We start from the raw sequence: 72,089 nt of genomic DNA on the forward strand, positions 1-72,089 counted from the left end.
AGGGATCTGACAAAGCCAAAAACACTCAGGGACTCACAAGGAGCCTGCCCTTTCATATGATAAGGTCTCTCTGGAACGAGCTGTTATTTAACCATGGTATATAGGTAGCCATATCTCATGGAGCATCAGATTTTCAGCAAAAAGCCCTGCTGGCCTCTTCAATACAGCGCCAGTCCAGGTGTGTCAGGTAGAATTGCTGGAGATGGGCTATCTTCTGCGCAAAGGGAATTCCCAGAGCTCGAATGTATGTTAACGCACCCAAGACAGAGCTTTTCAGTGCCAAAATGAGATTTTAAGTACTAAGCAGGAATAATAATACTAGAATTTAGGAGAATTTCAGTTTGCTATGAGAAATACCCACACCTGGGAGGCAAAACCAAGCTATTTCAGAGAAAGTGCTTACGCATAGTTGAGCAGTTTGGGAAGCGGCACAGGAACATAAACAGCAGAGGACCTTTTCTGCTTACCTGACAGTCGTCTTGTTCCCTGAAAACTTCACAATAATCCTTAAATACTGCACTGCGTCCTGGTACTCTTTCTCTGCCCCTTTTCCAGATGAAGAGAGGCTGAGCTTATCTGCTTTGCTGATGCAGATACAACAAAGCACACTGTGCTACGAACTAACTCCCTTCCTGTGGAACAAACATTAGGAAGCAGCTGAAGAGATATTTAAGAGTCCCGTGTCTCAGTGTAAAACAGAAAATGCCTGTTTTCAGATTCTTAAACAGGAGGGTGGAGACTGTGAAACAAAATCTTAGAGGAAAGAAAGAAAAAAGGCTTATATTAAACTCTTCTTTTTAGTGAAGAATCCTTCTCTGATGCCTTTTTCCCCCTTTTTATATAAAACAGCTGTATACAGATGTATTGCAGGACATCAGTAAAATATTAGAACCACTGGATAACTTGCTGCCTAGAAATCTGGGGCTTTTTGGGCAAAGATTTCATATTCAGTGTGTGAAAGGATTTTTATTTTTAATGGCAGCTGTTTGAAGTTGTTCAGTGGCTTGGAAAGTTAGCATTCCCTTTGCACTTCTGAATATGAACATATCTGTGTGCATGTAAGATCTCAGTTTTTTGAGGTTGGGGATACAAAGATGAATGCCTTTAGTGATTCTTTTTACAACACATCTAATCTAAGGCAGGTATTACTACATTATTTTTGATTATATTATCACCTTGGAAGAATACTGATTTAAGAAATCGGTGTTCAGTGTTGGTGAAACAAAATCAGTTGCTTCTTCCCAGTTATCTACATTGAAACATGATTAATGAACAATCAAATCTAAATCTGAATTGAAACATCTCCTGTTCCTAGGTTCCAGTTGAACCATTTTGAATTGCAAAACTGAGGATGTGAGCTAAGAGTCTTTCTAGCAGCATTACAGTGTTATCTCATACTGTCCTCTATAATTTGCTGCCTGGACTCCCTTTAAATACTTGCTCCTTCATAATTATTATCTGCACTTGACCACTGGACTTTGAAACTGCAAACTGCTTTCCATATCTTTTGCTGCCTGCTGTATATACTTTAAAATCATATGGTTTGTTTTCTATCAGTAAGATTACAAATGATATGACTTGAGAGGAAAAAGGTAGGCAAAATTGAGCGAAAATATGGAGCTCTTTAATTGCTATGAAATGTGACAAAGTGCCACAACTCTGCAACAACAACAAAAAAAAAGCAGCTGTACTTAGAACCTGGCGCTGACTTGGTGGTGAATAGAAAAAATAATTAGACATAAAAACCATGATAAGTGGGAAAAGGACTAAACAATTATTGATATAAAGTAGAAATTGTGGACTGTGAACACTTGAGGGAAAAATACATACATAGAGTTCACACAAATAAGTAACCATTTTCTAACTACATTAGTAAGAAAAGAAACCCAAAGTCAATTTCAAGCTGAGACTATGCATTTGTTACTGATGATAAGGAAATAAAATATTCATAAATATTTTAGGTGTTCCAAGTTTGGAGACGAGGAGTTTGATCTGCTTACATCATGTGTGGGTAAAGAATTTTGCAGTTTATTAGTGGTATTATACAATATCATAAAACTTAGAATTTTAAAATCTGATCTAAAACTATGTACTCATACCCTAGAGTTCTACAAGAATTGGCTGAATACATCTTCAGTCTTTTCTGTCAATTTTTGACAAATCTAGGAAAATGCTACAAGACTTAAAGAATTTTAACATTATGTAAATATTAAAGAAAAAAGAGAGAAAGGAGATAATCTAGGTAATTACTGTCTGGTTATCTTGACAACAGTTCCAGGAAAAATATGAAAAATATTGATATGGGATTACAGTCATAAAAACTTGATGGAAATTAATATAATTAAAGCTAGTGACAATAGTTCTACAGAAAGTATGTCTTGTCAAACAAACATATATAATGAGATTACACATTTTTATGAGGCACATCATTTACTAGTGTACAAGATTCTCATTAAAAATGAACACACTCATTCAAATGAATGGCATTTTAGGTCAACTAAATGCAAAATGATAATGCAGGCTGTGTCCACGTTCTGTAGACTGGCTCCTGGATACTCTGACTCAGAAAGAGGATTTAATGTTTATATGAAACAGCAGCAGAACAAAAGCTCCAATGTCTGATTCGAAAGCAGGGGGAAAAATAAAAAAGACTAATGTGAATCGTCAGTTTTTTCACATAAAAAAGAAACTGATGAGAACACAGAGGTGACAACAAGAACTACACACGAGAATTATTATGTCAGTATTTTTAATGTGGAAAATGGGAAAATGTGCAGAAAAAAGCTAAAAAACAAGATATCCAGGTCCTAACCACTCTAGTAATTGTTAATGAGCAACTCTTGTTTAGATCACACAGAGATGACCAGACTATAGTGGGTGAGTACATTAGAGAGAAAACACAAAGCAATAAAAGCTCTTCAGTCAAGGCAAACAAGAATAACATGAACCAGTGGCTGGAAGTTAAAGCCAGATAAATTCAAATTAGAATTGGGTACACGTTAGTTAACATCGAAGGGGATTAACCGCTGGAACAGACTGTCAAAGTAATGAATTCTTAATTTCTTGATGTCTCCAGGTTATGCATTTATGGAAAATATGATGTAGCAAAACACAAACTGTTATTTATTGATAGCCAAATAATTAACTTAATACATGAGTAACTGTGTGAAATGTAGTAACTTGTGATATAGGAAGCCAGATCACACTCTGAATGTATGATTTCATAGCTTTACTGGAACTGGGCACGTGAGGACTTTGTCATCTATAGATGTTTACACATTGGTAAACAAAACTTGTCAGAATGAATGAAGAACTGACTCTTCTTTTGCCATCATTGTAGAGAATCAAATGTGTTATTATACCCTTGTCACTTGATCTTGATCAGTGCTTCCCCTTTCTCACGAGCTTCCCATATGAAAAGCCAACACCTCTAAGCCAACACCTGCTTGTGCTCTTCTAGTGAAAAACTGTTCAGGCTCATTATTTAGCTAATTCTCTCCTTTTATTTTAAACGGTAGAGGCTATTACGTCTTCCCCTGATTCAGTGCTGCTTTTAAAAACATTTAATTTGCAGGAAGTGAATTTAACTTCTATCAGTTTCACTGACAAAAAGCACTTCATTTCAATAGGTATTAGATGAAACTCATAATCCTTTGGGAATCTCATTGAATGTTAAAGACCTGAAATTATTACAGTTAGGTAAATACATATTTATCATCTCTTTATTGTAGATTTTTCCTCTGAGCATCCCATCTTCTTCCTTGAATTTGGGTCCGGGTGTATCTTTAGTTCTGCTTCCTTCCTAAAGAAATAAAGAACTATTTACATAGGAGTTTTGCCATGTCAGGGCCCTTGATTATCATTTGCATTCTGTGTTTCAGAGAGATCCTATTTCATTCTTTATCTGTCATTTCCTTTTAGCATAACAGGGGAAAAAAACCCCCCTCACTTCCCCTCTACTCTTCTGTTGTCTGCAGATTTCACTTTACTTTTGAAGTTATTTTACTTCATCAGCAATTCCTATTGTCTTTGCCACTTTTTATAATTATTTACAGATTTTTTGCAGGGCAAGATCCTGTTAGGAAAAAGAAAAGCTCCAGGAGACTATACTAGATTATTCTCTAATTTTTTTAGTATGGCCTTAATTACACCATATTTTTTATTATTTCTACATTTCCTTTTTGACTGTGGTATTTTTAGTCCTTAGAAATCGCTTCGTGTTCCTCAGGTTTTCTTTGAAGAACTTTAAACTATCCTGTCATAGTTTTAGTGTCCTCTAGATGTATGTGTGAATTCTCACGGGCAGCCATAATAGTCCAATTTTACACATTTGAACCTGGGGAGAATAGATGCCAATTATGCCCATTGATTTAGAAATATTAGCCTGTTCCCATTTTCCCTTCATCTCTTGTGCACTCTTACAAATGCAATTTTGCATGTAAGAATTTGTACCTGTCCTGCAGAAAAACTTGTGTACACACTTCCAGGTGTTGATCTTTTAATTCCCCCAGAAAACATGTATGTTGTTAAGTCAAATGTGTGAAGTGTGCACAGGACCAGCCTGCTATCCTATTAGCTGGTAAAGCCAAGAAGCACAAATTTACCCTTACAGACTGTAAAACATATGAGGCCACTGAAACCACCCTTTGGTGTGGATGTAAGGGGAAATCAGGATCCAGCTAACATATTTTGCAATGTTTGCAGGATGGCATTTGCCAATGTAAACCTGACTTGCAAACGTACAGAGTCTTTCTCTGTACATAGTTTCTCTTTGCTATAAATGGTCCCTTTATTGAAAATGGTCTCTCTTTACCTTTTTATCTTGGACTATTTATACTACCCGACCATCCTTTTCCTTTTTTGTAACACAGTACTTGAGCTGCAGGAAAAAAAGAAGAAGCAAATAATATTGTTCCAGGAATACTGGAATATTATTCCTTGTAATGGACTAGTTCCTTTTACAATGTGCAGAATTTCAGTGTGGTTATGTATAAGCTTGTGCTTTAAGGTCAAATGCAGAAACTGCCTGCTTATGCTTCTAAATTTGGAAAAGAATCAAACTTATTTGAGAGAGTAACCTGGCAAGAAATAAAGACAGAAACAAGACCACGTGAGACATGATTGCTGGCCAACCTCATAGTCCAACACAGGAAGCAAAATAGGAAGCCCTATTCACTGCGAAAGCTAGATGTCCTGATCCCTTCAGTTGCCTATGTTGCCGTATGGACATTGCCTTTTCGTTCAGGACACCTTGGCAAGAACTGAGATCTGGCTTAGAGAAGCAGAAATGGACTCTAAATTGCTCCAAATGGAATACTCAAATATGCCACAGAACATTCCTCTCCTTATCATAATATTAAGAAGACTTAATATGCCCTCAACTACTCCATGCTGGCAGTAAGGTAATAAAAAAGTGAATAATAAAGGAAATATGATAATTTCTCAGTCTGATTTTCTCATCCCTTAAATCAGAGAAATAACTGTCAGTTCTGTGGCCTGCAAAGAATCCTGCAGGTAGGAATGTATAGTTTAAAATAACCTGTATGTAATTCTGCTTCTCTTCTTCGTAATCTGTACAGTTCTGTGCATTGGACTCTCCCTTTCGGAGAGTCAGTACAGAAAGTTGAAATATAAAGTACAGCTGTTGAAATATAACCTCTTAAAAAAGTGTTACCAGTCATTAACGACAATTTACACAGTGTTTGGATGCAGAATTTTGGTTCAGGCTTGGTTTTCCCAGTAAATACATTTTAAGGTGTTTAGGGAAGGTGTATTGTCTTTTGAAAAAAATAGTAACTGTGTAACAGTATATCTAGATGTAGGAAATACAAGAACAGTTGTTCACAGTCTCCTCAGGATTAAGTATTACACCAACCATGTTTCAAAATGCTGTTTCTCATTTGACAAAAGGGGATGTCAGAGACTCCGCTGATTCTGAACAACTGTCTTCTGCGTTCAGAGAGGAATTGTTAAGCTCTGGATCTGTGCCTGAGCTTTTTTTTTCCCTGGTATCATCAAAGGATGTGATCATTAATCCCAGTTAAACAAGAAGTCAGCATGTTCCACAGAATCAAAGCCTGAATGGGGATTCAGGAGAGAGATGCCCTGCTGCTGCTTTTACTTCTGTAAGGTGCCATGTCACTTCCGTAGGTCACGTTGGCTGGGCTTTTCCTATTTTTCGCCCATCAATTTGATACTAGCTTGAGGGCCATAACTATGCCTCCCTACAGATTTTTCAGTACGCTGAGCCAAGGTAGCAAACACCACAAGCAATGCATTTTTACAGAATAAAGAGTGTATTTATGTGCATTATAGTTAAATATGTAACATCTTTTCATAGTAAAGTCAACTATTGGGAGCTTCTACACAAACTAGATATCTGGTAATAATAAAGATGGACATAAGGTCAGTGTAAGAAAGAGATGGAACACTGACGGCTGGCATAAACCATGTGATTCACACAAAAAGCGCACTTAATTAAAGAGGAAATAATTGTAAAGTGGAAGTGGATGCCTTGGGACAGCTATATCACGTAACATAACGCTACAACAGTGAGTGTTTCTATATGACTGCGCAGTACATCAAAAGGGCAGTGCATAGGTCACCATCAGTATACTATACATAGGAACAAAAATGGAATGACAAGAGCACAACACCTTCAAGAGTGCCTGCATCATTAAAGGAGACCAAATCCCACTGATCTTGAACTAGGCTTAGATCATACCACTATCTCCATCTGATTGTCTCAATCCTTTTTCTTGAAGCTGTGTCCATAAATGAATGAGTTGGTTTGTGCAGAGATTGGTCAGGTCAGTATCTACATTTGTGGTTAGAGCTAAATTTGAGGGCTCTGTCCCATGCTCCATTTCATTGTGGAGACATACCCTTGAACTCCTTTGTTACTTACACACCTCACGATTAAAGAAGTCATAGAAATCTTCAGTGCAATCTAATCTATTTATTAGATCATGCTATGCCTGATGGATACTATGGAAGAAATAGGATATTTGCACAGAAAACAACTCAGCAGACATACGGGAATAAAGAAATGCTGACTATTCAGTAAGGCTTTACCAGCTATGCCTAATTTTGCAGAGAGATATGGAAAGAATGGAAAGGTTAAAAAGAAGGTCAACAAATACAAGTAGCTTAGTTCCTAAGTTCAGTTATGAATAGAAGCCATCAAAACTATGGAAAGCCATGAAAAGTATTTATGGCAAAACAGGAACTCACAGGTCTGATAATGTTGCCCCTCATAAGTGTGAAATTCTAGAACAGACGTCCCACAGGAAAGCTACTGCAGGAAAGGACTTAATAGAGGGCATGAATGAAGTACTGTGCTTCAAGGAGCAAGGGAATGAACCCAGACTCCTAGGACTGTTTTTTCAAAATGTGAGACTGTTTGAAGAGGAAAATGAATTTCCAGTCAGATGGACTGGAATCAGTGATGATGTAGAGGAATGTTTGTTTTTTTCCCATGTGGTTCAGCAATGATTGAAAGGGACTGACATTAATAGAAACAACTAGTGTGTATTTAAGAAGTGATTAGGGGATAAAATGTAACAACCAATAAAGCCAGTTTGGTATGGTAGACAGGTATGCATATACAACATGCTATCTCATGTCACTAAAATTCATGTTAAAAACCCCAAGTTTTCTGTTTATACTGATGTCAGGTGCTCACCGTCTGAGGAAAAATGTCTATTTGCTTTTTTGCCTCAATAAGCTGCACCACAGTTGCAGTTTGTTTGGGTGGTATACATTCCTTCCAGCCATCAATAGTGAAGACAGCAAGTAATGATCCTGCAAAAGGAAACGTGTTTCTGCTCTGATCTTGGAAAAAACCCAACCCAGTACACTCTAGTTCTTTTGTCTTATTTTCTTCTCACCTTGCATGCAGCTCATGAAACTCTCTTGTTTCATTAACGAAGTTCCAACTCAGTCCTTCTTCTCCTTCCATCTCACTTGCACACTGATGGTAATTTCTGCTCCCATGTCAGCCTGTGCAGGAATCACAGATACTACTGCTGAGGTGGGGAACACGGAAGCACAATGTCTACATATAGATCAAACCTTGTAGATCAACAGCACAGGATCAGGATGTTACTCTCTTGGGATACCAGAATGCAGGGACATCTGGTCACTGTCTTTAAGTGGCCAAGGATGGTGAGCAAAGGGCACTTCCACTCACCATTATGGCAACTCTGACTGCCCCTGTTACCTTTCCTGATTGCTGTCAGGGATTGCAGACTGTCAGTGCTGGGTTCCCATTCCCCTTGCTGTCACTGATGCAAGTGTTTGGGCCACTGCCTAGGGGAGACCCCTATTACAGAGGTCCCTTCTGTCCTTTTTCCCCTTGACAGAATGAATGTTCTCTAGGTCCATACATGCCTGCTGGCAAAGGAGTAGGAAGGATCCTTTCATATCCTTGAACTGAGGTGTCCTCGTGTTGGGGAGAGACCTGCCTCAAACTCTACATTCTGTATATTCTGCGGGAAGGGTTGAAGCCACACTCATGGATGTGGCCTAAATGAAGGGATGGCTGTAAAGAATACAGAGGCATCAACCCTCCTTCAGAACAGCGGGAAAGAGCTAGGCTCCCTTGCTTATTCAGTCACTCCCTTATCCTCACTTAGGGCCTCCATCCCTTCATAGGAGGGGCGTGGTACTGTATGGTGACAACCACAGAACCACAGAACAGATGAGATTCATAGAATAGTTTGGGTTGGAAGGGACCTTTAAAAGTCATCTAGTCCAACCCCCCTGCAATGAGCAGGGACATCTTCAACTAGATCAGGTTGCTCAGAGCCCTGTCCAACCTGACCTGGAATGTTTCCAGCAATGGGGCATCTACCACCTCTTGGGGCAACCTGTGCCAGTGTTTACCTCCCTCATTGTGAAAAAGCTCTTCCTAATATCTAGTCTAAATCTACCCTATTCAAGTTTAAAACCATTACCCGTTGAGGAAGGGACTTCTGGAGGTCACCTTGTCCAAATGCCCTGCTTAAGCAGGGCTACCCAGAGCAAGTTCCCCAGGACTGTGTTCAGATGAATATCTCCAGGGATGGAGACTTCACAACCTCCCTGGGCAGCCTGTGCCAGGGCTGAGTCACTCTTACAGTAAAAAGTGTTTCTTGATGTTCAGAGAGAACCTCCCATGTTTCAGTGTGTGCCCATTGCCTCTGGTCCTGTCACTGGGCACCGCTGAAAAGAGCCTGGATCCATCCTCTTTGCGTCTTCCCTAAGGTATTTGTACACATTGATGAGATCCCCCTGAGCCTGCTCTTCTCCAGGCTGAATAGCCCCGGTGCTCTCAGCTTTTCCTCGTAAGAGAGATGCTCCAGTCTCTTAACCATCCTCATGGCCGTGTGCTGGACTCTTTCCAGTAGCTCTACATCTCTCTTGCACTGGGGAGCTCAGCTCTGGACCCAGCACCCCATGTGTGGCCTCACCAGTGCTGAGCAGAGGGGCAGGTTCACCTCCCTCGACCTGCTGGCATTGCTTTCTTTGCTTTGACGCAGCCCGAGGGATCATTCACCTTCTTTGTGGCAAGGGCACATTGCTGGCTCATGTCCAACATGGTGCCCACCAGGAACCACAGGTACTTTTCTGCCGATCTGCTTTCCCAGAATCACAGAATCATTAAGGTTGGAAAAGACCTTTAAGATCATCAAGTCCAACCATCAACTCACTACCACCAGCCGGGTGGTCCCCAGCCTGGGTTGTTCCTTCCCAGGGGCAGGGCTTTGCCCTTCCCCTTGTTGAAGCTTCTCTCCAGCCGCGTGTCCCCGAGCGCACAGACCGCCTGTGTCCAGCTCGAGGGGCAGCGGGACCTGCGGGGACACCCACCCAGGCGAGGGGAGCAGTCTGCAGGAGAAGGCGAGGAGGACGCAGGGAAGAGAAGAGAGCAGCGGTCCACGGAGGACACCAGCCTGGGCTGCGGCTCCCGCGGCCGCCCGGTCCCCTCTCCCCGCTCCGCCGGCTGCCACCTTACCCCTCGCCCGCCCCGCCCCGCCGCGCCGCTGGGACAGCCACCGGCTCCCGGGCCCGCCCGGCGGCCGCGCCCCGCCGCGCCCCCCGCCCCTGCCCCGCCACACGGCAACACCCGCCGGCGGGGGCGGAGGGAGGGCCGAGGCACGCCGCGGAGCGCCGGCAGCCCGGCTCGCCCCCTCACACACTCACAACTCGCCCCCCAACGCACGCACCGCCCGGCCGACGGGAGCCGGTGCCGCTTGCAGGGCGCCCGCCCAATGGCTGACAGGAGCCTGATCGAGGGCGCCGAGCCCTTCCCGCGCCGGGAGGAGGCTCCGGAGTGGGGCTACGAGGAAGGTGAGGAGCGGGTGGCGGCTCCGGCGGGGACAAACTTTCGCCGCCGCCGGGAGAGGAGGTGGCGGTGGGAGGATTTAAGCGGTGGAGCGGAGGGTAAATCGCCCCCCCGGCCGCCCCGAGCCGCGGGGAGCGGGGAAGCGCCGGCCCGCAGCGGGCGGCAGGTCTGTCACCGCCGCTGGCGGAGCAGCGAGGGGCGGTGGCGGCCGCGGAGCCGCCCGGCAGCGGTCGCTGGGGCCGGCGGGCCGAGGTGCCGCGGAGCAGCCCCCCCGCTTCCCGCGCTGGTGGGCAACAGCGAGGCGGTCGGGGAGGGCGGGGGGGGGTCTGGCTGGCCCGGGAAGCCGCCGTGCGGCCCGGGGTGCCGGGTCTCCGCTTAACGGCTTTCCCTTGTGCCTCAGGAGTGGAGTGGGGGCTGATTTTTCCTGATGCTAACGGGGAGTACCAGTCGCCTATTAACCTGAACTCGAGAGAAGCTAAATATGACCCCTCGCTCCTGGAAGTGCGTTTGTCGCCGAATTACGTAGTGTGTCGTGACTGTGAAGTGATCAACGATGGGCATTCTATTCAGATTGCCCTGAAGTCAAAATCAGGTACGCTGAAACCCGGCCCTTGGTTCCCCCACTAAAGTCTTGCCTTGCCTAAAGACTCACTTTTCTGCGTATCCTGGAGCACGGCATCAGCAACTGCTCCCAGCCCCGAGCTGCTGTGGTCCTTCGGCACGGACTGGGCCAGTAAGAGTGTTGCTGTTGACTTCAGTAGGAAAAAGGAGCAAGCTTTGCAATGGGAGCTGCAAGTTTGAACCCCAAACTTGATGGTCGGTCAGATTGCTTCAGAGCATGCCCAGAATTTCCTCTTGTGGGGTGTCACCTAATTCCCTGGCATTCACAGCTATCTGCATTCAGAAGCAGTCCGGACTGTCACAAAGACAGTGTGATGCCAAACTATTTTGTACAGCTGGCAAAATTTGTCCTTGGTCCGAAGACCATGTAAGTGAAAAAGAGCTTTTCGCGTTAATTTGAGTGGGTTCTGAATACTAACTACAGAATTGGGCAGCTTAAGATAGGTACTCCAGTTATACATGCTTACAATACTGATGAAGAGCAGGTAGCAAAGCAGTCCTCATTTCTTAAAAGGTTTTTTGGTGTCATTCATCAAATAAGAATTAGAAGCAAATGATAAAAGAAACAATTCCAACTTAAGTGAAGTTGCAGTATCTTATTCAGACCTTTCATCTGGGTAAACTATTCTGTATGAGGAGACAACTGTCAAAAAAGTAGGAAGGAAAAAAGTCCATTGTGCTTTCCAGCACTGTGGTAGTTCTTACCATGTGTTTGGAAGGGCATCCAAGTTATTCTAACCAATCTTAGCTATTAACAGCCTTTTGGGGGCATTTAAACAGCTGAACATTGTCAAACCATGAGACATCCCAACTTTTGTTTCCTTCTGAGATCCCAGTAGCCCTGGGAGCCACAGCTGTGCTGAGAGTGAGGGAGTCAGTTCAGTTTTACACTGAATTTTTTAAAAAAGAAGGGATTGTTATTTTAGTAATGATGCTTTCCTTTATCATTTCCTTCCATGATACATTCCATGTATTATTGCAACACAGAACATTTCTTTCCACAGAATTTTGCAGATTTGCAATAGAATAGGAATTTTGTACTTCCAGTCAGTTGTACTGCCTTCATTAGAAGCAGAGCTCTTTTCCCAAGGAATAAGGTTCTTTCTGCAGGATCAGGAAGGGTCTTGAATTCTCCTGTGCAGGAAGTGAGAGTCACCGCAAATGATGTCATCGCTTGCATGCCAAAATGCACCTCCTTCAACCTGACCTTTCACAAGGGCAGTTTGTAACTTAGTAGCAATAATTAATAAGATGAGACCAACACGCCTAAACGTGTAGAATCATAGAGTCATTAAGGTTGGAAAAGACCTTTAAAATCATCAAGTCCAACTGTCAACTGAACACCACCATGCCCACTAAACCATTGTAACCTTAGGAGAGGGAAAGACTTCTTTTTTAAACTTGAGTGTGGTGTGATGTGAGACTGATGAGTCTTGAAATATAAGAAAATCTGAAATAGAATTATGACTGACGTATGGAACTATGATTTAGGAAATCTTGTTTTAGTTTCAGCTTTTCCTTAGGTGTCATGTTACATCATTTCCCATTCTCCATTTGTAAACTGGGGATAGTTTTTCTGTTTTTGGGAGGGGGAAGACAATGTTTGTTATCCCTACCAAGAGGGGAAAAGAGTTAATAGCTGTGTTTGACCTAGTATTCTGGCCAATTTTCAGGGATTGCGGAAACTCCTGCAGCTTCTTTTCCTCACAGGGGATCTCTGATGACAAATCCGTTTAGCCAGATTATTTTAATGGGAACTGTTGAGCACTAAATGCTTTTGAAACTCTGTCCAATTAATGAGCAAGAGATCCTCATCTACTGCAAAGTTAACAGTCGAAGAAAAACTTCTTTATTGAAAAAAGTAAACTGATTAAGTTACATGTTAAAAATCAATTTGTCATTTATGGTGTTTGGTTTTATCCTTTAATTCAGGACACGCGGTCCATCTGGAATTCCTAAATCCTTCTCATTATTTAATTGCAAACATTTTCACAGGCTGCTTCCAGTTTGATCATTGTACATGTGTTATGCATTAGGTGGAAGAAGCATGACCAACTGTGTAATGGAATTGTATATTGAAAAATGCTTTAGAGGATATCCTGCTAACAGAGCGACTTCTCTTAAGCCAGCAGTGGATTGCACAGTGGATGATGGTTTCAGAATCGTTTTCTAATGAGGATCAAAAATTGCTGAAAGGCAAAGCAAAGTTAAACATGTTTCATGCATTGACAAGGATCAAAATTTGATGAAAGGCAAAGGAAAGATAAACATGCTTCATGCACTGAAATACTTTTATGATGGGATCAGTGTTATAACTTAAGCCTCAGAAATAAACTCTTCGAAGCTCCTGGAGATCCAGAACTACATCATATAGAGAACATTTGTTCTAGTTACACTTTCTCTAGAAGCCATATTTTAAAACAGAGAAAATGCTCCATTTTCCTAAGAAATAGCACTATTTAAGTAACGTATTTCTTTTTATTTGTCCAGATTTCCCTAAATACTTCAACTGGTTGCTTCCCCCAATGTTCACCAGATTTGTAGATTTTCCCTATGGGATGTAGGTGCAGATAAAATATAGAAAAAGCAACTTTAAGAAACAAAATCTGAATCTATAACTACATTTAGGACATTTCATTTTAGAAACCCTAATGGCTGTTAGATTAGTTACCAAGAATTATTAAAGGAGGATTAATTGGAATAGTTTACTTTTTTCTTCAGTGTAATTGCTTGTGAAAACCATAACTGATCAGTTTTCTTTCAATTTTTTTTTATAGTTTGGTACTTTTGTTTTTGTGTTGTTACAGTTGAATATATTTCAAATAATAAATTATGTTTTAGTATTACACTATGTCTTGTGCTCCAAACTAAGGCTGCTTAGTTTGTGTGTCAAAATAACTTTATATTATGGAACTTTAATCCCCTAAAGCGGTAGGTTATGCAATTAAATAATCCTTATCAATTATCAGAGATTGTAAAAGACTTGTTCAAAGACTATGAAACGTAAGCTAGAAATTATTGGATTCTGGGGAAGACTGTGAATGCCCTTAAGTAAAATCCAGCCCTGCCTAGAAGCCAATATTCAGTGATTTCAGTGGAAAGTTACCTACAGCTTGCGGAGTAATATTTGATCTGAAGCAGATTCAGAAATCCCTGGGCAAAATGTTTCCATTGATTAATTCCAAAGTAGATTTGGCCTCACAAGGTACAGCTGTTTGCTTTTACTACTTAGGGTTCAAGTCTCTATTAATACAAAAGTATCAAGCTACTATATAATTTTTTTTGATGCGTGTTGCAATTATGGACAGATGCTTTTAAGAAATTCCGGATGTTTAAAAAACTGAAGTAAAAAACAGCCATGGCTACCTAGAAGCTGTTTTTAAGTAAATGAGGTGTGTTGTTGCTCCTGTGTGTACGTTTGATTATATTTGGCTATGGAGGCATTCTGTACCTCAGAAGCCTGACAGGTGGTATATGACTGAATTACCTAGCAAAATACCGGCAATCAAAACTTTTCTATCAGTTTCTGTGACTCATAGCAAATATAGGTGATGGAGATTAAGCATTCGGACAAGTTGGAGGTAGTTACCAGTTCAATTCAGAACCCGCACCATCTGTTTAGAGCACACAGCTACTGTCTTGATAAGAGTAATAAAGGTATTCACTCTCCTGACTGATAAAGGTACAATGTTTTTATTTTGTGTTATGACCAGCTGGTCTGCCTCATAAAACAGAGTGCAGCCTGATCATATGATTTCGCTGTTGATCATAACTGCCTGAACTCGTGTTCTGTACCTGCACGGTACTTCAAAAGTAAAGATGTCAAGTCTGTCAACTTTACTCTTCTCCTCTCTAGTACTGCTGATAATAAACAAACTTGCAACAATCTCCCCATTGTATTTGGAGAATATATTCAGTGGCTTGTCTGCTTCGAAAACCAAGTTCCTTACAATTTGTCTTCTTTCCCAGTGTTAATAGGGGGGCCATTACCTCGAGGACATGAGTTTGAGCTACACGATGTTCGATTTCACTGGGGGAGAGAAAACCAGCGCGGTTCTGAACACACGGTTAATTTTAAGGCCTTTCCCATGGAGGTAAGAGTGACACTGCATTGCATAACACCCGCTAAATGCAAAATATTTTATATCATGCCCTGAATTCCTGGTAGTTCAAAAGAGAGTTTCTTTTAGCTCAGCATTTTATTGCTTTATATTTCAACCACAAAGCTATCTTGCTGAGGTGTGCTTTAGTGCAGGTAAATTAGGATATGCATCTGGAATAGAGTGCCTCCAGCACTCATCACATTATATGATTAATTGGTCATAAAGTTAACTTGCAGAATTATTAACTTCTGTCTTAATAATGTTAGTGTTCTAACAAGATCTGCCATTTCAACACTTCCTATGTCACCTTGACCTAGCTATAGATGAGGAGAACTAACCACTGGAAATACTTCCATGGCGAATAATAACAACTTAGGTAACTTTGGAGTAAGTGTAGAGCAATTTGTTCATGAAATAGCTTTACATACCTGAAAATTGAAGATTATGTGATATCCTTGGGTATGTTCTGTAATATCTCAATCAATTACAAAACTTTGAAACACAAAGTGATAATGCAGTCTGCAAAAATTCAGCTGTTGATGGGGTGTCAGTTTGGGCTCCTAGGCAACCCAAAATGCTGGGGCCTATTTCTCCTGCCCTCCAGCAGCCGTTCATCGTATTACTTCACTTCCCACTGTCACATTGCTTACACTTGTCAAGGAGTGGCTTGGAGTATCCCTTAGGCCCTGAGCTGCAAGACCAGTTTTAACAGATACCAACCCTGAGGTTTGGTGACTTCAGCTTTGCATCTTTTATTTCATTTGTTGTGCACTATTGGTTTTAAAGAAACTCAAGATTTTTTCAGAGTTGTTTGAATTATTTTTGCCTTATTTATCTATCATAATCCCTCACGAGCCTGAAACTCTGTTTCCTTTTTCCCTGTGTTATTCAGTGCTAGGAAATTTGTTACTGTAGTATTATATTCATGAGTGCCAGGCTACTGGAATAGAACTGCTTTACAGAAAAGGATGTAGAAAATATTAGAGCAACTACTGCAAAGCTAAATGTAAAAAGCTTGTGGACTTACACCATCAGTCTAATTCTTATGGTTGTTCAGGTACTTTCTTTAAGAGTTGCGGGTCAGACTTTGGTCTCTGCTATTTACTGTTTTACAGTGGTCCATCAAAAAAACCCATATATAAAGTCGCTCATAGGGTCTTTGCAGGTTGAGTTGATGCAGATCATAGAATTGTAGAATCATTTAGGTTGGAAAAGACCTTTCAGATTATCAAGTCCAGCTGTAAACCTAACACTGCCAAGTCTACCACTAAACCATGTCCCTAAGTGCCGCATCTACATGTAGGCCCTCTTTGTAGGTTGATTTCATGCAGATCCTGGCAACGCAGGAGGATTACTTGAATGGGGAAGACTTATCAACTGAAGGCAAAGCAGAGGAATCACCTCTGCATCCTGGTTACCTGGCATAATATATACAACGTGATCTATGTGGGCAATAGATACTTCAGGATACTGCAGTGTTCATTTGAGGCAGGAAGTAGCTTGTTCATTACGAAATAGGTCTGCCTAGTGCTTTTCCTCAAGGCTGATCCAGCATGTGGTGATCAAGAAATATGGATGTGAACTATGTTAAGAACTGTTCTTGAGAGACTATCAGGGTCTCCTGTCTCCTTATTTATTAAGGACCACTTCGCAAACAGTCTTGGTCTATGTGGGAACTGTCTGTTGATAATCTGCAGAAACCCCAGAGTTCTCTACTCCAGATCAATCCAGAGAAAAGTATACTTGATCCAGAGATGCAAAGCAACAAACTTCATCAGTCATGAAAGGATTTCATTCTTCAGCTACTTTAACAGCAGCACAGCAGCTGCACAAACAGAATTCTGGCACAGTTGAAGAACATCACCTGGAGGTGAGCAAGCCAGCATTATCCTGTGCATGCATCCACATGCATATCCACATGCATCTAAGCAGCTTTCAGCTAGACTCTGATCTCCAAGAAATAATTACTGATGCAAAAATTCTGTAGCAGAAAAAAATTGACTCATAATACACTTTAAATACAGTGTGAATGTTTATTTTTTCAAACAGATCCTTATGCAGATTAATTCTTCTGGCAGAAAATGACAGCATAGCTTGTTGTATCCAAGGTCAGTTGCATGCAGGTGTATTGGCTGAGCCAGTTCATCATCTTCTGCCCCATGTTGCAAGAAGGTGCAGGGCAGTTTGTTTGACATATGAGCTGCATTTCCTTCTGCTATATGCACAGAGAGCTGCTATATTAAATCCATCTGAAATTGTCCAAATCAAATATTATACTTGAGCAGTAATAAAACAGGTGCTTGTGACCACTATAAAAGTTTATGAAGTAGTACACCTGAGACTCCAGAATGGAAGATTTTCTGTTTCCATTCCAGGCATTGCCCCATCTAATTTTTTGTGGGAACAATAATTTTGATTCAGGGACTCGGAAATCTTATTTTCTTAACTTTTAACATTAGCATTTGTTTATACAGTTGTTGGAAATGACCATATTCTGAACACATTTTGGCTTGATTTTCATTGGGTTTGTTAGTTACTGAACACAAACAGCGATGTGTGCCTATTTTGGCTATATACAAGCAGTGTAGCGTAGTTTATGCTTTTGGTCTGTACTAAACACAAAATAAGCTGGCAGTCGTTTGTATACAAATGCATGCCTAGAAATATATTGAGCACCAAGTGCGTAAGTTTGGATCTTCTGCCAGTGGAGCAAATCTAGTAGGACGTTTTCCTAAGAAACTAGAAATTATTTACAAAGCAGTTGATAAGGATTTTAAATCCTCCTCTCTTTGTGGGAGGAAGACAAGTCAAGGGGATAAGCCGTAGTATGAAAACATAAGTGCTTGATTTAAGTTGGTACATCAACAACACAACAAACTAGGCCCAGATTACACTCCATTACGCTATTATAAAACCTAAGCAGTTCTACTCCAACTATGAGTTTGAAGAGATCTATCTGAGATGACTATCTAAGACTATTTACTGACTGGAACAGCAGTCTTTTTTTAGGTCTGAAGACTGTAAGTCTTTATTGTATTACATTGGACCAAATAGTTGTAGAACTGCTTCAGATTATCAGTGTAATGATCTTTGTAAAGGATGACTTTAAAAAAGAGTGTTATTTTCCAAAGTTTGGAAAAACACTCTTCAGTTACTTCCTTAGTCTCTTCACCTTTGATACCATAACTGCTTTTATAGAAATTAGTCAATATTCTGTATTAGTTGGGTAATATCCTGTGTCTCTTAGTGCAAAAATCTATTATTTCATACTAGACAGCTGGGGCCTTTGCATGTGGTTAGGATATGTAGGTTCATGGTGAAATGGGTTAGACTTGTTTAGACTAAGCTTATGTAACCTCTGGAACAGCTTCTTGAAATAATTCACACTGTCGAAAAGCATTGTTCATGTGGCTTGGAGGCTGAGTTAATTGGGTTTTTTTATTTTATGAAATTCAGCAAAGATGTGTTTTCCACCTTCCTTGACTGAAGGAACTGGAATGTTGACAGGAGTTATGCCAGTGTTATCATTTTCACTGAAACACCTGTGTTTGCAAACAGTCAGGAAATCAGGACAAAACAATAAATAGTTGTCAAAGGTACATACTGTAACACGTCTTTTTAAACAAAGGAAAAGCAGACGGCTGTACATATCGGTACAACATCCTCTGTCTGTTCCATGAAAACAAGAGCATGAAGGCTGTTCTTGCCTTTTGGCCAGAAATTGGAAGGAGACATTTGTGCAACTTTCTCCAGAAATCTTTCTCACCAAGTACTACTACTGCATGTAAACAGTGCTGCTTTGCCTTTTGGCCAAAGTTACTTTGGCCACCGCTTGTGTTAAATATTTAGTAATGGTCTTGACACTGAGAGGATATTTCTTGCCAGCAGATGGAACAACGTACCAAAGATCAGATTGTGCTTTACAGTACACATTTCCATAGGCCAGTAAAGTCCACACTTACTCCGGCATGTGAGTTACCTGAACCTGATTTATGTGTAAGAAAGAGAGGAACAATTTGACATCTTTATTCCTCTCCTTCATGCCCAGAGTATGGATTGGAGAAGGAGGAAGAACAAATCAAGAGCTAATGAAGCTCTGACTCTCCCCCTTACCTTTGGTGCATAAGAGGGAGACAGAGGGGGACAGGAATAGCAAATTGCTACAATTTATTTCTGTTATTAACAAAGTTAAAATAGGGGAAGCTAAAAATGGAGTCCCACTGTACCCAATCTCTGTATAAACACAGTGTACATTAGTACCAGGCCAAATCAACTTACAGTCAAAACAGACAGGAAAGACAGCAGGAGAAAGTGAACTATATGACGGCATCAATGCTGATGGAAAAAAAAAGTTGTCACTGCTTCTGAACTGAAAGGAAACAGGGAAAATTATGCCCTAAAGGTGTCTCTTGCTCTTGGTTACTCAAGTGGTGGTGTGACCAAAGGCGCAATCTGACCATAAGGGAACAGTTCTTTCCAGGCCACTGCTCTGAAATAAAACTGTTTCTGAGAAAATAAAAAGGTTCCTTTCACCACTTGTAATATGGCGAGGAGGATAATTCTCTGTAATCCATCCTCTTTAAAATGTAGGATTATATTAGCTGTGAACCATGTGAAAGCTCTCAGTAGAAGAGGATTGGCACAAAATAATTTAAAAATTGTTTCCAAGATGTGCAGAAAGATTAAAATCTGCATTATTGTCTGTCCTACAATTTATGAGTCAAACAGAAGAAAATCCAATTGCCTGAAGGACCAGAATCAGTTCTGTCCAGGAAAAGAAAATGTTCCTTTCTGTTGTGTAATGAAGAGCAGACTAATTCATTCTGTAGACTCTTTCAGAGTTACTGAAATACCTGCTGCGATGAAGTTAAATATAATGCAAAAAACATATCCTACCCTCAGTCTGATTTAAACCATTAAGTTTTCCTTTGTTCACATGAGATGGTGCCTGCCTAAGGATCTCGTCAGAGTTACAGCTTTAGGGCTTCAGGTTAGGCTGTTGACATTACGCTTATCTACTCAAGTCTTTACAGTCTTCGGTGTGGGGATTTTTCTGTGCCCAGCTCTGAAATCAGATATCTGCAGACTGTGCATCCCCTTTCTGGAATTTCTTGAAAGGAGGTGTCATGCTTTCGACACGGAAATTTATTCTTTGTCAACTTTTAATATTCTTTGCCAACATTATTTAATCTTGCTGTTTTACCCAGTTTCTTATGAGCTCATTAGCAAATTATTGAGGTTAAAAACATATAAATGTATAAAACATATAAAAATACCTCAGAGTATTTGTAATTATAGTAGAAGGCCTAGGAGATAGTGTGCATGCAAGCGTGTCTCTCCCTTTTTATGCAGAGACTTACAAATTGCAAGTTCCGCTATCTGTGGATTTGTGCCAGTAGCTTTAATGGGACTATGATCCCAGTCATAAACCCTGAAAGAAAAGGTTTTAAACCAAGGCATAAATCCTGTTGCCTTAGCTGATTGCATTGATTACCAGCTTATGAAAGAAAATTAATTCATTCCACTCACTTTGGCAGCACAAGACCAATGAATGAAGAACATCTTGCTTAGGCAGTCATGGATTTAACAGGAGGCAGAAAGAACAGATTCCAGAAGGGTTTACATAGCTTCGTGCTGAGGTCTGGAACTCTGCTCAGAAATTGTCCAAGTTTTCTGGTGGAAAATTAACTTGTTACTCAAAAGCTTGGACAATTTTCTGAATTTTGGAATCATTGCAGATGTAAGGTGTGATTAAAACAGTGCCTCTTATAAGAAAATTATGACATTCATGTAATAGCTATATCCTTGACAGTTTATGAATAACAGATTAATAATAGTTTAAAGTAGATATGCCCATTGGACATTATCTAATTTTTGAGGACAGAATTGTGGAAGAACACAGGAAAACCAGGCCAATATCTAAGCAGATGTTTTCAGATTTGTTTTCCAAATCTTCAATGATTTATACGTACACAATCTTTTACACATTATGTAGATGCAATTTACGAACATAACAATAATACTTAGCTTTACACAGCACTCCGTGGGCAAAATTGGTCCTAGCACCAATTCTAAGGCTGTCAGTGAATTGTATTATGTGCGATCCTAGTCCCATATAGGCAGGTGTTTAAGTATCTTTCTGCCTTTTTCTATATACCATACACTCTGTGGTCCACTAATTGATGTGACTTCTGTTTGTTTTTTTTGTAGTGATACAAAGCTGGGAGGTCTCTGGCCCCTCTTGGTATACTGGGAAACAGAAAATCAAAAACAAGAGAAAACCAAAATTGCCATCATTGTAAAAGCACACATGAGCAGCTTATGACTCTTGAGATTCCTACTTGCTAAGCTCTTTCAGTATATTTTTATTGTGCGTGAGGGTTAATTTGACCTAAATAGGCACATGCAGTCTCTGAAGTATACTTTGTTTATAGGTAATTTGTCAATATGAGCTTGGATTAGCCCTTGTTTTCCTCAGTCACGTATAGTTTGAATTTTTCAGGGAATACGTCTATGTGCCTTGTATTATGGATTTGTGAAAAAAGCAGGTGCAAAAATGGGCTGATGTGCTAGCACAAACATGATTTTAGCTTGGCTAGAGCCTGAGAAATGCTCAGTTAAGCTCTGTGGAAGATCTGTACACATCTTCAGAGGTAGCAAATGTGATTTCCCTTCTGTGCAAAATCTGCAATTTATTTATGGGATTGTGGAAGACGTACAAGCTGCCAGACACCAGGTCAGAGTAGCTTTAACATTGCTGGCAATGTGTGCTCGTAGCCCAGAAGGCCAACCGTATCCTGGGCTGCATCCAAAGCAGCATGGCCAGCCTCTACTCTGCTCTGCTGAGACCCCACCTGGAGTACTGCATCTGGCCCTCCTGGAGCCCTCAGCACAGGAGAGACATGGACCTGCTGGAGAGGGTCCAGAGGAGGGCCACAAAAGTGATCAGAGGGATCATGGAGCACTTCTCCTCTGAGGACAGGCTGAGACAGTTGGGGTTGTTCAGCCTGGAGAAGAGAAGGCTCCAGGGAGACCACATAGGACCTTTCCAGTCCTTAAAGGGGGCTTCTAAGAAAGATGGGGACAGACTTTTTAGCAGGGCCTCTTGCGATAGGACAAGGGGTAATGGTATTAAACTAAAAGAGGGCAGATTTAGGTTAGATAGAAGGAAGAAATTTTTCACAATGAGGGTGGTGAAACACTGGCCCAGGTTGCCCCGAGAGGTTGTAGCTGCCCCATTGCTGGAAACATTCAAGGTCAGGTTGGACGGGGCTCTGAGCAACCTGATCTAGTTGAAGCTGTCCCTGCTCATTGCAGGGGGGTTGGACTAATTGACCTTAAAAGGTCCCTTTCAACCCAAAGATTCTATGATTCTATGAACAGTCTATACTGAAGCTTGTATACCTTTTTGCCTCTCTTTTAAGAGTCATTTTATTTACAGTCAATCACGTGTGAAGCTTTGTGGCTCATATGCACCTAAAAGTCTTTTGAGGCAGCAGTTGCGATAGTCCGTGATTTGTAACTTCTACCAGGATGGAGAATTTGAGTGTTCTTTTAGGAAATAAATGGTCCAAACTACAAATGACTGAGCAGAATAGGAAAGACTCTTCATGGAGAAATGTTGTAGGTGGAGAGAAGTTAGGTGAAGAAAATGAGAATGAGAAGAAAATGGGGACTGACTCAAGAGAGAAGCCCTTCTCTGGGCTCCATGTTCCATCTTACCTCAGCTTATCGGTTTAGTTCTGCCAGGAGTTGAGGACAGTCTTTGTGCTTTGCCTGTAGTAGACATTTTGCACCAAGTTTTCTTGCAGTTGTGCTGGGCTAAGATGCAATGTTCAGTTGCAGCCTGTACTAACAGGTTCGGTGGCTCTGCATCCTCACAGAGGCAGGCAAGTGACCTTGAATCTTAGTAATCCCTGCCCGCAGTGCAAACACTATAGCCTCTGATACTTTTTTAAAAGATGTGAATCTTTTCCACTCCTTGAGCAGGATTAATAGCTTTGCTTTCTCCTTACTCTCTCACAGAAATGCCTTGGTGACAGTGCTTGTACTCATGGATAAAGAGGCTGCTATTGTGACATCTCTTATTGCAAACCCTATTCCCAACTCTAACAAGATGGCTATTTATATTTTTCACTCTGCTGTGGTACAAGAGCTTGTGTAGTTACTTAGAAGATGGGACTTCTGAAGAGGATTCAAGCGCAAGTTTGAGCACAAGATGGCTGCTCAGGTCTCTTCCTTGCCGTTTTTCTTGGCTGTGTGCCCTTGACGTGATTTGCTTCAGTTGTACATAATTTTCTAATTTCTGCGATGACAGTTGCTGGCACTCTGCTCGCATCTTGCCTCAGTTTCCTGGTACCTTGGTTTTCATGTTTGGTTTTGCTTGGCACTTTGCCTTAATCACCATGCCTAACTGTTTTTCTATCTAAGATCTGTCATTTGTGTAATAAGCTGGGAAAGGAGATTCCTTATTTCCTCCCCTTCCAGGCTATATCTTTGTGTCAGGATCAGTTCCTAGGTTGGCCCCAGTGCATGAGTGAATACTCTAAGAGGGAGATAATAGCTTTCCAATGCTAAACCTCAAATCTTACGTTCTTTGTGTAATGGTGCAGACATGGCTCTGTCCATTTTAAAGGGTAAAATTTATAGATCCTCTAGGAGCTAAAAACCTTTGAAGGCTTCCACAAGTATTTACTGTCATGCCTGAGTACTTCACAAGCACAAATAATGTAATCCTTAAAATATCAGTGTGAGGGAGACAAGTTCTGCTATTGTCAGTGAACTGGTAGAAAACAAGTTCAAAGGGGTTATATTATTTAGCCATGATCATACATAATGCCTTTTTCAGGACTGACAGAGAACTGACTTACGATTCCTAGATGCTTGAATTCTAGTAAGATTTGCAGACACTGTAGTACCAAAATATCTAATTTAGTTGGTAAATATCAGTTCAGTAATTTAACTACAGGACTATCTTATGCCCTAGTCCACAGACCACACTGTTGCCAGTGAGGTAGTCTCACTGGTCATTCCTGCCTTCTTGTGCCAGCATTCAGCCACATAATGAACTGAACTGGAGAAGACTTCAAGTTTAACAGAATTTGAGAAGTTTATGGAACTACAGGAGAGCAGAAAAGTGTAAGACCGTTATGCAATCTGCAAACTTTCAATTCAAGAGAAAGATGTATAACAATGTTTATTATTTCAATGGAAGCTTAGCCAACATTACAGAAAAAAGACCTGACTTGAGTTTCCTAGAGGAGTGCAGTATGGAAGAGCAACTTCTCACTGGAGAAAAGTAAAGATTATGGCTTAAGAAGATGATATGCAGCCTCAGATTCTTATCTCTTTAGAGAAACCCTTAGCTTTGAAACACAGAGAACTGTGGAATTCAAATCAGTTCTTAATAAAACTTAATAAATTAGTGGGGAAGGAGTGTTTTTTATTCTGCCTTCATTAGAGAATCTGTTGTTGAAAATTAAATCAGTGATTTAAGTCCTTCTACATATGAGCAGTCTGGTTTTAAATCCAAGGCAACGGATTGCAGCCAACACTTTGTGGAATTGGACATGGTTATATTAAATGCTTAGTCATATAAATAGCACTTCCAGGATGAAATACTTAACCCATAGCACTTTGTGTTTTCTGCCTTCTTGATGGTATTGCTAGCCTGTAATGTCATCAACTATTCATAGAGAGCCAGTCCTTTTTCCAAGCTTCGCTCTTTTTAACTGTGGAGCACATGTGTCCACTCAGGTTGGCAAGAATCCAGAGTAAAAGCAGGATGGAGGGTCCTGCACTAAAATCCTTGCTTTTTCCTTCCTGGCCTTCGTAGTTCAAGGGAAGGAAGAATAAAGGCTTGAATGTATATTTGTTTCTGTTAGCACAGGTAAGGGCAGACCCAGGGCACCTCAGCCCACATGTTTGCTGGGGCCAGACGTGGTATCAGGAAACAATAACCTGCTCTGTGGTGTTCCTTGCTTCACACACTGAGCAGAAACTTGGCACGGTACCGAGCCTGACCTATGAATCTGACAGTAATAACTGTGTAGCTTTTCATTTTCTTACTGATAGGGTTGATACTGAAAGTCAGTAATCTGAAATCAAGAGTGTTTTGTCTTTCTTAGTCCTTTTCTTAGCCTGTATAATTTTATTACAGTTGGAAAAATGTTAATTTTTGATTAATTCCTGTTTTCTTTTCATCTCATGTGTATGCCAGTAGTAATAAGCAGTGCTTGTGCTTTCAAATAGGAAGAAAGAATAAATACACACAAATTACAAGTTACAGCGTCCTCAGTTTCCCCTATACCCTTCAGTGTTTTGCCAATGGTCTTCCTCAGAAACAGGTATGCTAATGTCACGTGTCAGCAGCCTCTGTGACCAAGTGAGACATTTTGATCTTCTGTTCAAGGCCTGGACAAAAGAGGTCTAGGTAGGGTTTGCAAAGCTTTCTGTGGATTGGTGTCCTTCACAAAAACTAAGACGGTAAAGACATTGGCGTTGTGGTTGCGTTAACCATGGAGATAGTTTATGCCCATGACTTGCCTCCCTGGGAGTGCTAAGAGAGCTACATCGATGTTTGGCTTTGTGTCAGCCTCCTTGCATCCCCTTCCTGTTTCCTAGCCTTGTATGCAGTGGAAGTTAAGCCCCTCTCTGAAGAGTTAGTCCATCTCTGATTAGAAGAGGGGCACTAGATCCATTTTTCCTTTTATTGTTAAGTTTAAATTAAATTTCCTTTTTTAGCCGTATAGCTTCTTTTGCCAGAACAGAAAGAAGAACACTTGGTTGGGTATTTTACAGTTTCCATTACTTTTCAGCTTACTATGTAGCTGTAGTCTTTCGAATTTCTCCATATATATGTATTAGTACTTCCTGCTGTTAATTTAATTTCTTCAGTGGATGTCCTGGTTTCAGCCAGAACACAGTTGATTTTCTTCACAGAAGCTAGTGTGAGGCTATGTTTTGGATTTGGGATGAGAAAATGTTGATAATGTGCTGATGTTTTGAGTTGTTGCTGAGCAGTCAAGGACAGTCCAGCTTCTCGTGCTGGCCTGCCAGCGAGAAGGCTGGGGGTGCACGGGGAGCTGGGAGGGGACACAGCCGGGACAGCTGGACCAGGCTGGCCCAAGGGATATTCCATACCATATGATGTCATGCTCAGTATATAAAGCTGGGATGAAGAAGAAGGAAGGGGTGGAGGGATGTTCAGAGTTACGGTGTCTGTCTTCCCAAGTAACCATTATGCGTGATGCAGGCCTGCTTCCCTGGAGATGGCTGAACCCCTGCCTGCCCGTGGGCAGTGGTGAATTAATTCCTTGGTTTGCTCTGCTTGTGTGCGTGGCTTTTGCTTTACCTGTTAAACTGTCTTTATCTCAAACTATGAGTTTCCCCACTTTTCCTCTTCAGATTCCCTCCCCCGTCCCACGGAGGGGGAGTGAGCGAGCGGCTGCGTGGGGCTTAGTTGCCGGCTGGGGCTAAACCGCGACAATGGACCAACAGTTCTTTGTCTCATATGAAATGAGGCTACTGCATGTGATTAGGCTGTTCAAAGGCAACACGGATCCATGGTTAATATTAGATGTTGCAAATTTTTTTAATTATTTTTCAGTATGGCTCACCAATGTAGATGCTTCTTTAACACAAGTGATTTGCCACAGTAACTGCGAGAGTGTTTCCTGAAATGCTGCAAATAATTCAGTAGTCCCACTATTCCTTACCTTTTCAGTGGCACACCTGAAGGTATGCCGCAGAATTGCCTAGACTACTTTGGCTGTTGCTTGGCCGGCTTTCTAAAAAGAGATTTTGGAAGGTGTCTTTGAAAACCTTCCTTTTATGATACAACTAAAATAGTTTTATTTACAGCCATGTTACAGTTCTGCCCTCTTTCAAAGGTGTTTGAGCACAGAGAGGAAAGCACCAGTGAGCAAGGGTTCTGGACTACCCTGATGTCCCAGTCAAGCATTTGTTCTGCATGTTTTAGCTGTGAATTTAGCTTTTGACCAGAGACATACAGTATCTCACACTGTGACTGCAAAGTTGTTTAAACAGTATCTCCAGGATACCATGCACTCTGCTCCAACTTGATTTGTTTGCACCTCATTTCTCTGATTTTAGATTACAGACTTCTTTGTTCAGAGAATGTCATCTTGTTCTGTACATGGAGCCTGATGGTTAACCCACAGACTAGACCTGCCAGATCTTTAACACTTGCAATAAATTGTAATAAGCAGAATTTCAGCAGAAGCTGTGCTTTCCCTTCTCCCACGTTACATTAATCAGGAGGTTTTTAACACTAACAGTGTTGTCATCTGTGTTTCTTGGCACTGCTTTCAGCTTGTCTGTCTTGGTGCTGAAATTAGTGTTGCTTTCAAAGATAGGCATAGAGTTCCCTTTATGTAATTCTTTTTAAGACAATGATCTATGTATGAAATTGTAAAGAAGAGTTAATTTCTACTGAAATTCAGTGGCATTTTGTCACCTATCCACCATGGAAGCATTGAAAAATTCAAGTCTACAAGCATAAACCAAGTACACTGATTAATAACCTGACTTCCTTGGCTACTTCCTGTTCTTCTTCTTGATTTTTCACAGAGTTCATGATCTACTAATTTGCTTTTATTTGCATTTGCATTTTCAAACAAGGCTTTGTTACTTTATGGGGTTTTGTTTCTTTTTTTGTGGCATGGAGTATGTACACGTACTCCTGCTTCTCCTAAGACATTTTCAAACAGCCTCTCTATCAATTCCATTAACTTTAATTTCCTAAACCTCTCCTTCAGGCTGTTAATAACTAACTTTCTATTTTAATCACTTTTCTTGAAGCTGTGTGCCCTGGTCATATCCTTGGTTCAGTCCCCTTGTGAGGATTTGGAACTTAATTACTGTATGTTATGGTCACTGCCAGCAGCTTAGTCAATTGCTTCCTGAAACAATTCAGTGCCAAGTCAAGTATCAACTCGTAAATTCTTGTGCACATGTATAATAGCAAGACACAATTTTTTCCACATTTTGTCCTCCTGTGATGTTTACACAATATTTGCATTGTTGAAATTACACATCATTGTTGTATAGTTGGGTTGTGTTGCCTTCCATTGGAATATACTGATCTCTAACAAACTTGTGTGAGTGCAGGAGAACAGTTCTTAGCTCTACAATCTCTAGCAGAGCACCTCTGAAGCTGCTTTAATTTACCTTAGGGATTCATCCCTGAGATGGCATTTATGTGGAATGAAAACAGAGTTTCAGCTCCACTCTCTCTCTCAGCAGTGACAGAAATATGACAAAAAGCAATATGCTTAAAATTTCCAGACTAACATGTTTTAGATGCAACTCTTGTTAAGACCTGGTGATTCACCTATTAGTCTTCTGAGCTACAGCCTGTATGAACTGAAATAAGAATTGGGAAGATATGACAGCAGTACCATATCTCTCATCCTTAGATGCCTTGGACTGTAATATTACTAGACTAAGCAGACTTTTCTGGAGCTTGTAATTGCTAGTTGCACACCTAACAAGAAATAGCTGTATAACTTAGTTCTGACCAAGGAACAAAGCTTTCCAGAAGATTAATTTACACACGATGCAGCATGCGTTGAAGAAAGAAACTTTTGTAATGATTAGCTCCTTAGTAAAGAATTAGAGTGTAGAGATTGGAAAAAGTACAATAGGTGATTGCAACAGCAGCATGAATTCAAGCAAGCCTGGTGACGATAGTGTCACAGTCTGATGTTCTAATAGTTTAACATGCAGACCTGAAGAGGAATTATTTTAAAATGATGACCTGCTATTGTGTGTAGAGCACGAAGAGAAGCCTGTTCAACAGAAGCATCCCCCGTGTCACAACCTCTTGCAAAATGGGCTATGGTTGCCAATTAGGTTGAGGCAAGACCTACACTCAGGCTGTGCAGGTGTTTCATGTTGCATCCTGCTGCCTCAGCTGCTGGTGGTTTTATCAGGCATAAGTCCCCCGTGGGGTCTGGTTCTGGTGCCACAGAGGTCAGGAGGAGTTTTGCTGTCGGCACTTTTCCCCTTGACTCCAGTGAGGTGCGGGCTTGGTGCTTTGTTCCCAACTGCCTGGCTTAGCTAGTGGCAACATGCACATTGAACTGTGTTTTATAGGGATCCCAATAACAAATGAGGGTTCCAGTAGTTTAGTGATAGTATTTATAAAGAAAGCAGTTATAGTATATGGACTCCTTTTTATGGTAGCAAGTCATTCCAGATTGTGCAGCTTTATAGCAAATTTGTAACATTAAGATTGTATGAGAGTGCAGAAACATTTGAGCACAGATTCCTTCTTTCCTTACCATTAATCAGATATATCATAACAGAAGATGAGCTGTGATTTATCTCGGGGCATACTTTCCTACAAAGCATGAGCCTGTCTCATGTTTGGTCTGCCACTTGGGTGACAGATACACACCACCATGGCGCAGTAGAGCTACAGAGCTAGTAGCGACTTTTCTGACATTGCAAGAGTTGGATAAATTTAGGTGAAAGTAAACTGAGGTGAAACTTGGTCATTCATGTAGGTGAATGACTGAGAGGGTGTTAGAAAAAGGCATCATTCAGGGGTCAATCAAGAGGTGTCATTCTGGCAGTCGTGGGCAATTCATACTTGGGCTCCTGAGCCAAGACTCTTCTGGGGAGTGTGAAAGGGCAAGAGGCAAGGGACAAAGGTTGCAACAAGGCAGATTCTGATTAGATACAAAGAGAAAAAATTCTTCACTATGGGGGAGCTCAAACACAGAACAGGTAACCTAGAGAGGTTGTTGGATCTCCATCCTTGGAGATAAGCAAACCTAGTTGGACAAGGCTATGAGAAACCTGATCTGACTTTGAGTTAGTAGCTAGCTTTGAAGTTGGTGCTGCTGTGAATGAGGAAGGAGGCAGCTGATCTTCCAAGGTGACTTCCAACCTAAATTATTCTGTCATTATTTGTTTGCACGTGCCCCAGACAGGGCAAAAATGTAACGCTCTTTTTAATTGAGAGAAACCAGCTTCCAGAACTAATAAATGTGCTTGGTCATATAGAATGACTCTGATTCTTGCCAGAATCTGTCATCCCAGGGACTCTGATTCTGTGTAAAAATCTACCATCCCAAGCCTTTTCTTTTTGTTTTGACATAAAGGATATTTCTGTGGTAGAGAAAGGAATGGATTTAAGCATAGGATTTTCATTTGTTTATTGATTTTAAAGCCAGAATCTCAGGTCCTTACTCAGTTTTGAAAAAGTCTTGATTTGAGACAGGTCCCTTGTTAACGTCACTGTCAGTTTTTCCTAAGCAAGCATATGAGGACTGAGATCAATAGTCCTTTGGTTGAGTGGGGACTGGATGAAAATTGAGAAGATTCTCCGAATTTGTTCGATACAGAATAATCCTTCTGCAGTGTTTGCTCTGCTACCTGGAATAACTGCTTAATCTTTGCTATGAAAGAGAGTCTCTCCATCTGTTCACACAGCAAATCAACTTTACCAGCACTTTATTATCATTTGCCTTTATGATTTTTCAGTTCATCTGATTTTAAGGAAGTGACTGCTACAATTCTTTGATTTACAGCTGGACTGTTAAAAGGCTCCAAATTATTTTTTTATCCAAGAAAAAATGTATTTTTGGAGTGTAAAGGAGGTTCTTACAGCTTCCTGATTATTTTGTGAAAATGTACTGTCTGGCACACCAAACCAGCCACTGATAATTGGTAACAACATAGCTGACTCATTTTGGTTGTATAGAAACATGGTAACTACCACATACCGAAACATTAGCTAACAAGTTGAGCACAGCCTCCTGTGCCATACTGACATGTGCAGCTTGTTTGTACTCTAAATGTAAACCACACAACAGTAAGCTGCCAATACACTACAGCTGATTATTTTAAAAACCCACAGGGTTGTGTTCATTTGGAGACTGGCATCCCTTGTATGTACTTTCTATATAGCTGTCTTAAATCAATGTAAAACTGAAGGTCTTTCCTCTGTGCACATCTGATTCCCATAAATATTAACAAGAGTTACAGCACATGTTGTTTGTGGACTGTACTGTCTAGAGTTCAAATTTTGTAATGTTTGTAGACTCTTTGCCATCTTTTTTTTTAACTGTTATCTGATGTTTTCATCTGATGAAAAAGAGCAAACAAAAGGCAGAACAGCTTCACAGAACCACAGAACTCACTCACAAAACCCACAATTTTGAAAGCAACACTTTGCTATGAACACTTGGGCTTTACCACTTCCTTGCTAATACTTTCCTTTCTGAATCACTTTTTCATTTACTTGCACAGCTCCCATCTGAGCTACATTTTTCCTGCTCCGTAGAAGAATTCATTTGATTTGACTTCCATTTATTTAAGTGCATGTTGACATCTGTTTATTTGTTTAAATGTGTATGCATGGGCTTATCGGAGTTAGAGCAAAAGATGTGACGCCTGTTGGCCTGTTGTTAGGAAATATTATGGTATTAATTGCTATTTTCCATTAGATTGCTTGTCTAATTTCAGTTTGCAAATCTCTAATTTTCTGAATATCATCTTGATTCAGAACACGGGAATATAATAAATACACTGCTGGGTCAGGCCAGTGGTCCATCCAATACTCCATCTCTAACAGGGTCAGTAAGAGATGCTGTATAGGGAGAGTGCACAACAGTTTTTGTTGTGCTCCCCAGCCATCTACTGTCATAGGACTAGGAGTGCTAGAGGCAGCATCTCTATCTGTTCTCTTTAGTGTCTGTTTTTGGACTTGTCCATAATTTGCCCAATCCATTTATGAACCTGCTGATACTATTTGGCACCACAGTGTTTATGGCAGCAAGTTTACAACTTGCTGTGTAAAAAATAGATTACTAATCCACTGTAATTATCACCACCTCCAAGGAAGTAACACAGCAGCATTTTAAACACAGACCAGAAGTCTGTTCTACTTTGGGCCTGAGCAGCCTCGTACAAAATCATGATTCTTTTTCCAGGGAGCCTACTATGTATTTTAAGCATCCTTGAGCAGAACCTCAAAGTTACAGAAACCTTTGGACCAGAAAGTGAGTGCTTCTTTCAGTACCTTTAGTAATGTTGATTATTAAACCTGAACCTAATCTAGGGTTGTCTACATTAGCTTTAAGGACATCCTTTTTTTGTCTTTGTGTTATGGGATTTTTTTTTTAGTAGACCGTCTTGACCTCTATTGAACTGGTGGAAAGGAAGGAGGCCTGGAGGGGATGCAGAAACCTAAAGATATTTTTAATATGCATAGCTAATACTTAACTTGCTCTCTCCCCAGGAGATGTGGGAAGAGGTGCTGGCCAGTAGGTATGTTCCTTGTAAAGCAGTTCCAGCTGCAGGGCATTTAGCGCTGTGGTTCCCCTTTCACGCAGCAGTTAAGTGCATTTTGCAGCATGTCTTCCTGTCAGTCTGCTGATGCTGCTGCACAGACTAATTCTAGACCTTTTAATGGTTTTTAGTATTACACAGAGATTTCAGTGTCATTTTTCTATCTGATATAAAGCCTTATCATATGAAAGTCTCTGCCCTGGTGAGCCTGCTGCCTAAGACAGGACAACAATCTGTTTCTGGATAGACTGGGGTCATTGCTGGTACGGTCTGAAGCACTTGCTCATATTCCACTTGCTGAGGCTCAGCATTTTCCTTTAAAATCTTGAGAAAAAACCCACTGTTGTCAGAGTGCAGACAAATGTCAGATTAGACTTCACCTCCAAAGGAGCGTAACATGCTGCTGAATGCCACAGCAGCCTTAGCCAAGACCCACCTGTTGACACAGTCAAAGTCATGGTCTCTTTGCATTTGGCGATCGCTCTCAGCGCTATTGTTCCAGCCACCAAAGAACAAGCTTGCTTTGACATTTCCAACCAGCCGAGTCGTGGTGCCATGCAGCACTGTTCTTGCCGCACCAAGGACACTGCCATCCTGACTGGAGTCACCCCAGCCTTTTTCTTTCGTGTTTCTTTCTTAACGTCAGGATTTTGGTGAGGATCGTAGGACCCCGTGAGCCCCTTCTATTGGACAGCTGATGCAAACGGCAGGCTCATCTCTGGGAAAATGCAACGCTTTGACTTTGTCTTCTTGGGTTGTGGTAGTTCTGTGTCTGCTAACGTGAGTGTTGGAAACTGAAATCTCATTATTTGATTCTGTGGATTTGTTCCTTTAAAAGCGAAAGGCAAATCAAATGTGTAACAAAGCTTTTTGTAGATGATAAAACACATGATACCAAGTAAATCCCTGGGTGATAGATAGCTTAGTTATAAAAGGGAGCATTTGTATGTCTAGAAGTTTTGTAGTCATGAGAAAGCACATTTGTATTAGGGTCCTGCACTTCGGCCACAACAACCCCATGCAACGCTACAGGCTTGGGGAGGAGTGGCTGGAGAGCTGCCCAGTGGAAAGGGACCTGGGGGTGCTGGTTGACTGCCGGCTGAACATGAGCCGGCAGTGTGCCCAGGTGTCCAAGAAGGCCAACAGCATCCTGGCCTGTATCAGGAATAGTGTGGCCAGCAGGAGTAGGGAAGTGATCGTGCCCCTGTACTCGACACTGGTGAGGCCGCACCTTGAATCCTGTGTTCAGTTTTGGGCCCCTCACTACAAGAAGGATGCTGAGGTGCTTGAGCGTGTCCAGAGAAGGGCAACAAAGCTGGTGAGGGGTCTGGAGCACAAGTCTTCTGAGGAGCGTCTGAGGGAACTGGGGTTGTTCAATCTGGAGAAGAGGAGGCTGAGGGGAGACCTTATCGCTCTCTACAACTACCTGAAAGGGGGTTGTGGTGACGAGGGTGTTGGTCTCTTCTCCCAAGTAACTGGTGATAGGACGAGAGGAAATGGCCTCAAGTTGCATCAGGGGAGGTTTAGATTGGATATTAGGAAAAATTTCTCTACGGAGAGAGTGGTCAAGCATTGGAACAGGCTGCCCAGGGAGGTGGCAGAGTCACCATCACTGGAAGTGTTCAAAAAACGTGTGGATGTGGTGCTTCAGGACATGGTTTAGGGATCATGGTGGCGCTGGATTAATGGTTGGACTTCATGATCTTGAAGGTCCTTTCCAACCTTAGTGATTCTGTGATTCTGTGATTCTCATGTGTAAATTAATTATTATATTTTTTAAGAAAAAGGTTTAATATTTTTAGTACATCAGATGCCTTTGATCAGCATGAATAGAATTATTTGCATGATAGTTTGAAATTTAATTCGATTTACAGTATGTAAATTTGGTATTGGCCTTTGAAAGGACAATCATCAAGAGGAGTGCCCAAAATTCACATTGGAGATTAAATAAGGGGAGAGTGATTGCTTGAGGAACTGGTCTTCTGAAGTGCTGAGGTGACCAAGGGAACTCCTGTTGTCTAAGGGGCAATAAGCATTTCACAGAGGCTGTTACTGTGCAGAAATAAAACACAAAATAGGAAGACACACTATCTGTTTTAAAAAGTAATTTTGCTAAAGGTGGAAACAGTGTTAGATAACACGGTGGCATTTTAACTTCTTAGATACATGACTGAGCAAAACATTGATCACGGTTTACAACAGGAATTAAATCTAGGAGTTTGTATTTTTTTAGCTGTTTTATGTATGTGAAATGTGCAAAAGTTGTTGGCAGATAAACTTCAAAGCAGCTGTGCTTAGGATGTTGAAGCTCTGCAATGGTATCAGACCCAGCCATAGAGACTACATTTTAGGATTAGTGCTGGAAAAACTTGTGTTTGAAATGCATATTGCCTTTCAGTAGATAGTGCCTTCCTTCCTTCCTTCCTTCCTTCCTTCCTTCCTTCCTTCCTTCCTTCCTTCCTTCCTTCCTTCCTTCCTTCCTTCCTCCCTCCCTCCCTCCCTCCCTCTCTTCCTCTTTCTTTCTCTTTCCAACTGTCAATCTGTTTTCCAGCACTTTTCTATTTCCCCTTTTGCCCCCATCTCCCCTTCCCACCCTCCTCCTTCCCCTCCCTATCTTCCTTCCTTTACAACCGCCTGCTAGTCTGTCTTACAGCACTTTCGTCAGCCACCACTTCCCAAATCATGCTGTGACACCTCACCAGAACAGACTTTGTGTTTACCATCCAGTGTCTGCTGCCTGACATTAACTCCTTGTGGAAGAAGGCAGCTGAGGGCTTGGCGTCCCTTTCACTGCTGTCCCTAAGGCGGTCCTCCAGCCAATTTTCTCTGCTTAACTTTCTCTATGTTTAACCTTTCCTGAAACCACTTCTTCTACTCTTACTACTGACATTTGAGTGACTCATCTTGGGAGGTGATATGTGAGACAAGTGACATTAGCATAGTGCAGACAGCCAGTGAAACCTGTGTTTGGACAGCCTATGTCCATAATCATATGCCTGCCGTGGAAAGAGAGCTGTCTAGCTGAGAGGCAACACTGGTGTGTTTCATTAGCTGACGTTATTTCAGTAATCAAAGTGAGGGAGTTGGTAAATCATCGTTAACAACATTAGCATAGTTATTCACATCTTTGTTGTAGATATTTGGTGACTGGCTATTACATCACTTTCTCTGCAGCTGACTTTTTTTTCCTTGTGATTCCTGATGTTTATAATAGGATCCAATTATATATACATGCACAGCCATAGGCATGCACATATGTATATTCACACATGCACACACACAGGCTGAGGCTTTGTTAATTATGTTAACTGCTGGTGTTTTTTTATTGCAAAACATATTTCTCTATTGATCTATTTGCACTGCTTTTTTTCAGCTTCATCTAATGCACTGGAACTCCACACTGTACAGCAGCATTGATGAGGCAGTAGGGAAGAAGCACGGCATAGCTATTATTGCTTTGTTTGTGCAGGTAAGTTTCCTGTGTTGCATTTGTTACCATGCGCTATCATTTGTCTGAGGAAAATGAGTTCCTTTCCATTTTCGTTCCTTTCTAATGATTTAATAAAATAAACCAATGTATGACTGCTGTTATTCTATTCAAAAGATACTTCTCAGTCATATCTTCTGTGTATGTGCTAAATAAGAACTTCTTGTTTAAAGAGGATTTTGGAAGTATGTTAAAGAGGGATAATACATAGTTGGCCATGTCTCTGTGACTCTGGCTATAAGCAGACACCAAGTCACCATTCCTCTGAGGGCAGAATGATGGCTGTCAGGAGGTGCAAGTGCTTCATTATCTCTGTAGTATGTTCTTCTCCATTCCTGGCCAGGCCTGCTGTTCGGGGATTGAGGAAATATGCAGAGGAGAGGAGAAGAGAGGGAAAAAACCCTACTACTCTATTGGCACAGCCAAAAACTGGTAGTAGGATTGTGTTTTTTCTGAACACAGGGCCAAATGTGTTTCTTCACACAAGACAAATCTGAGGTAGGATCATATTAATTTTCCAGAGACGCCAGACTGAGAGTGTAACAAGTCTTGCCACAGACCCTCACAAAAAGCCTGTGACGAGGAAGCTTAAAGCTTCCTGGGGAGAAGGTGTAATGCAAGCTGTGAAGTTAGACCCATAATCTAATTGCTGTTGAAGGTTTTTCAAGGGCTGCATGCTATAAAGATGATTTTTAGTTTTAGACCTCATCCTCCTCATGAGAAATGGCAAACTGTTTTATTTAAATGGGCTTGGATGAAGAAGTTTGGGGTTCATGCTTAGACCAAATGGATTTTCTTTCACAGTGATATTATTAATTTGTCGTATTTCATAACAAGTTTATGAGTGCCTTTGAGCGTTACCTCTATTTGAATTTAAAGGTACATTGCTTACAGCTCCAACACTCAGATAGAACTGCTAAAAATGGAAGTTAGAAAGTCTTCAGGTTTGTATCCTAGAGGGCTGTGTGATAATTGTTTATGTAAGTCACCTTCTAATTCCAGCAGAGGTAACCTTTGAGTTAGTTAGAAATTTATATATAAGTTCTTAAATAAATCTGAAACTTCAGTGATACACTTTCCATTTCTGGTCTCTCACTATCATCAGAGTTCTTAAGCATTCTAAAGGGCTTTCTCATTAGCCAAGAAATGAATCATGTAATTACAAATGACCAAGGAAAAATAGTATTTATGCTGTTTCTTAAAGGAACAGGGAGAGGAAATTCAGTGATCATTTGTTCCTGTTAAAGGTATGGAAATTTAATAGTTTTAAGGTCAGGGAAAATATTTTCACTGATTTAAGTGACAGCCCTTGGTGATTATTGATTTAGAAACAATGTCTTTGAATTGATTTCAATATCTTTTATGCACTTCAAAGGTTTTAAATTGAAATCCCATTCTCAAACAAAAGAAAATCCTCCTAAAATTCCTAGAAATAACAAAATACCTTTTGTTGACATTCAGTTGTTTCCTTCCAGTGATTACTGTGCCATTCTATTCCAAGAGAAACAAAAAGCAAACAAATATTTCAGAGTCTAGCTTTCCTGTTCTCACTCATGCCTGCTTCATTCCTCACCTCATATGTGTACACACTGGCAAAGAAATCAAGTGGAAGGCCGTTCTGAGTCTTCCTATTTTGACAATGTTGTTCTGAGGGTAAGAGCCAGGGTCCTAGAATGGGTGATTTGGATCAGAAGCAGCTGGAATCGATGTGCAGAGTGAACAATGTTCATGGAAAATAAAGAGAATCTCTTAGTTCAACAACGGTTTTCTTTTGAAAGCCCCATCTTTAAAGGCAGTGGTGTAAGCCCCTGGGAGCGCGGCTTTTTCCTGCAGGATCCCAGAGATGCTGTGCGGGAGGGGATCTGCCATTCTGCACTTCGCACGCAGGAGAAAACTCCCCCGAGCTTTAGATATACCGTGGGCCAGATCTGCAACTCTGTGGGAACAAATTAAAAAAGTGTCTGTCGTGCTTGTTCACTCTGTTCCTTTCTGTGTACTTTTCTGACAAAAACTGCTAAGGACAAACTGTATCCTTGGTATTTATATGCCATAATGCTGCATGATTTTGACTCCACATGCAGTTTATGCGCAAAACAGGGTTAGTCAAAACTTACCAGACTTAACTGTGACTCTTGCTCTTGTTCTGTAAGTTTCTGTCTCTGCTTTAAAGTTATTTACACCTCATTTACTTTTGATTGGTGGCTTTATAGTGACTTAGTTCTTTGGAGTTGCCATGTATCAGTGTATTTAGTTAACAGAAGGTTGCGTACCTTAACTAAACACAACTTACTGTTCTGGTTGACCTCTGTCTTGCCTCACAGTTTCTGACACAGAAAAATACTGAAACTCATCTTTGCTTGCTGTGTTTCAGATAGGAAAAGAGCATGTAGGCCTAAAGGCTGTAACTGAAATTCTCCAGGACATCCAGTACAAGGTAAGGCATTGTTGGAAGAAATGAGTCCTTCACTGACCAGGCAGAAAGTGAGCAAAGGGTCTCTATGAAGCCGAGAGATGGGTTTCAGATGTGTCTGTACTAAAACCACGTGTGAAAGCCATCATTTGTTGGTCTGCATCAGAACCTCAGCATTTTACAGCGTTCAGATAATAGTCTTTGTAGTTACTTCCTTTTCTGGTGGCTAGAAGGTTTGATCTCCTATACCAGTAACTGATTGCAAATACTACCTTTTCAGTGATTATCATGGAGTCAGTGTGAACGCAAGCACTGCACCATGCTTAGTGAACACCAGCAGCAGTATCTCCAAATGCATCTGGTTTTAATTTGTAGAGGAAAAGAACAGATGAACTGAGCACCCATATTAACTTGCAGTGGGAAATCAGCAAAAACACAATGCCGTCATGTCAGGTGGATTATGTGTGTAATTCTGAAGTGCAGATAATAAGCCTAGCAGGACTGAGGAGATATGAGTGCTCTCCAGAATGTTGCTGCTTTCTTAAATCACCTTGGGCAAGTTACTTCCATCTCTCTGCTTCATGGTCTTTGTAACATAGAAATAATCATACTCACCCTTGATCTAAAAGGATTTTGAGATGTATTAATGAGATGTTCTGGAAAGGTTAGCCATTCACTTCCATGGATACTGAAGTGTAGAAAAATTAGAAGCTGTTATTAGAATGTAATTGAAAATCTTCTTTTAGTCAAATAATATATGGTAAACTTCAGTAATGATGGTTAATATTACAAACTCATTGTTTATAAAGGTGTCAGAGGAAACAATAATGTATGTAACTCTGTAGTTTCATTACTGAAAGGACAGCCAAGTAGAGGAAGGTCACAAAAGGCCTTGTCACTGTGAGCATGTTACACTAACAACTTTCAGAGGGTCAGCATCAACCATACTTTTGGCATACATAAAATTTTTGTATATTAAATATGTGGAACCAGCTTTATTTTATTAAGTGTTATCCATGTCAGTCAAGGAGAAGCTCACTTTGGCCCTCATTTTTTAAACTCACTTTGTATGCAACCCCTGAATTTTGTGTAGAGAATTTCAAGGCTGGGACCTGGAAGGAGCCCAGGTACTAAAGGCAGAAAGTTAACAAATTGCTGAGATAATCTTAGAAATAAAATATAAAATGGAATAAAAAAAAGTGTTTGTGTAGCTGCAAGGACAAATGCAATGATGATTAAATGGAGTCTATTAATGAGGTTGCTTTGCACAGGAATTCAAGGCTTAATGTTGTAAGAACACAGTGTGTTTTCCCTCTCCATTCGTCATCATTTTAATAAGAAACTAGAGATGAGATTGATTTGTATTCGTTTTTTCAGGGAAAGTCCAAAACAATACCCTGTTTTAATCCCAACTCTTTATTGCCAGGTAGGTGCCTTTGCTTACTTTTGTGTGTGTGGATTACTCGCTAATTGCAGAGGCAGAGACAATCTTTACCTAAAGCATAGCCTAATTGCAAGCCTGAGTGTGTCCCATAAGGTGGTAATGCATTTTGCGCCTAGGGGTGCTAACAGGGATAGAGATCAAGTCCTTTGGAATTTAGGATAAATCCGCACATTTGTCACGTAAGTGGGATATGTTACGGTAGTCCCTGCACTGCTGGCAACACCGTGGCTAGTTTTCTTGATGATTTATCATCCCACCTAGAGGGGGAGCTGTGTGTGCTCCTTTCTCTGCTTCGGCATAAAAAAGGAAGCGTTAAGGTTACCGACTTACCAAGGTAGCTTTTTGACAACATCAAAAGACAATGCCATAATGCAATGACAGTTGTGTAGTGATAATGGGAGGCAAATTCAAATTCATATAGCTAAAAGTTAAAGAATAATAATAAGAAACAACCACTTCCTCTACCTTGTCTTGAAAAAAAATATGACTTTTAAAAAAAAGCATTTCTACAAGATGAATGTTTCTGCAAGAAATCCTTCTGAGCTGAATTCTGTGTCATAGTGGGAAGATACATAATTTTCCAAAGTAATCCAGGTCTACAATAAATGATATTAATGATATCAAAAGAATATTGTTTAGGTTGCAAAGTCAAGTGCTCAGCAATTAGGAATTGCAGGAATTAAGGCTGCCTGTGCCCCTTCATGCATATGCATTATAACACATCTTTTAATTGCGTGACCATAGGTTATTTTTTACAGGACCCCTGCCTCACAGTTCCTGTTTGATGCTGATCAAATCATATAAGCTAGAATTTTCATAAGTCTTCTCTAACTATGTGTTCCTCATTTTCTAGGTGCCCGACTTGAGATCATGGGGTCTGATTTGCAGAAGTGCTGAGTGCTTACACCTCCAACTGAAGTCAATGGGAGCAGTGCTCTGACTGTATTAAGTGCTATAGAAAGTTAACTACTCTGAGAAATCAGGTTCTAAACATCTCATATTGAACACCTCAAATGAATAGATGCATTTGACCTCTACTTCTCTGTGCCTCAGTTCCCCAGCTTTCAAGTGTGGGGGTAATCTGTCTTTCCTCACCGCACTGGGGTGTTGGAAGGATAAATTAATTCATGTTTGTGAAGCACTCAGACACTGAAGAAATGAGTGCACTAGAAATATGAAAAATGAGAAAATATGGTCCTTTTAACAAGCAGGATTTGAATAGCATGGGAAAAAGAAGACCGAGGACCACATATTGTACTGAGAAATCCAAATGTTATCAGATGCTTTTCAAAAGAAAGTCATCCATCTTTGCAAGTAAATGATAAAAGGTTCTCTAGAAGAGACACGTGATCATGTAACAAGACAGTGTCGTAATGCATGCACAGGATGGGCTGAATTAATTCTTGCAGTTCTTAACTTTTGAGTGTTTGATGATGCAACATGTTTTCAATGGATTTTCTATGTAATTCCCTAACTGAGAAAGAAAATTACACCAACAAAACAGAATCCATTCACTGACAATCACAGGCTTCATTAGCAAGATTTAGTTCTACTGCTACTCTTCTGAGTTAGTAGTGAACTCTGGCAGTAAGAGGTTAGGTCAACCAGGCAAGTTTATTCGTTTCCAATCTCCCATTCTCTCCTTGTCAAGCTAGTCACAACCTTCCCCCTAGCTCTCCATGCTATGAGTAACCACCCTTTGTCTCCAGTTCCTCTCTAAGTTTGTTTCTTGTCCCCTCTTTTACAGTCAGGCATTTTCCTCTCGGTACTTGTTCCCTTGTCAGGGAGTCATTTGTGAGTATGGCCTACAGCCCTGTGTAGTCTCACTTACGAAGTCCGGTGTGACTGGAATCTTTGAGGAATTAAAATGATAATAATTAAAATCAAATGTGTTGTATGTAGAGTTAAAACTCTGCTTGGACAAACCATTTTATGTTTTCTTGAGAGACAACTGTGTATTCTAGCAGTTATTTATAAACCTATTAGTAAGTTTATAAAGTTATTAAAATAAGTTTGTTCTTAAATAAACCTTGCGTTTTTTTGCCCTGTGAAATTCAGCTCACTTTTCCAAAGCTAGGAGGCACCAGTGCATCTCAAAAAATACATCACCAGAATTGTGACCTGAAAAGTTTGGCTTGAGCTGTTTTCACTGAATTTTTCTAAAAAATGAAATAAATTCATGCTTGAGACATATCCTAAATGTAGAAGTCAGTTAAAATTTGATCACCACAGCCCCTGTGCCTTCAAAATGGGATGATTCTTGTAGCTTTTGACACTAATAGGAGTTCTTTACCACCATATTTATTTGCTGTGTTAGTTTAAGGAGTTGTGCACATGTTTTTTTTTACAACTATAATGTGTCATTTTCATCTTTAAAACACTCATCTGCAGGGGGAACTTACTGAAATATAATGACCACAAGCCCATGTACATTCACCTGTGAAAGTAGTGGACAGTGCTTGGCGGGTTATAAATTCCTTAGCTTACTGCATACTAACTTCATCATATGAGCAAGCCGATGGCTATCATAAGCTGTCGTAATTGAAAGACACAATTATCTTCCTTAATGTCATTAAAATTCCACGTTTCTTTTAATTTCAGATCCTCTTCTGCGTGACTACTGGGTGTATGAGGGGTCTTTAACCATTCCACCCTGCAGTGAAGGTGTCACCTGGATATTATTTCGCTATCCTTTGACTGTGTCCCAAGTGCAGGTAACAGCTGTGCTTAAAGTGACCTTGGAATATGGTTACGAGCTAAAGGTTATAGCGTGCAAATATATATATATCAGGACATTATATCTGTTCTCCTTGAAGATCCCATTAGATCAGTACATGGCTTTTAAAGTAAAGGTTAAGCCTTTTGAGTCACTGAAAGCAATGCAAAGGTCAGAGATGAAAAACCTTGTTATCATTTATCATCTGCATTTAAAATCATGCTTTACTTAAGTGAAAGAAAAAGAAAGAAAGAAGTCAATGGGCAAAAGAAATTCAATTCTTTGTAATTGTAAGCTTTCAAATATCACTGCTTTTTGATGTTAAAGGAACAAAAAAGCACAGGGCGACACTATGTCCTGGACAATGAAATATGTTAACATAGTTCAGGCTAGCTATATTGCATTGAACTGTATTTAACTTATCTTGCCCTTTTTAATTTTTGTTTTATAATAAATGTCAAATGGAAACTACCTATTTTAATTTCATTTCACATGTATGTATTTTAAAGTGTTTTTTTTAAAATCATATCTTAACAGTCATGTGAGCCTTTCTATAGAAAACATTCAAACTTGTCTACAAATAATCCCAGTGAAAACAATGAAAACTCCTGATGAATATTCTCCCACAGTCTGTGAATCCCAGCTGGAGGAATGTGGGTTTAATTTAAATGAAACTTTCTAGAATCCCTGAAGCTGAATGTGTTAATTTTCATTGCCAACTCTGAAGCATGTGCAAACAGAAGGGAAAAAAGTATAAAAGGTGATAAATTCAGATTTAAATTATTTAAGCATTAATAATCTAAATTTTTTCTATTCATGCCAGCACAATATTTTTAACAATTTTAATAGTTTCAAATTAGCAGTGTTTCTTTTCATATGAAAACTGAATTCTAGTTCTAACTGTAGGATAAAAGCAATAGCTCCCAATAACCTTATTTGTATGGTAGCTGCAACTTCAATGTATCCCATCATGAATCTGGTATTTATTTGCTTATGAAAAGATATGTCTTATGGCTGCTTACTGCTGAGTAAGTGGAAACAGAACTCTGTTGGCATTATTAGATTCAGAATAACTTTTAAAGACAGTGTGTGTTTTGTAACTTGGTGGCTAATTGTCTGGATATGATATAGATAAATAAGAGAACTTAATCAGGAGTATAAAGACCATAGCTATTACAAGAAGACATAGTATGATATTTTATTTCATGCTAGTTGCAGATTTTAATCCAGCCAATGCACAGAGGAGGGCACAGTGCAAGCCATCCACATGTGGTGGGCAGTGGCGAGGGGGTGAATGAAAGAGGAATTAAGCAGAGAAATGCAACTTTAGTTAATATTATTATGTACCCATTTACCACAAAAAGCAAGATGCTGGAACGTGGTGTGAAGAGGATAAGTCTCCAGAAGAGAATACTGTGCCTGGGGAAAAGAGTGTGATTCATAACCATGGCCGCCTTTAGGTGAGGGGTAGCTGATTGGTGTTACTGCATTACTTTGATTGGTATAAACCCAATCCAACAAGAACGCTGCAGTTATGAAGGGTGCACAAGTCATGGAGGGGCTTTTTCCCTGCCGCTGACACAGTATGCAGCTGAGATGAGGCACTGGAACAGAGAGATTGATGAGGATTTATGCCACTATGATCCACAATACTTTGTGCTTGTCATAGATCAGCATCAATTAGAAAAAAATTCCTCACTGCTACTTATAAATGCAGAAGCATTAAAGTCAATGTTGTGCAGAAAAGACTTATTAAGAACATGAAGGACTTTTGCCAACGTGGCATAAAAATTTTACTTGCATCAGATACCACTTTCAGATGTCAGTTGAAAATAAATATGTAAACAAGTAAGTCAGAGATGGTGATTCTGGGATTCTAAAGTCCAAAGGGACTGAGAGTTCTCCAGGATGCCCAAAACAAGATTCAAGGAGTAACAGAATATTTTGCTATAGCCTCGACATCCAAGATTTTAACTTGTAATTATCATTTTGGCTGCAATTAAGTATCTGTCTGGCCTCTTTTGTGCATGTGGGCATGAGTGCCTATGAGAGATTCCATTTAACAAGAGATTAGAAGTGCAAGGGCTTTTGCCTATGGAAAATAAGAGGATGTAGTATAGCATATACCATCCTGAATTATCCATGGAAGGTTGGTAAAGGCATTTAATTTTATTGCGCCTGCTTGTAGTATTAAAGCATAGATTTCAGTGCAAATGCATTTCTAATGGATTTAAATACATCATTTTTACATGTGTCATTAACTTGTAGAACTTTCTTCTGTGGGATACCAATGAACACAGCTTATGAAACTTCAACCGATTTATATAAATACTAGTAGCATCTGTGGTTGTAGCCGGTAAGAGACAAGTTCAAGGCTTTCTATTTCCATTTTTCAGGCCATAAAATAATAAACTTTGACTGCCAAAAAAGTAACAATAAAGGACGACACAGTCTGATATGGAATGGTTTTTATTGCCTTCCTTTGATGAAGCTAGTTAATATACTGGAGGCAAGATACGCATTCACATTCTCATTTTCTGTAATTAATGTGGCGATAGTGCTTAGCTTAACAAACTGTGGGTCATAAGGGGAAAAATTAATAAAGTCACAATTCTAGTTCACAGTCACATCTATGTAGTTTCACATTTGCTTATTTTGAAACAATGGAGAAGTAACTATTTTGGCATATATATATGCATATTAGGCTGACCATTGCAAGGTAGAGAACCTTTTTCTGTTTCTCCTGAAGACATTTACGGATAGTAAACTTCAACTGATGAGTTGATTTGCTACTGATCTAAATCAGTGTTAAGTGAAAGGAGATTCACCTCCATGTGCACCTCACTTCAGCAGCTGGGATCTGAGTGTGTTGGTTATATGAGTAGCAAAAGAGTAAGCCAGGACTGCAGCATCAGGATGTGCTTTCCTGGAGCCCAATGCCGTTTCCTCACTGGAAGTAATTTTCTTTGACGTGAGGCTTCACTTCCATCAGAGAGCCGTTTCCTTCACCATCAGTTCTATGAAGCCTTGATGAAGCGTGCAGGTGACTCTTCTCCCCTGGAGAATAAGGGCTTTGAAGATCTGGTTCTTGTAGTTTTATTACTGACCTCAGTGGAAAGGAGCTTATCTGGAAAGCTGCACCCTGCAGTGCTCTTTTTGCATATTCCTGCCCTCCTTCTGTGTTTTTTATCATCTTCACTTGTCTTATGTTGAAATACGCAGTCTGGGAAGAACTGTGTTGACTGCTTTTCTGAGATACCTTGCCCATGTGTGCACACTGCTGAAATGCAATGGGAGAAAATAGAAAACTCCCTCCTATTAGGCCAGTAAAGAGCAGGAAATAATTAAAAAAGACTTGCTCATGCTTCTCTCCACTATATTTAAAAAAAATAGGACATTTGTGAATAATGTGCTTTGTGGTTCACTGAAGCCCAGAACACGTACATTGTCTAAGCCACTCAGAGTAGGGATTTTAAACAATGATGCAGCAAGGAGCTGTCGTTCTGCTGTACTCATTGCCAGACGTAACTGGTTTTGTGTTGAATGACTAGGTCTCTAGTCCTTTTGTCTACCTACCTCATTCAAAATCACGACCTCCTAAAGGACAGAAATAGTAACTAGCGTATGGAACTGGAGTGGGAATTGTGCAAAATTTACGTAGTCTGTGAAATAAAGGACTCTGAAAGGTTCATGGTATTCTGTTCACTGGCAAGCAGGTCTGTGTTCTTGGAAGGTGTCATGGAGGCATGCGAAATTTTCAAGCAGGACCATAATGCTTCTATTCCTCATATAGAAGAAATGTTTGTGAGAGAGAAGAGAAAACCACGCAAATTCTTTGTTCTGTGTTTTCTATTCTTCAGCAAATATTTAAGTGAAACAGAAGAAAGCAGTATTCAGGATCTAAATACAGGGAAGCGGTAAGAACATTGCAGCAAAATTCTACAAAATATAAACTAAATGCTTTTACTCAGCAGAAAAGTGACTGTTAACATTGTGGATTTGCCCCTTCACTGGTTCGAATTTGATCCTGAATTTCAGTGTGAACAGGCCTAGGTCATCCTCAGTGTTCTCTGGGCATGAGAAAAACTTTTATAAATGGCTATTCCTGTTGAAAGCCTGTGAATATCTAAGGGTGCTTAGCTGTGTGCCTCTAAAATATCTATTTCCTGGGCAGTCCTACAGGGTGTACTTCACATCATTGACTTGTGAGGGGTTGGGACAAGGTAGTAAGTGGTTCCATATGAGGTGAAGCAGGATGAGTGGGGCAGACATATTGCCTTATCACATGGAAATTTAACAGGGAAAGTAGTGTCAGCACAGCTAGTGTCCTCTTCTGACAGAACCACTTCTCACGAGTGAGGCGGGCCACCGCGTGTGTAGAGGATCTCTGTCACGGGGGTCTGAACCATGATATGAGGAACTAAACAAGGAGGTTTGTGATCTCAGAAGCAACTCCCCCTCAGAGCAGGACTGCAATTCTTGATTTCACTGAAGATTAAAGAGCAGGCATGGGGATCAGGTCAGTCCTACTTTCCTGACTGAAGAAACTGAAAGCTGCTTTGTGAGGAGCACTTCTCAGACAAAGATTTCACTGTGAGGACTGGGGCAGAGCATTTGTAGTTACAGTGGGAGATAGCTCACAAATGCCAACTTTGCAGAGAGTCTGGTCTTCCCTCTCCTTCATCTGTGTTTGTTTGAAGTCTCTCATTCTCAAAAGATCAAACAAAAACTACCTTCTTGTAAAATGCTTTTTCCTAAACTATTTCAGACTTTCCAGAGTTGTGTCAGGTGGTGAAAGAGGGTTCCTTTACAAAACCCATTCAGCGATTTACCAGCACTTGACTCCTGAAGACTTTTTCAGTTCCAAGCCTATATTGGGTTTGTTTTAAGTTTGCTTTAAATAAACATTAAAAAAAAAAATTCGAAAATAGGAATCTGCGTCTAAAAGCACCTTCAAGGAGATTTATAGTTCGTTCTGCTTTTCAACTTTTGAGTCTAAGCTGTTGCCTTATATCTCAGCTGCAAGAAGCTGTGTTGATTTCTAAGCACACTTTTTTTTTGAGGAAAATACAGCAGAGCAGAGCTAGCCTCTAAATCAAGTAAATAAATCTGTATCAATTCTGCTGTAGAGTGGAAAACAACAGTGAAGGCAGTTGTCTTCCAGGTTGCAGTAAGAAAGTATTCTCTGCAGGCCATATAAGAATAAAAATGCCATTACTGGCTGTTTAGTACCTCATTTCTTTTAATTCTGGTATCACACTTCCATTCTCCCTGTAATCCTTCATAGGGTGTTCTTCATGGCAAAGTTCACTCCGTATAATTTCTTAGATGATAAAATGATTAGAATCTTCAGGGTCCATTTTGCTTTCTGTGTAGCTTCAGTTTCAAGTTACAGCTGAGCTGGATAGTGAGGCATCACAGGGTCAGTACAGATACAAAGGCTCAGGCTAGGGTAGTCAGCCTTCAAGTAGGTTTGCTGTATCCAGCCAAGATAGCTTGTCAATATGCCAAAGCAAAAACAAACACGATTTTTTTAGTAGTTGAAATTACTAATTTAAAATACCAGATTCTTAAAAACAGCACTGTTGAACAATAAAATATAATGTGGCTGACATATGTTTTGGTTTTCTTAGTTTTTTGTCACACAGAGCTTGATGCTGATACCAAACATGGAGATGGAATCTTCCCTACACCAGAGCAGAATTAGAAGAATCTAAAAAGAGTCAATAAACCAGAAGTATATTTGTTTTGGACCCTTTGAAATGTTTTATATTGATTTTTGACTGTATTTGATTTTCTAAGTACACTTAGCACCTACATCTACAGAATTTTGAAGTGGTATTTTGTTTTGATTGGAAAAAACATGTTTTTCCATACAAAATGTCAACAGACTTCCTCTAAAGCTAAGAGTCTGTTCAGAATTCAGCTGGTTTAGAAAGTAATTTTTATTTAAATAAAGCAACAATTTCAGACAATAAATAAATCACTGGAACAAATTCAAAACAATTTATAGTCAACCATGTTATTCTTGAAATGCGCTTTGAAGAAGACCAGAGTGATTACTCTCACTCTACAATGGCTAAGAAGGTTATAGATCCGAAAAGAAGTTACAAAAAAGCAAAGGATAAGTTTGCCAAACCATGTGCATAAAAGTTCATGTTTTTCTCTACATGTTAAACGTTTTGACAGTGCTGACAACTATTTTAAAATTGTATTAATGATGTATATTGACCCTAGTACCATAGTACCTGAACAATCCAGGTTTTAAAGCTGCAGAAGGAGCTGAGTGGGGCTGATTTTGATCATTAGTCTCATAGTGAAGAGTGTATCTCAACTTCTTCATATCTCTTTTTCTGCCTTTCAGATAGAGGAATTTCGTAGACTGAGGACACACGTTAAAGGTGCTGAACTTTTAGAAGGCTGTGATGGAATCCTAGGAGATAACTTCAGACCAACTCAGCCACTTAGTGATAGAGTCATCAGGGCTGCATTTCAGTAGCAGAAGAGGAAGAACAACAAAAAGAAATCTTTATTCAAGTAAGTAAAAGCTTAGCAGAAAAATTAAAACATTGAAATAATTTAGGTAAAGATAAATAATAAAATGATTTAGCTAAAGGACAAAATGCACTAAGTTCATTTCAGCTAACGTTATGATATATTGTCAGAATTGTAAATTTTGACACCGTACTGTTTTATTTTATCCTGTAGTATATTAGTTTTGTTACTACTGGTTCTTTAGTGGCTCGAATAGTTTGGTTACTATTATTTTTTTTAGTGGCTGGAATCTAATACGTGATTTAGTGAATTGGAATATTGATAATTGACTTCAGTAGACAGTGGATCACGCACAGTTAGATCACAGTTACTTCTTGTAACTTTAAATTTCTCCTACTGCAGTAAGCAACAGCACAGTATGCCTAGGTTATGTGACAGATTTCCCCAGTTACTTAGGTTCACTGGTTGATTTCTTACTGTGGTTTTAGAAGACCAGTCAATGGTGAGTCTTTCTACTGTTACCTGTCAAAAACCAGGGTAGTAGTTCTGGAAGGAGGCCTTTTTTCTTTTTTTAATCCCTTCTCCTTGCTTTACAATGCTGTTCTTTCCCAACCAGACTGAATCTTGGGCAAAACCAGTGCAGATACAAGAGAAGACTAATTAATTTCTATTATGGCTAATTTTACATATTTAATTAATTAAAGTACTTACTGCTTCTTATCCTCAGTGATGTTTTCAGCCTTCATTGGCTCACAAAGAATTTAAGGATGATGCTGGATTCAGTGATAAGGGCTAATACACATGTGAACCTGCGTTATCCCCACATCAGTTATTAAAACCTCCCATGTCATGTTCCCCTAGCCTCTATCAGTTACTTATAAGATAAATTTTCTCAATGCCCAACCGTTATTCCTAAACCTCATTATACTTAGTTAATCAATGTTTTATTATAGAGAAAAACCTGGTAATGAGATTCTTGGAGGGTTAAAGAAAATTTTTTACCAAGACAAGTAGTTACGTTGAAAGTAGTGAATCAAGACGCCAACATTTATGGCTGATTTTGTAATGACGTGACCCCACCTTCATACAAATAGTGAGACTGGGAAGAATCTGGGAAGTCTTCAAGAAAAGAATGAATCTGTTCACTTGCTTTCTTTAATAGGTTCTACTACTTTTTAACATAGTAAAATTTTTCATCTACTATCCTACAATAAACTTGATTTAAATAATACAAACATTGGGTACTCCCCATTACCCTATTTACTGGTAGAATCCATTATATGAAAGCATCAGTTTTTGTCTCTGCACATTTCTTCAAAGCCATATGCTCACAAGAGAACTAATTCATCCAGAGTTTCACCTGGAAGCATGCTGCTGAAAGGTTTTTGATATACACTTTTGAGTAAGGACATTTATTCTTCCATTAAATTCTTGCCCTATCTAGGTCAATGATGGAACATCTTAGTTCATGTCAGGCTCTGTTGTGGAGTTAAGCCTCTTCAGAGCATGCTCTGGGATCAGCCCCCAACTTCATATGACGATAACAAATGATCAGACAGCAAACAACCCCTAAAAGAGATTAATAATTCAGTGCTTCCAAAAATGGATCCATTAAAACCAAGTGGGAAGATTATCTTTCCTCCTGCATGTGGCAGAAATTATTAAGTGGGCTGGGACAGTGGCCCACAATTTCATGGTCTTTTCCATATAGCTCAAGCATTCAATATGCATCTATAAACATTTTTGGAGTAAGAGTTTATTTGTATTTTATAACCCTATTTAATATCCACATCCTAGAAGTTAAGCAAAGAAAGCAAAACATTGGTCCTTTTATTAATATAAAACAATATTCATTCCCATATTTAATTTTGGGCTCATTCCTAAGACAAATTCTCAATTATATGGTTCTCTGAAGTCACCAAATGTCATCACTTTAATTGTGAAATGGATGTTTCAAATTCATCCCGGCTTCTGCATAAAAATTACTTGGGAAAATCATAGCAATATTAAAGTGTCATTTTTCTCAAGGAGTGAATAATGCCCTCTGGCCAGTGCAGGTGATTCAAGTCTGTAACAGTGAAATTACTTGACACACTGAGTTTGAATTTTAAGCATGAAGGAGTTTCCTTTATAGTGCTGGAATTGAAATGTAAAAATTTCCCTTTTGCTTTCATGTTTGAAATTTTATTACATTTGTCAATACTTTTAAAGATTTGTTTTAAATAATAAGATTTATCTTGGCCATGCTTTGCAAAGTAATCGGCAGTTTTAACTCCCAAATGATGGAATCTTTAATGTAAAATGATAGTCCTCACTGTAGGGCTATGCTAATCATGGACTCTCAAGCACTGAGAAAGAACTGTGACTCTTCTGTAGCCCACAGAAGAAATGGCATTTGTCTCTACACATCTGATTGAATTATTTATCAGAAATTTATTTGTCCAGGTCTTCGTCATTGCTATTTGGATCCGTCAGTCCAAATAGCACTGAACCAATCAAGGATTCACAATATATCCTTGCTATAGAGTTTGTCCCTCAGGAGATGGAAACTAGATACATAAAGTGTAAAAAGAAATTATGTGGCTTTGATCACCTTTCTTCTATGCAAAGGAGAAAGGGAAGAAAACAGGCCTACCTACTTTGTAGTGATTTCCTCACAGAGTTCTTCTCCAGGAGGAAGGTGTTGAGGAACAGTAGCTCCTCACACAGACCTCAGACATCCTCAGAAAAGACACCTTCCCTCATTCATACGAATGGGTAATAGTCCTTAAGCTGGGACTGCTACCATTGGCTGAATATTGCTATGAAGACTCAGTAGCAGACAGGGAGGTAATAGTTTGCCGGGTGGCATCCTACATAGTGTCCCAAGAGGGAGCACTTCTTCCCTTCAAAGAGAATACTTTTTATTTTAAAGCTCTGGTATGTTTTGAATATTACAATTACAAAGACACTGGTGGGCTTCTTTTATGACATGATGCTTCTCTCCCAAGGCTGCTGGACCTCCTCTCAGTAGAGTTTTCAATATTTTCTTTTATTCCACGCCACTGTGGTACAGCCACTTGAAGAACCTTGAGGAACATTAGTTTTCCGTGACCTCATGACTCAGGGAAAGGAGGAGACAAATGTTTCCATAAGTGTTGTATACACAGGAGTAGAAGGAGGTTGCTTGGAAGGTCTAATTAGTTTTGACTGAATCAGAATGCAGGTTCTACGCATGCCATGCTCACAAACCTTCCATCTTCAGCCTTGATTTAAACCTTGACAGAACTGAGCCCTTTGTGGCTAAAAATACACCTCTCTCCTATAGCCTGGGGTTAATGAGTCTTTGGACTCTGTTGTGTGGGTGTTTTTGAAATACATCCCCTATAGAACAGCCTTTACATCCTTTCTCTTCTGCAGTTGCCAAAGTTTTCACATATGTTTCCTTCGAAAAAGCCTTTGGTTTTTCCTTATTTCTAACCTCTTTAAATCATATCCAGTAGTGATAGAACTAGTCAGGTGTTAAGTAATTTAGAGGGAAAGCTCAGTACAGATTTGCTTTCAGACATCGAAGGTGAAAAAATGGGTTCAGTTTTAGACACTGAAGAACAATAAATCACAGAATAGTTGCAGTTGGAAGGCGCCTCTGGAGATCTACTAGTCCAATCCTCTGCTCAAAGCAGCGTTAACTACAGCAGGTTGCTCAGGGCCGTGTCCAGCTGGGTTTTGAACATCATAAGGATGAAGACTCCACAATCTCTTTGAGCAACTTGTACCTGTGTTTGGCCACCCTTGCAGGGAAAAAGATTTTTCTTATTTTTAAATTAAATTTCCTGTATTTCAATTTGTACCCATTGCCTCTTATGCTTTCACTGGATACCACTGAAGAGTCTGGCTCCATCTTGTGTACTTGTTCTCATAAAGTATTTATACACGTTGATAAGATCCCTCTTGAAACATCTCTTCTTGAGGCTAAACAGTCCCAGCTCTCTTATTCTGTCCTCCTATGACAGGTGCTCCAATCCCTTAATCATCTTTGTGGCCCGTTGCTGGTATCACTCCAGTATGTCCATGTTTCTTTTGAATTGGGGAACCCAGAACTGGACCCAGTACTCCAGATGTTTCATCAGTGCTGAGTAGAAGTGAAGGATCATCTCCCTCCACCTGCTGGCAATGCTCTTCCTAGTGCAGCCCAGGGGGCTGTTGGCCTTCTTGATTGTGTGGGTGCATTAGTGACTCATGTTCATTCAACTTGTTGTTTACCAGAACTCCCAGATCCTTTTCTGAAAGAAAAGAGAGAAAGGATAACATTGTGACTTCCTCTAGTCAAACTAGTTACCACTAGTTTTTTTGATACTTCATACTCGACTCGGAGCCCTTGCTATGGTCATCAGTCTATTTCTTGATAATCTCAGGTGATCTTGTAAAAAGATACATAATTCTTATTGTTACACAGCAAAGCTTAACAATGGGGACGACAAATGCTACCACTCCTAGAAATCAAATAAGAAAAACCTTAAACCTTCCGTTTCATAAAAAGGCTAGTTTTTTTGAAATTTGAGTCCTAAATCACTATTTTTAAACATGTGAATAGTCAGTATTCCAGTAAGCTATTTTGTTTTGGGGCTTGCTACATTACCTAATGGGTAAGTACTTTTTCAGTAGTGTATTCTTCACTGAAGACAACATTGTTTGTGATTTCTAGTGGATTTATTGCCCTCTCTTTAATCCTTGTTGCTTTACATGTAACTGATTTGATAGACATGCCTTTCTCTTCTATTACATCAGTGGAACAGCTTTATCTGTGAAGGAACAAGATGTCTTGATTTCAAACACTTGAATATCAACTTGATTTGATAATGATACTGAATTCAGTATGGCATGCCTACATGTCTTCATCCCTTTATAAATCAGGGTGTATAAGCATGATTCCATGCATAGGATAGTTAAATGGCATTCCTGCCATTTACTAAGAGGAGGTCAAATAAGTGCTTGGTACAGATGTCATTGAAATCACTGAGATTGTTTTAATAGAAGGCAGTAAGACCTAGTTCTAAAAAATAACTTGCTAAAATAATATTAGAAGAATATTTTCTTTTGAAAGTGATAAACTTTTATTTACTTTCCGCTGGGCATAATTAATAAACTGAAGAATTTTATGTCCAGTGTGTTGTCTTGAAAGTGCACATTCCAGACACAACTTAATTTATTTTGTATCCATAAATAAAGAATTGTCTTCCAAGTTTGATGATGGCTTAAACCTACTCTATCTACCTGTATACATTACTCCAGTTCTCCCGAACATTTTTTTGTGACTGATTCAGAAACTCCTGAAAGAACTTCAATTTTTATACACAAAAATGCATGTACACATTCATACATACATACAGATCTTTGATAGACCTCAGATTGTAAGTAGTTGCAGGTTTATCTGATATGCTGTAAACTATGATAGCAGAAATTAATTTGGATTAAACCCCATTCTTAATATAATTGCCATTTTGCTAGTTGTACATTCAAGATTAGAGGAAAAAAGATAAATGACATAATTAAAATACCAAGGTTGTGCTAGGCCTGAGGAAACAGGAAGGAGTAATTTAGTGTGGGAGGAACAGAGACTGCATGCCTGATACTGCAGAGACTGTCCTCATGATATTGAGAGGTCTAAGCAGACTAGCAGAAACTGGCACAGCATTAGTTTCACGATAAGGAGAGAGGGCAATGTGGTGACTGTATCCAGTGCGTTTAGTGAGTGGATAGTGCAAATTACTTACTTTTGAAGCTGCTGAGCTGCTCTTGTTGCAGCAAAACTATGCTGTCCTTTCCACCTGACCTTGAACTCCCCTCTTTCTGGCATTGCACATTGTATGGTAACTAGATTACAGAATGTGAAGGGACATTCAAATACAGAGGGAGCTGTGGACCTGTGGCTTGCCTTTGAGAAATGGAGGCAAGAGTGGCACGATGCTGTGGTCTGTATTTCTTTGCCTAAGCAGATCTCAGTGAACTTTGCATTTGAATTGAGGTTTACACTACCAAATAATGTGTCTTTACTCTCAGTTTACTAGTAGCCTGTGTAGTTCCTGAAGATCACAAACAAGTTGCTCTGTGGAATTTCCAACAACTGGAGATTTTATGCTTTCCTGTTGTGTAGGTCATTCTTCTCTTTTTCCTGGTTTAAAAAAAAAAAAAAACCAAACACAAAGATTATCAACACTAGTTCTTTAGAAATACAAACACCAATTTCCTAGATTCGATGAAATACAACTATTTGTGCTGCTTCTCAGAAAGTGACTTTTCATGAGTCATTGTTTGTCTCCAGGAGTTTAGGTTTTGTGCTTAAAAGGTGGCTGGTTTAATTGTTAAGTTTCAGTCTTTGAAAGGAACTCAGCTTCATGTTATCAACAAAACCAACTATTGTTCTTCTGTTTTTTAGAGCTTCTGTACAGTGCCCAGCACTCTGATGCCACTTCAGAGTACTTGAGTATGTGCTTACATTTGAGTGCGTGACTATAGGACAGAGGGCCAAACACCTTTGGCTTGTGAGCCACACACCATATTCAGAGACCTACAAGAAACATACCAAAACTTTTGGAGCATTCAGGGGACCAAGAGCTTCAGGAATGGCTGAAAGATGGTGCCCTTTCAGGTTGCTTGTCACTACTTCATTGTACTGGCAGGAAATGGGGTGTGTACTGAGACTGTAAGTGAACCCTGTAATGTCAGCCTAACTTGTTTTTCCACTGCTGAGGATTCACATTAGTCAGTAGCAAAACACTTTTGTCGCTTGTGTGACATACCTCTGACACAGGAGCCACAATTTAGGGATTGGCTAGCCACAGGAAGCCCAAGAGTCATCAACTGGTCACTGCTGTAGTAGGAATGAATTTATGCTGTGTCCAGGCCAGAGCATCGGTATAGGGAGTGATCAAGCCCTAAATGGGGAAGAAAATCCTTTTGAGGTGTAGCTGTTTCCAGAATTAGTAGCGTATTGGAATTTCTCTTGTTCAATCCTTTACTGAGCTTTTCTTAAAAATGCACAAATATTGGTGGAGGAATGGAAAACAGCTGAAATCCCGTAGCACATGAAGAAGCAGCAAAGAAGAAACAGAATGCTGTGCTTCCTTTTCAAAGCTAAAAAAATCATAAGGTAGCCTAGGAATCACACCCCTGCTTATGCTTCAAATAAGATACTTCATGCTGACAAGGGCTCCCAAATTTTGTGACCTGTGACTCTGTCAGCTTCGCACATTCTTTGCACACAATGCACTGTTATCATCAGCTTTTTTATAAAAAGCATTTTGAGAGTATAATTTCCAGCTGCTTATCATAAACCATGTATGGTTTGTACACTGCTGCTTGGGAAGTGATAATGTAGCCGGGAGTGCTTGTCATAAAAGACATGCTAACAGCATGTTTATTGGCATAACAAAAGTTAGAGTCTGAACACTCACTGAAACTCTGCTGTGTTATTTTCACTTATGGGGAAAATGCTGCAAAATAGTGGTGAGGCAAAATGGTAGGAAGCTTAAATCATCTTTGATAAAACTACACTAGTTTTTTAAAGTATAGAGAATCCAGGTTAGGACATGTGAAATATATTAATGTAACAGCTGTCAAACATCAGGGGTATTAGAAGGACATACAGGTCCATGTGTATGACCACAAACAGAGAAGAAAGCCTGCAATATGCATTCCTCCTTCAGCAATGTTAAACATGTTAGGCAGTGGGAGTGCACTATGTTTTACCTAGATGAAATTACACAGCGAGATTTAAGCAGAACTTTATTACTCCATTGAAACTGAAGATCCAGGTAGTGACAGGTCCTTACTCTTACTGGAATTTGTAATTCTGATTATTACACATGGATGAAAACAATGCAATGAAAGTATGCAAACAAGCTCTTGCTAAGCAGACAGCGACGTTTTGAAAATAAATAGCAAACAAGCCCAACCAAGTCATTTGGGGTACTGAAAATGTTTTTGCAACAGATAATTGTCACTCAAGGAAAACAATAACATCAGTGACTGTTGTTAGCAACGCTTTATGACTAACACCACAGTTTATGATGGAGCAGTACTACAAAGCAAAACTTACTGTAATTTTAAAAAGATTTTTATGCATCCTCAGAACTCAAGTGAAACAAAGGTACACTTTTGTTAGCTAGATGTTGTTAAATGCCCACAGAACTATATATAGACTTAATAGATTGTGACCTCTTCATGTCAGGAATGCAAAGTGTTTCAGGAAAGATAAGGATTCGTAAAATAGTCAGTTCTCTTTTCTGAGACACTCTGAATCCATGCTTGATCACACTTTCAGGTGTGTTTTTAGGAAGGTATAGGATAATGTTAATGTCTAGTCAGTGTTAAACTGATTTTACCACCCACAGAATCATAGAATCTTTGGGTTGAAAGGGACCTTTAAAGGTCATCTAGTCCACCCCCCCTGCAATGAGCAGGGACATCTTCAGCTAGATCAGGTTGCTCAGAGCCCCATCCAACCTGGCCTTGAATGTTTCCAGGGATGGGACATCTACCACCTCTCTGGGCAACCTGTGCCAGTGTTTCACCACCCTCATTGTCAAAAATTTCTTTCTTCTATCTAGTCTAAATCTGCCCTCTTTTAGTTTAAAACCATTACCCCTTGTCCTATCGCAAGAGGCCCTGCTAAAAAGTTTGTCCTCATCTTTCTTACAAGCCCCTTTTAAGTACTGGAAGGCTGCAAGAAGGTCTGCCTGGAGCCCTCTCTTCTCCAGGCTGAACAACCCCAACTGCCTCAGCCTGTCCTTAGAGGAGAGGTGTTCCATGATCCCTCTGATCATTTTGGTGGCCCTCCTCTGGACCCTCTCCAGCAGGTCCATGTCTCTCCTGTGCTGAGGGCTGGACGTAGGACTCCAGGCGGGGTCTCAGCAGAGCAGAGTAGAGGGGGAGGATCACCTCCCTTGACCTGCTGGCCACGCTGCTTTTGATGCAGTCAGGGATGTGGTCGGCCTTCTGGGCTGCGAGCACATATTGCCGGCTCATGTCCAGGTTTTCATCCATCAGTACTCACAAGTTCTTCTCCATGGGGCTGCTCTCAATCCCCTCAACCCACAGCCTGTACTGATACCAGGGTTGCCCTGACTGGACCCTGCACTTGGCCTTGTTGAACCTCTTGAGATTCACATGGGCCCATTCCTTGAGCTTCTCCAGGTCCCTCTGGATGTCATCCCATCCCTCAGGTGTGTCAACTGCACCACTCAGCTTGGTGTCATCTGCAAACTTGCTGAGGGTGCACTTGATCCCACTTTCTGTGTCATTGATGAAGATACTGTCCTTTGAATTTTTTTAACTCTTAAACTTTTTGGTTTAACCTAGTGTTAAGGAGGAGAAGGCAAGATGCTTCTCTAAGGAAAAAAGCGGAGACATTGGGTGAGACAAATGATTGTAAGGAATATGGTAATACAAAGGAGGTAAAAAAGCTCTCCAGAAAGCAGATTGACTACTTTTAAGTAGCAAAAGAAAGTTTTTGATCTTGTGTAGTGTTCTTGACCTAAGACTGTTGCAGTGGGGCGTCTTATTTCCTCCCTATCAGATGGAAAGACATAGTATCGTGGCCATCCTATTTCATTTCTTCATAGTCCGTTTATTTGCACTTTCACAATACTTTTTGAAGACCTTGAAAAATAATCATTTTCACTGAAATTTTCGTATATCTTCTCTTTTAAATGCATTCTGTCTATTAATATGGGAACATTGGGACCTTTGGTTCTTAAAAATATATCAGCTTGGCCCTATCTTATCACCTGCTGCTGCTCCTTGTTTCTGAGATAAAATTGCGGTCTTGCATTTATCCCAGTTTTGTACAAGAACATATATTCTCTGTGAGGAATCTAAGAACATAAAATGATTTTATGAAAGAATTAGAAAAATATTATTGGAAACATAATGTTTTTTTTTTTTTACATTTTGAGGATGATTTCTGTATTTTGATTGACGTTGTTAATAATTCTTTTTTTTTTTTAAATCATGGGTATTGTGATAATAGCTCTCACGATTTCCCAGGTATTTACACTTTATGGCACTGAATCTGAAAGCTTTTCTTTGGGGATGGTTGTCTGATCTGTAGAGTACTCCACTAGAAGCAGTGGGACTCTATTTAATATATGTAGGACTCAACCCAAGCAAAGGAAATTTCAGAGGCAGAATATAGTCTATAAACAAGCAAGGCATCTAGGAAATTTCTGATTATATACACATGCTCATTTGTACAATTGTAGTTTAAATATTACATTTCCAAAAACTTTTCAGAAGAGTAAGAAAGCAGGTATCTTCATATCTGCATAAACCTTTAGCCTGAATAGTGTATTACTTGACCACATATATTATGGAACAGTGCTATTAATTTAGCATGGTGCAATAATTACTCTAAAACAAGAATAAAGGGTAAACATGAATAACAACACTAACAACATATATAATCAGTCTTTTGTCAGACAATACATTAAGTATTTCTGTAACAAAAACAACTGACATCTTCAGACTGGCTCATAATTAGGCTCCTTTCCAAAAGTAATTGATTAATACAATAGCTGCCCAAACCCCAGTTCAACTTAATTTCACTGACTTTGATTTTTGGACTAAAAGCATTAAGCTTGAACTAGTGAAAAATGTACAAAATGTGCATTCAATTAAGGAGTAATTAGATACTCAATCACCCTTACATCACACTAGGGATTATCCAAGAAAGAAGAGAGATACTACTCTCTGCAGTGTATAAAACAGTTTTCTTAATTAGTTTAGCACTAATTGAGATTGAGAAAGTGTCACTGTGTCACAGCATTATTTTGCCTACATGGAACCTTAAGAATACAAAGTTTTTGGCTTGTTTTGAGCTTCTTTGCTCAGATTTTTCAGTCTAATTCCCTGATCCAGTATCTTCCATCCATGCAAGAGGAACCTTTCTGTTTACTTCAGGGAGGGGGTTGGTCCCTGCACTCTTGTATCAGTAGCCACTGAAAAACATGCCAAGAGTTTTTCCAGAGGTGTAGAATGATTTGTTATTATTACATATTTTTTTATGTTACACCTTTATACCAAACCCCAAGAAGAACTGGGTATTCTCTGTGCTGTTACATAGAGTGTAACTGTGGCTAAAACCAGCTGCACTGTGAAGGGTTTACAGCCTCCCTTAGAAGGCAGCTGGTAGAAAGCTCTTCAGGCTGACCATCAAATGGTTCTGCTGCTAGACACCGTGACTTTTGGGGGAGTTGAGTGATAACCAGAGAGCACATGGAAATCATGGCACAGATTATCTCATGGGTAGACACTGACTTCTTAACAGCACTGCTGGTGACTGACAGCCTCTATACTCCCTTCCTCTTTAAGAAAAAGGGTGGGAACTCTCTACAGATGTGTTGACCTTGCAAGCAATTGTAGCCTTAGGTGACCATTTGCACCCAAGCACTTACAGATTTTTTGTGTTTACATACTGAGCTATAGTTAGCACTAGAATAACGTCAGGAAAAAGTGAAATTATTACTACAAAGGAATGAAATGATTTGGCAGTCTCATACCTACCACTTCTGAACTGAGAAGCACTGGGGCAACCTGAGCGGGTGATTTCCTAAGGTTATGCTGAAGCACATGAATATGTGTTTGCATGAAACCAAGTATTGATTTATCTCTGCTGATGAATGAGTAAGAATATTATGGCTATTAGAATGGACAAATTGGGTGATTGCTTTCTGTCTCCTGAGCCCACCTGACTCCCATGAGAGCTGTGTACCCAGCAGGTAGGGTAGGGCCCCTAAAATGGTAAATGGTAAAAATTTCTCTGTGGCTAGTATATTTTCCTTTCTAGTTTACTGTCATGCTCTCCACATTAGACTAAATTACCTGATATATTCAGAAAGCAAATTGTGAAGCTTTGTTTCAAGTTAATAATTTTACCACTGCATTTAACTTTGCTTTTTCATTGCCGTTTCCTCCATTGCTAGTAAATTTTCCAGAACTGGCTTTACCCTAAAAGAGAAGAATCAGGACCATTATGTCACTGAAGTATATACCCTGAAACTGCCCCCACCTGCTGTCATGAAATCCCTGCTTTTAGTTTTCCCTGTCTCCCTGGCTGGACATAAACAGTCTTTCAGACCCACTGCAGACAAATTTCAGTAACATAATTGTTCCATTCTCTTTTCAGAGAGGGGGAAGACAATGCTCCCACAGTGCCCTCAGATGAGAAATGGAAACTTCTGAGGCTGCTGCTTCAGTTGAACCACAAAGCCTGTATTGTTTGTCTTCATCTAGTTCAGCCTTGATAGACAGCTGTGACAGTTGGTCTGTCCGCACGGTCCAGTGAAATTCTGGGAATGGAGCTGTATGTGAAAAGAAGAAAACATGTTAAATCTTCCAGTTCACACTGTTAACTATTTTTAAATAGTAGTTATCATTGCTTATATAGTTTCTTTGCCATAGCATTCAATAGTCGTTTGTGATCCAAATATTACTGATTTTAAGCTTGGTATGAATGTTAATATGTAGAAATACTCATTATTGTTTTGAATGTTAGATTTAATTTCACTCCGTATGATCTCTTGTGCTGTCAGTAACCATCTTTTCTGTAGAGGGGAGGTGCATTCTATAAAGCTAATAAAAACATTGTTTGTTCCCAGAGCATTATACAAATTCAGAATTAATTGTTGGGCAGAAAGGAGCACTTCTCTGCCAAACCTATGCACTTAACACATTTTATCTGAATAAAGCTGAATGACATTTGCATTACTAGGAACTTTACTGAAATAAAAGACAATTTTGATATAAGGAAAATTAACTGGTATAACAATAAACAGAATCATCTAGATTATTCTCTACTTGGTGAGTCATGAAACTTTGGAAAGAAGTGTTCAATTCAGGCAGAAAATGATCGGCCTTTGTTCTCCAGTGAATTATGACAGTTCTGTTTGTTCTGTACATTGTTGAGGATGGTGGTCTGGGGACCTGCTCTGCATGTCCTGAGCTCACTACACAGCATGAGGATTGCCACGCTGGGCCACACATGACACATCTGACAGAACAGATAAGGGAACGGTAGTCTAAGCCAGCTAGTCAAGCTTATAGCTTCTGACTCCTGCAAAACACCAAGATCTGAAGGAAAGAGGCAATAATGTGGTGGGCAATAGCTTTGATTACCATAGCTATCAGTGAGGTTCACTTTACTAGCATGAGAAGGGCAGGTTTATGCAGAGATCTACGTGAGTGGAAGAATGTGGGAGGCACAGATGGCAAACTCCAGGCCAGTGCACAACGGAGATGCAAACTGCGGATTCATAAAGGGGAGGTTACTCCCTTGGAGCAGATCCGTGAGTCACCAATCACAAAGTCTTCACCAGGGAATGGTAAATGCAGTGTCAGAAGGCATGTTTAATCCACGTTGTCAAGGGTTCTGGGGAGACCTGCCGCTGAATAATGAGTTATGAATTCTCCAAGTCATTTATGTCTATATTAAAGACAGCAGAAACAATAGGACAAACCCAAACACCACACGTGAGCTGGGTGAAGGGGAGTGGTTACTGCTGACGACTTCATGCGTTCATAGCTGTGTGTACTGCAGAAACACATGCTTCCTTTGGAGTGACACACAGCTGCCCTTGACAGAATGCATTGCAATAAATACGTAGAAAATGTACAGAAAGCGGCCCACTGTGAAGTCACCTGTTTGCTTTGGGCTGAGCAGAGTAGCAATTGGCAAATTGCTCCTTGGGCTTACAGAAACTTGTATTTCTTAGGGTTATGTTTAAAGAAGTCCCTGTCCACCTTCTGCCCAAATTTAATGCAGTATAACCCCATTATCTAGTCAAGGCATTCAAGATTTCAGTGCTGGCCAAAACCACGCTTTCCATCTGCAGTGTCCGCAGCACTTCCATAATGTCCATGTAGCAGCTTCACTGGCTGCTCTCCCCCTACTTTCAGCAATGGCTCCTCAAGCAGCTGCAGCCAGGGCCCAAGCCCAATGCTCTGGTCACCAGAGCCTGGCCTCCTGCCAGCCCACATCTTGCCATAGGGCAGGGAGGACTCTGCATAAAGTCCGCTGCAATGGCCTGCAATGGCTAGACTGGACTGTCTGCAGTTTTTGACAGGAGTTTGGTAGTTTGTCCCAGTGTTCAGGTTTGGGACTAAAATCTTGAAAAGAAAACAATTCAAAACAAAGCCCTACAAGGTGGAAGTCAGCTGGTTTCTGCTAGTTGACCTATTCCTATCTCCTTGCATCCAGCAATGAAGGAACCCTCCACAAGTGGAGTGAACCATGTTCTGAACTTGGCAATTCCCAGGTTATATGCACAGCTCATTTGGAAAATCCATATGCTTTGCACGCAACGTATTATTAACTGCTGCGTATTAACTGAGAGGAACTGTAGTATTAATATGGCAAATATTGACATTATGATGAAATTTGAATTAGATCTATTCTCTAAATAAACGTGTTCCTTATCTTGGAGCCGGCTGATATTATTCTGGCTGTGAAATACAGATACATTGCAAAGCAAATGATGTAATGTCTCCACTGAAAAATTGAAGTCCATTATTTCCCTTTCCTGTGCTCCCTTCCTGTGTTTGCTGTTCTTTCCTGCATTGCCTTGTGCAGTGAACTTCCAATCGCATAAATACTACTACTGAAGAACTGAGGTTAGCAAATTTGCTTCAACATTTGTGAGATCTTTTTTTTATAGATTTGGCTTTGAAAGAGAAAAAAATCCCACTGGTAAAAATACTTAAAACTGTATTTTGTCTTTAGAACCAGATCTAATTATAACAACAAATTAATTCACAAAACACACCCATTCTAATTACAGATTGGTCAACCCACATTTGTGGTGTGTTGAGAAAGTTAAATTAGTCTTTCTGGTTTTGGTAGCAATCCGCAGGGAGGAATTTGCAGGAAGGGCTCTCTGTGTATTACTTCAGTTACACTGCACCCAGGAGAGGTTTTACTGAGCGTGATGGGGCTCTGCTACTTTCCAATTAGAGTTCCCCATGCCTGCCTTTGTATTAACATTTTTAAGAAATCAGAAAAACTGATAAAGTTGTTCTGAGGGTAGTGCAAGGCCCTAAATTAATAATTTCCTCTTCAAGCCTACAGCCGCTGAAATTCTTCAGAATCAGATTGCTATTTGCACTGGAAGTATTTTTAAAGGTAAGTATTAATGTCTGTGATGTTCCACATAATTTTAAAGATTTATTAGAAATACGAATTAGAAGTTTCCACGAGGTGTTGAGCAATTGCACCCTTGATTAAGAAATTAATGACATAATACTTCAAAGCAGCTACAGGCTTCATGAGGCACAAGCTTGCTCTGCAGCTCTTCCAGTAAACTTTGGGATGGTACAGGGAATGAGAAGAAATCCAGCTGCTGGGAGAAGGCAGGTGGTCTGGGGCAGGACGTCTGCTGTCAATGACCTTCCCTCTGCAGGTGACATTTCTTTGAGTTCCTCTTCAGTTTTCTGGAGCTCCCAGGAAAACTAAGAGGCTTAAAACTCTTAGCTTGTATTCAGACTATGGTGCAATGGGCTTTGCACCCTGGGCTGTGATCCTGAGCTCCTGTCAATTCAGATCAGAGGAGCCTCTTAGAGAGCACTGAGCTTCCCTACAGCTGCCTTCTGCCCTGGCTCCCATGTTTCCTTTGCATTGCACAGGCGGAGCAATAATGAATACTAGATCTGTTCCCAAAATACACCTGGGAGGTGACCAGGCATAAATTGGTGTGGGTTAAAGGACAGACTTGATTCCAGACATTACAGTGGCAAGCATGGTATGGTAGCTGTGTATAGAAACAGGCGTGAACTAGAACAGTGAGTCTGACAGGAAATGAGTGGTCCCTGGCAAGCATCCCTGCCTGTCTCCTAAAGGTCGATTCATTGGCGTTCCTGAATCCCAGAGGGTAATTGAAGGCTAATGTTGCTGAAGAGTTAAAAATGCTTAACAACAGGATTACACAAAGAAAAAATAATTTTTCTAAGAAATTTCAGCTGAATTTTGCTGAGACTGCAGAAGCAATGAGGAGGCGCAGATCCATGCACAGGCAGCTTCACAAGAAGTCATATACATCAGTGTTCTCCAGAACCAGCCAGGGTGCAGATGCTTTAAGCTCAGACTTGCCTTCATTGAGTTTGACTGGTGGGCACAGCACTGGTGCAGTAATGGCCTTGTACAAATTAAGCCCTTCATGGTTGTCACATCAACTCCAGTGAGAATGAAAAGAAGCTTCCTTCCTTGTAGAAATGGGATAACCCTATGATGAATGATGGCTGCAGAGGAAAAGGGGAATCACAGAATCACAGAATCACAGAATCACAGAATCACTAGGTTGGAAAGGACCTTCAAGATCATCAAGTCCAACCATTAATCCTGCGCCACCATGTCCCCTAAACCATGTCCTGAAGCGCCACATCCACACGTTTTTTGAACACTTCCAGAGATGGCGACTCCACCACCTCCCTGGGCAGCCTGTTCTAATGCCTGACCACCTTCTCAGTGAAGAAATTTTTCCTAATATCCAATCTAAACCTCCCCTGGCACAACTTGAGGCCATTTCCTCTTGTCCTATCGCTAGTTATTTGGGAGAAGAGGCCAACACCCTCGTTGCCACAACCCCCTTTCAGATAGTTGTAGAGAGCTCTCTTAGGGTTGAGGACTCTGTAAAGAGGACAAATCCTCCTTGGTGGAGTTTCATGGTGGCATTATCAGCCATGGAGTCAAACTTGATGTGTTCTTCCTTCATACACCAGTGCTGCCTGCTGAAATGTCAGGCAGCTGGAGAACCACCCACCACATCTCCTGAGCCTGGACCATGAAGGATGTGTTTGGAAGTGTTTATGTGCATATTTATTTATGAAATCATAACTGTCATTGTAAGCACACATCGGTGTGTATATTTGTATCTTTAGTATGTTATACATAGAAAAACTGTTCTTAAAAAAGGACAATTTAAAATTAATTTTAAAGCTTCTAATTAAAGCTAAGAAATTCCAGTATGAAGACTGTGTGCCTAACTCAGTTCACCAACACTATACATATACCAGCACTATTCATACCCTATTGGTATTTGTATGATTGGGTATTTTTCACTTTGCTTAATGAACATGTGTTAAAGTACCTTCTCTTCTCCCCCATCATTCATTATTCAGTCCCAAGTCCTTTATACTGAATGCTGTTTGAGACTTGCTCTGAAGACATAATAATTCTTTTGCTCTTGGGGCTTTCTCTCTTACAGTATTCGTTTGAATGCTTTAGATTTTTTAATGAACTTATCTTTACACTCACTTTGCAAATGCCTTCTGCCCTGTACCACCTGAGGGTTATTCCTTTTTGATCGCTGACAGGCTATCTGTATGATGCCAGGCATAAGAAAAAGGCTCAGCAGTCAGCCGTGTTAGAGAGACACTCTTCATATTGACCTGCAACACATGTGGTCCTTGTCCAGGAGAACCTATTATCACCTTATCTGCAAACTTAAAAACCCAGCATTGACTCAGTAGTCAGGTCACCTTTTCAGTCTTCTCCCTGATAAATTTGCTGAGATGATGACTCCTATTGCAAGGTTTGTTTTTCAGTGCTGTGTCATTTGTTGTGATGCTTCTGTCCAGTATCTTCACATCCTTCTCACCAGTGTTCTTACCATGATGTGTACAGAGGCAGTGGCAGCTCTTTATTTTTACTTGGTCTTCCCCAGAGCCTGACCCCATCTTGATCCCAAAAGGCCCTTCTCCTCCCCAAATATCAGGCAAACTACCAAAGATGGGGTATAAGAAGGGGAAATATTAGATAAAATTGAAAAGAACTTGCCATATAATGTATACAATGAGCTATTTAAGCCTTGAGTAACAAAGAAAAAAATCCCATAAAGATAGCATAAAGCAAAAACAGCATAAAGAAACTTCCTTAAGTGTCCTTTTCTCTAGCAGGGATGCAGTGGAAATATTCCTTCTCTATTTCCATCTCGACTCGATTGTGTTGGAAGTGGCCCATTCTCTGTTGGGTAAAACCAACTGACTAACTCACAGCCAGCTTCCAAATCAGCAATTAGAAACCACATCTAGCAAGCCTTGTTCCCCAAGTCTGCTGCTCTCCTGCCCCTCTCCTGCCAGTGCCAGGGAACTGGCTGCTTGTTCTTGGGCACCAATCATTATCCTAAACCCTGATTCTTCACCACTTTCCCTGTGTTGAGTTGCTCCCGTCCTGCCCCCTCAGAAGACAATAAAGAAATAAGGTCATAACACAAACTTCATTCTTTTAAGAAGTGAAGCACTTCTTCAAGCATATAAGCAACTCTTGTGCTTATTATTTAGGGTGATGTTTGTGTCTGAGAAGGAGTCAAAAACATCTTACTCTTACATAGACATAAACTCGATGCATCCCTTAGGCTTTAACATAAATATACACTACAAACAGTGCTTTCTGAAGTGTCTCGCATGTAAACATCTGACAGTGGTGAGCACAAAACAGATGTAAGCTATGGTAAGTCAGTGAAACACATACAACTGCATAAGATACACCATGTCAGCAATATTTTAAATAGCAGGTATAAAGCAAGTCTGGAAAATGTGTGTTTAACCTCATGTTGTGAAGATACCAGATTTTTTTGATGCACTATAGGTCAGTGGGAAGTGAATTTCATTATCTTGAATCATAATTAGGAAAAAGCTTGGTCTGTTTAGTTGGATAATCATATGTGTGGCTGAACAAGACGAAAAAAATGCAAAGCAAAGGTAGCGGAAAGATTTATTCATTGCTTAGAAACATGTAGTAATTCACATAGATAAGGAGATGTTTACTCAAGAGACAAATCAAAAACAAACACAAAAAACCCTGAGAGCTGTGTGCTCTTGGCAGGGAAGCCAGTAATGATTATCAAGTGCATGAGTCTCAGTGTGAAATTATAGGCTGTGATTTAGCAGATGTACCGCAGCATTTTGAACCTTCCTGGTTTCTTGGCATTTTATGTTTTGACCACTCCAGTTCCACACAATTTAAAATGAAATCCTAGAAACACACAAGGCCAGAGCTTCTCAAAATAACCATGACTAGGGCAATAATGAATGAAAAAAGGACTTGCAGAGCCAAAGAATCTATTCTCAACAGGACCCAAGGTATCTGGCCTTCAGATGATGATGTGACTCTGCAAAATTTTTACAGGTGTCCTGTAAAGATGTTTAATTGCATTATATTTTCCAACCGCTAGATGTCTGCATACTATACAGCTTCAGGCAGGTTTTGTTCCCCAGCATAAAAGGCAAACAAAGAAAATTCTTATCTGCAGATGTCTCTCCCTGTGTCATAATTTGGCATCTGTTTTTTTTCTGATCTATGCCCCGTGTTCAAGGAAGGATCTGTGGGCAAAAAGATACTCTTCAAGAGAAATTACTTGTGTGGAAATTTAGGTTGGTTTCTATTAAAAATGGAGAGAAAACTGTAGATTAAGCCACTTGTTGAAATCACATCTACTCAGATAAAATTCACAAATAAACGCCAGAAATCAGATCCAAATTGCCACTACCAAAGTCATAATGAATTCCAATTAAGCAGTTGTATGGTGCCACGAAGCAGCATTAACCTGCAACAAAGACAGTGGCAAGCTGGTCTGTGGTAGTGATGTCCCTGGGAGTAAGGGTGGCTACAAAGTCAGTCCTTTGTCCCCAGCAGGTGCTTGGCACACCTGTGGCTCAGGGCACTGCTCTCCTAGCATTGCCACGGTTGCGTCAGGGTTCCTCATGGTGTTGAGGCCCGTGGCAGCAGAGCCGCCAGTGGCTTTGAGGAGCACCATGAGTCCCAGGGCTGGTTTGCCTCCAACTCTTTAGGGAGTCGCATTGGCTTTTGATGCTTCTTACGTGTGAAGTGGAACTCATCTATTTGATTTTAATGCAACTGGTGCTCCTAGGAAACGCAAAGCTGAGAGCTGCAAGCACTGTGAGCCCAGATATAGTCCCCAAGGGCTTCCCTAATAATAATAAAAATAAGGTAATCATTTATTATGTTAAAGCAGCAAACACATCTTTCCTGAGTAAGAGGACCATCCAGCCTAAATGTACGCTGCGTGGCCAGATGTTTACAGACCTGTTTGGCATAAACACTTTTCTCACAGGATTTCCCCAAGGCACAATGATCGGCAGCCCTTCCTAGGTGCTCACTGTGTTGAAATGTCAAGAATGGGATGGGGAAAAAAAATCCGATGCTTTCAGGGCCTTTGCCACTGCCTGGAATACAAGTATTACTTAAGTTTAGACATCCAGTTTCAGAGGTCCCTGCTATCTGTGTTCACAGTCTGGGAATAAGTGAAGTTTGTGACGTTCTGTTAAAATTACTGGTTTACACAAGGCAGTACCTGCAGTGCCTCAAACGAGCACCACTATAGAGGCAGATTAGCCATGTCCTATAACCCTTAAATTTGAACTCTGCCTCCTCCCTCCAAGGCCTCTTGACACCTGTATCATGTTGCTTTTGTTTGCTTGCTCCAAGATAGAACCACCTCTTGCTTCTCCTGATCGAACGCCTTCCCCTGCTGGTGTGCGTCCTTTCCCAAATGCATTTAGTAGTGGGTGGTTGCAGAGCACAACTGCTTTTTGTGTCCTACTTGATATTATAGTATTTACCCTTTCCCAAAAGGATTTGAGTGTTGTATTATGCTCAGGCTTTCCTTGCTTCTTTACATCTCTCGGTTAGTTAATCAAGTAGCAGTTCTTAAATCCAGTTTCTCATTAACAAAATTGAATCTAATATTAAGAATTCATTCTCATTTAAGAGTTGATTACCATAATTGTGGTTAGTGTTCCATCACAATTAACTTTGTTTTTAATCATTAAAAGGCTAACAAGCTCATTTCACACCCTTTTCATTTGGCAAATGCAGAGGGAAGATCCTATTGGTGTCTTGCAATTATGGGCTGAAGAAACTTTCTTTTAGTGTCCATAACAGTGAGTGTCATATTTGTGAAGCAGAGGGACAGAGTGATGAGGACATTTTTCTGGTTTTAAGAGGTGGAGGTGTGACAGATAGGTTGCCATTGCCACTTCTTTTTGAATTAGAGCAGAATCCTGTTGCTGTTTATGTGAATGCTAAACTGTGTTGTTCATTGCATTCCTGCACAGTAACGCCTTGGTTTTTAATTCACAAAAACCTGAAATTATTTTGGGTGGATGATTTGACTTGTGAGAAAAGCCTACAGTGTGCATAATCTTGGGGTCTCAAAAATAACGAGCCAGTGAAGCCCTTGGAAAACGGGTCTTTGTTTCAACTGCAAGGAAAGAAAGTGCCCTTTTTGAAATTTCTAGTGTTTTTCTGAACCAGAACCAAATTTGAATTATCTCAGAATACCCTAAATTATTGAAATTTCAAATTTCAATCATTTTTAGTCACGTTCTATAGGACTTTTGTTATATCAGCTAAATTACTCTCTTCATTTAACCTCCATCTCCTTTCCAGACCAACCTGCATTCTACCTTTGTTTTCTTAAGTAATTGTTTTTATTTCTCAAAGAGCGAGAGAAAAAAAAGGAATGCTCTTTGAGAAAGTATCAGGCAGTTTTCCTGTAAATGAAGAGAGTGGTAATGTGTGGTTACATTACTATCTCTAAATAGGAGAGACTTTGTGATCTTGAATACACATCTCCACTTGTTAATTAGCCAGTTGGAAAAGAGCAATCTGGTATAATACTGGTAATATTTTCATATAGAAAGACATCTAACTATGCATAGTTAAAATTGCTTTTACAGTTTTTTAATAATGCTGCTTTCCCACTGATTTCTAAGAAGGAAGAACCCATATGTCTTCAAGTTTGGCAAGCTCATTAGGCAACAAGAGACCAGGTGATGAGATAACCCTGTTCCCCTCACTTTCCTTATTCCTGTCCCTTTCCCTAAGAGCCCGAAGGAGAGAAAAAAACCAAAACACAGTCTCCTTCCAGCAACGAATTCCATCTGACATTTTAGCTGTGGTAGACGTCTACATGTAGGGTTAGAACTGTTGTCACCCAAAAGAAAGCAGTTGCACCTGTAAGAGGAGGACATTTGGCTAGAGGAAGGAAAAGAGAAATCTGTCAAGTCTAAATCTGCTCTCAAGAGTTCTTCAATTACTAATTTAATGAGATCATGTGGTATTTTTTATCTCCTTAGTCTCTTAAATTGTCTTTCATTAGATTTTAATGAGATTTTCTTCATCTCCTCCAGATAGAGTCCTCCCATTTCATTGGTGCATTCTTCCTGTTTGCTTCCAGCTGTACAGCCTTACGTTCAGAGCTGTAGTAAAATTATATTCAAGTCCATATGTGCAATCCAGACTGCTTCACCAAAGTGACTTGCAGTTACTTACGATCGATGAACATTAAAGTGGAAAGGTTCACTCTATTTGGTCTGGTCTTCTTAAAACAGACCACAGATTTTTACCGAGTAGTTCCTTCATCAAGTTGCAAAGCTTGCATTGACCTTCTGCCTTTAATCTGTGTTCTCAGTGCTTTACCTCTGGTACTATGTGTAACTGTATTTGCATTACATGCAGTTTTGTGAGTTGTTTTCACATCTTTTGTTTCACTTTTTTTTTCTTCTTCTTTTTAAGTCATATATCATCCTTTTTAGCTCATCAGCTTTCCTGCAGCTTTTATACTTTTTACTTTCTTCCTAGATTCTTTCTGTCACATGCCATTTCTGTCAACAGGGCGCATACAGGCTGTGCTTCCACGCTGTAGTAAGATCTGCGTGCTCCTGGATCATCCCGTGGTACAAATCCGATTTGAATGAGGCACAGGCATATTTCTGATGAATTAGCCAGAGTACAGGGTATGGATATATGCCAGGCTTTATCCCAACTATGGGTAAACAGATGATGTGTATTCAGCATAAAATTAGAGTGGGCAGGATGAGCTAAAAACTGATCTGTCAAGACAGATTGAAGTTGTACTAAGAATTCAAAATATTTGGAACAAATTTGAACTGACAGACTGAAGTTGTTTTAGTGTTTTGTGTCATATGGCCAGAGGGTTTTTGATCTTGTAATAAGCATCTTAAAACAAATTTACCATCTTGTCTAACTACAGCCTCAGTTACACCAATGTCAGCAAAGTAATAAACTTCCTGATATTAAGACCAGAAAGAATCCTTTGGGTAATTTCACTGGTCCCTGTACAACCCAGGCAGAAAAATTTCCTTCATTAATCCACAT

The 72,089-nt window shown here is 40.1% G+C and overlaps 1 protein-coding gene across 1 annotated transcript; it reads left to right on the forward strand.

Annotated features, from left to right (window-relative positions):
• Nucleotides 1–9,726: 9,726 nt before the first annotated feature.
• CA8 (carbonic anhydrase 8) lies at nucleotides 9,727–48,926 on the forward strand (the record flags this gene model as incomplete). Its single annotated transcript, XM_081996679.1, has 8 exons — nucleotides 9,727–10,329; nucleotides 10,725–10,916; nucleotides 14,915–15,039; nucleotides 35,744–35,839; nucleotides 38,229–38,291; nucleotides 39,645–39,693; nucleotides 42,313–42,425; nucleotides 48,792–48,926. The coding sequence occupies exons 1-8, from the start codon at nucleotides 10,251–10,253 to the stop codon at nucleotides 48,924–48,926; spliced, it is 852 nt and encodes a 283-aa protein (XP_081852805.1). The 5' UTR covers nucleotides 9,727–10,250.
• Nucleotides 48,927–72,089: the final 23,163 nt, after the last annotated feature.

Source organism: Phaethon aethereus, assembly GCF_964289735.1.
Source record: "Phaethon aethereus genome assembly, chromosome: 2".
Lineage (NCBI taxonomy): Eukaryota > Metazoa > Chordata > Aves > Phaethontiformes > Phaethontidae > Phaethon > Phaethon aethereus.